Source organism: Ammospiza nelsoni, chromosome 1 (genome assembly GCF_027579445.1).
Source record: "Ammospiza nelsoni isolate bAmmNel1 chromosome 1, bAmmNel1.pri, whole genome shotgun sequence".
Classification (NCBI taxonomy): domain Eukaryota; kingdom Metazoa; phylum Chordata; class Aves; order Passeriformes; family Passerellidae; genus Ammospiza; species Ammospiza nelsoni.
The window spans coordinates 87,727,597-87,799,685 of record NC_080633.1 but is presented as its reverse complement, the minus strand read 5'-3'; the positions used below and the strand labels follow the sequence as shown (position 1 = coordinate 87,799,685).

Genomic DNA, 72,089 nt, shown 5'->3' with positions numbered 1-72,089 from the left:
AGCACTTGAACTCTGAGTATGTGGTCAGAATTTCCTCTCACTTCTGAATGACCTGCTGCACAAACATTGGCTTGTTGACGTATAATAGCTGCCTTCAAACAGGATATTATTCAGCACTCTAAAATAATCTAAAACTCATTTGAAATAGCCAGGTTAATCCCCATCACCTGCAAGCGAGGAATAAAAAATAAATTATTCACAACCCATTACTTCCCAAGTAAAGCACCACAGATTTTTTGCAACTGTTAATGTGGCTGGAATCAATTAAACTGCTGTGCATTCTTTTAGAGTTTTAAAGTGTTTTTGAGTTGGGTTTTAAACATGGACAGTGGCATACTTTCCCAAATGTGAATTCACAGCATGTGTTTTAAGGTGTTTTGGACTAATTAAGACTTGTTTATAAAATAAATCCATTAAAGGCAGAAAGGAGAAATACTTCCATTTAAAGAAGAGGGTTTGGCTACAAGGTGCTTGCTTTTAGCTTAAATCATTCCAAGTGAGCTGGTAGGAATGATGAGATGGGGATAGAATCACAAAGCTTATTGGAAAAAAGCAATTGCATCTGGTTAGTTTATATGAGATAAAAGCAACATGGGTCATAGCTGTAGAGTACCAAAATCTTTCTCTTGTGAAGAAATATTGATTGGACATATTTCATTTACGTCCTAATTATTTATCCTTAAAGAAATGGCAAACAGAAATGTGCTATGGTACAAACCAGTTACTCCCCTGTATTTTCCCAGCATTGTCATCAGGGCTGGATCACCCACAGTCAAGTTTTCCACCTGCCAACAATTCAGAGCCTCTTCCTGTAAGCTACCTGAACCCTTTAAAAGATACGTCCTCCCAACCTGTTTTTCTGTGCTTTTACAGTCTGTTGGAGGTAGAGAGAGCACAGAAGTGTGCTGGAAAAAACATCTTCCTGAATAGGGAAGGCTGAAAGGTCAATTATTTGTGCCCTCCTCCCCCCCGCCAAAAAAAAAAGATGAATAGGATGAAGAGATGGGGGTAAACAGCTTGGTTTATATTTAGGGGCAATAGAAGTTCACATTTTTATTTACTTTGAGATTTCCCCCCATTTACAGAGGTGACTGCAGAAGCTAGCTGACCTCTCTGGAGGCCTTCTGGCAATCAGGTATCCTTGACAGTTTCAAGCCTTTTTTGGGGGCACATTCCCTAGTAAGGTGGATTTCACAGTTACTGCGAGGGTCTCAGTGAAATCATCCTTTTGTCATGAGGGGAAAATACTTCCTAGGCAGCCCTCTGGGCTACTAGGCCTACTACTGGCTTTTCTCCTCCATTCCCAACCTTTCTGCTTCCATCTCTTCTCTGAAATGTGCTTTTAAAAGGTGAAAGGAGGTACTTTTGTCTGTGTATTTTGCTGACAGTGATCACAGTAACAGCTAATACCACAGCATTTAAAGCATGATGATTCCAGTTGTACATTTAACAGCCTTCAAAGACAATATTAGAATGTTTCTTTTGCCAATCAAAAGAATATAAATTCTTGTCAGCTTTGGAAGCAGGTGTGTAATGTGCTGGATCTGAAAATAAAGCGTTTCATTTTCAGCCCAGTCAGCCAACAAAGCTGTGCTGAGCTTTTCCAGCTTCATATCCCAAAAGGATATTACACTGAGCTAGCAATAGGCCTTGGAGAAGGAAGGACTAAAACCCAAGAGCAGACACTGACACTTTTTGCCTGACCCTGGCTCAGTGGAGCAGCTAGCGTTGGCTAACCAATATCTGCAAATGGGCTCCTCTGGAACCATCTTCTTGTTCCACGTATCTCATAAGATTATAACCACACCTGACCTAAACTTCAGCAACTTAGGGGGTTTTTTTGGAAACACTTTTGATCCACTTTTTTATCCTACAAAACCCTCTTGCCGTTAATACTGGAGGGATGTCAGCAGTCATCTGAGTGAGAGCTCTTGCTTATTTTCTTATTTATTCCTAATCATCTTGGCTTCCTTTGGTTTGTTTGGAGAGGGCAGAGGAAAGTAATGCTCACAGGCACCAAAGCCTGTGTTTGTGGGAGGCCAAATTATTTCCATGACTTGGAGGAGCACAAATGAGGATGATTGCTATGGGGAGAGAGGTTCTGGCCAGGTAGCCCATGTGCTACCAGAACAGGCTACAGACAGCAAGAAGACAGGAGAGAGCAGTGGTCAGTGCCATGAATGTTGGCCTTTGATGAGGGAGAGTAGTGAATGGACTGAAAAGGTAAAGCAGAATTTTTTATGATGGTGGGAGAGGGAAGATGCTGGTGAGCATAGAGATAGTGGCAAGATGAGACCTTGGGGTAAGGGAAAGGGATGCAAGGCAGAATTGTTTGATCAAGAATAGGTGGCTTTCATTGAAATTCTTTGTCTTTTAGATCTGTTAGAGACAAGCCTTCCTAGTGGATTTTATCCTCAAAATTTCAAACCTTTTCCATTAGAATTCCCTAATGAAGCTATCTCACAGAGACACCAAGGCTTCCTGAACAGTGACACTCACCTGCCAGAGCTCCTACCTTCTACACTTTCCCTCAGTGTGCAGGGAAGCTTATGCCATGGTCCTTACTTCAGAAAGACTTGATCCTTTTAAATGTGCCAGACAAACAATCCTAGATCTGACAATTATTGGTCAATTCAACATCCATAATGTTTTTCTGCAGTACATTGTGGTGTTGCCCACAATATAGAACTGAAAAGTGGGTGTTGGTCTCTCAGTGTCTTGGCTCAGTCACTTTACCCCAAATAGTCCCTCTTGCATCAGTCTGTGCTGATGGCTTCCATGCAGGTGAAGTCCCTCCAACAGATGCAGCAACTTGGGAAGCTGAGTTTCAGCTCCTGTCTCCTACTAACAGACCATGGCTAGAAGAAAGGCATGGTGTGTTGGGTCTGGGCACAGCTGGAGTTAAAAGCAGCGTAAATGATAAATTGTACAGATGGATTACAGTGAAGTTTGCCCTCATCTTATGGCACACTGCTCAAAAACAGCTTATCTAGATCTTGTGGTGCCTGTTTGCATTCTCACAGCTTCTGCTTCAGGATTCTCTAGAACCTCAGTGCTGTTTGTGCCACTTCTGTCTGGGTGTTATAAATAACACTGGGACCTCTTTGGTTTTGGAACCTTTTTGAAATTTTCTTTTAATTTTATATCCTTAACAGATTAGTGTTGCCATTAACAATGTTTCCTGAAGGTAAAAACTATGCTGTTATTAGGGCAGCTATCAGGATGACAACATCTTGACAACTTAAAAACTCTTCTGTTTGTTAAGCATTCTTCTAGCACAAACTCATTTTAAAGAGCCAGGACCATGGAGAGAATAGCAGCTGCAGAATTTTCTGTCAGCTGCAGAATCTCATGGCAAAGACATGGTAGGAGATAAGGATAACAAGGGTGAGAAGTCCTGGATGGAGTTTTAACTCTTTCCAGACACTCTATTAGTGACAATTCCAGATTGCAGCAAATAGCAGCAAATACTTTAAGTGACATGTATGATGTGTCTGTGATGAATTAAGGCAGATGAATCTGATCATAAAGCCATGTATCTGCTCCAGGAGGGTGACCAGAAACTGTAGGACTTATTTCTAAGCATGTTAGACTAGAAACAGACATTTAGTAAGGGTTTGGTGGTTTGGGCTTTTTTTACTTAATTCAAAACCTGGCATTATCAGTTAATAGCTGTTTTAAGAGACTTGATTTAGGTGTTTCTTTTTTATTTCAACCTGTTTCTTCTGTGCCTATGTAAATTAAGGGAAGGATGCAATGGAATTGACTTTCCAGAATTTTTTAGGCTGAGAAACACAGTGGCTAGAAGAAGTACATGTGTACTTGCTTGAACCTGGACACTAGATAAGCCATTTCTCAGCTGGATCTGAGTAATAATTAAACCTATTGAATGCTAGAGACTGGAGTTTATTGTGAACAACCTCCTCCTGATTACAGATCACTTTTTGTTCTGATAGGTATAGCACCAAATCTCTATTGTAAGGATGCTGAAATTCATTCAAATGACCAAGGAATTAACTTGTTTAAATTAATAAAATAGACATGCTTTTAAAAGTACACATGAGGTGCTTCTGAATGCTGCCACTAGGCCTACAGACTGGGAATCAGCGTACATCTGATAGCTCATTAAAATGTCAGGAAAGGAAGAAGAGGGATGATGAAACAGGAAAAAGCAGGTCCACAGTTGTTTTGGTTAGACCTTGGGTTGCAAACGATTCATTGTGTTGTTCTGAAAAATTTCAAGGGAAGAATTGACCTCATTTGTGAACTCTGTGACCCTCAGTGATAATCACAGGGCTGTTGTATGAGACAAAACTGTTTGGTTTCTTTTTTACAAAACAACAAAAATGGTGATGTGTTGCTCCCTGAAGGATGAAGTGTTGATAGAAGTACCTACCTACATCACTGGTTAATGGACTGGTGAGGGAATTGATATAATATTGTGTTTAAAACAAGAACTCATTCCTGTGTGGATCTAAAACAACCCATTTTACCTTCCTGCAATTTATAATTTCTGGCCATGTTCCAATAAACAGTTTGTATTATTTATTCTAAACCCCAGGTATTAAAAAAAAGAATATTAAAAGGGAGGTGGAAGGCTCATAATTATTTTTATTTCAGTGTTAGCTTTCATTAAAGTAACACAGGTAGAGTTACAGTATTAGTAACAATGAAATAGGGAAGCAATTAAAAAAGAGCTATGCCTTGTCTATCCTGAGGCTATACAAATATGTGTATGTGTGTGTATGTATATATATATATATACATGTGTGTATGCCTGCTTTCAGTGGGTTGACTTTAATTCTATTTTTATTTTAAAAATTTGCTCATCCTGATATCCCCCAAAGGCCAAGATTTCCAAAAAGTTAAAGCTACAGGTTTTCTGACTGACTGCAGCTGACTCTGCCTGCATTGAGGAGGAGCAAAAGTAATCGATAGCGAGACACCTACAAGCTCCATGTACCTGCTGCACAAAAAGCTCCATGAGCTGGGAGAAGGCCCTGCAGTGTCTTTTTTTTCGCTCTCACAATCTGGAGGGTGCTCTCAATTTCACAGAGTGGGAGCCATAACCAACACATCTGCTCCTTAGGCTGGCCTCTGTAAAACTAAGTTCTTATAAAGGAAAATTAAAGTGATCACATAGTCCTGAATATAGTGCACCCCTCTTTTGCTTCTACTCCATTGCAATTATGTAGGTGAGACTTCTCTACTGTAAACTGCAGCTACTATGCTTCCCATAGTCTGAGGACAATTTAATCATTTATTGGTGTAATGGATCTTAAACAGAGGATTCAGTCTTTTCTTGAAGCTTGTAACACTGAGCACTTTCATTTTCTGCTTTCAAATATATGATTACTGCTCAAGTGCTTTTTTTGTGAGAAATTCTTCATCCTTTTTTTTGTGATCATAGTACAAAGATCCTGGCCTATCATCAAGTTAATATATGAGAGATGTGATTTCAGCTATATAATTTGTGTGCCTGAAGGAAATAATTTTCCCTGGAGTACCGGAGATAGTTCTACGCAGCCAGACCTTAAAGCTTACCTGCACTTTCTAATTTAAAGATAAAGAAAGAAGGCAGTTGATGGCAATTCACCCCTTAAAGCTGGTACTTCAAAGTACAGGGTGAAACCTTTGGTATCAAAAGTCTCTCAGGTCTCATCCCTTTGTGTAATATTATGTTTATTATTGAAATATGTTTTACTTTATATGTATAAATATATGCAAGTTTGTATACATATACCTACAACAAAAGATGGATTTCATCCTTGAAAAGGATGAAAGTCTATGGATTTGAGATAATGAAACTATGAAGAGAACACATGACCCAGCAGTCATATTATTATTACATCAAAGTCAAAAATATCTAAAAGAAAACAAAATGTTGCTAATATCTCTTGGTTTTGACTTAAAACCTAGCTCTGGAGTTTTTCAAAGGCTGCTATTAATAAAAACTTGTAGCTTTTTATTCATCTAGTAAGTTCCAATCTCTTCATGGTTTATCTTAAGAGGTAACTTTTATAGAGCCTACACCATGCTCATCCTCTGGGAAAAGAGTTCACTGCAACCTGAACTTCCAGCCTCATCCTGTTCCCATCTGCTGAGTGTTGTGAAATGCAATGAGTACATTTACAGTGCTTTTGGAGGGTGTGCAAATGAAGGGAAGAAATAAATGAAGTAGCTGAATGAGTTCAGAGAAGCAGCCTTGCTAAAATGAGCCCCTGCCCCAGTCTTGATGCAGTCCTGCTGATGGTTGGGTCAGGAGCAGGGGGAGTCTGGGCCAGGCAGGACCCCATCACTGCATGGGGCTGTTGCTGCTCTTCTGGGACAAAAGTGCCAAAGTATGGAGGGGGATAGAATATAAGAAAATAAAGATAGTGTAGAAAGTAATCTTACCCCTAAGAAGTTGCAGCTGGGCCAATTATCAAAGATTAGGAACAGGCCTGACTTTAACAGGCACAGCTGTAACCAGTGAGAAGAAGATGCTATAAAAGAGTGGGGTGGCTGAGTGAGAAGGGCACTGGAGTCAGTTGGCTGCTTTGTGAAGAAGAGTCAGTACTCTGAGGAACTGCTCGTGAGAAATGCCAAGAAGGTATGAAACTTTAGTGATAAGTAGACAGCAGTATGGAACCCCTGCAGTAAGATGACAACACAAGTATCCATTCCCAGAATGCAGAGCACACAGTTTGGGCTTAACCTACCTAGCCTAGGATCTGCAGCAATCTAGCCATTCAAACTTTGGCTGCAGAGGCTCCACAAGGAATTAGCTAGGTTGGGTGTGATGCTTTAGCTGGCCTGCTTGCCTGTGACCCATATAAACTGCAGTCTCAGCATTCCTGAAGCATACAAAGCTGGAAATCACTGTATCTGCTTCTAATGAATGTAGGCTCTGTCCACACTTGGCAGATTTCTTCAGCTCTGCTGGTTAGACTAATAAAAGATATTATCTCTCTCTGTGAGTTTTACCTCACTTATATCCTGAGATTATCACAGCTCTGCCACTTGGAGGTCAGACAGAGTAACTTTTTGAGATTACGAAAAGCTACAGTGACACCAGAAGAAATAACCTGAGAATTATGTTCTTAAACCAACACAATGCTGAAGGCGAGGGAGTGGGCAGTTGACAGGGCTTTGCAGTCTCTCAGGGTGCTCTGGTTTCATTTAGTGACACAGTGCACTGCCAGAGGCTTTCTACCACTGAGCTCCTTTGGCATCGTGCTAGGCAGTGTTTCTTCCTGAGGTGTGTGCTGTGCCTGGTCTTGGGCAGGATCTGTTGTTACTTTTATGAAAACCTGCCTATTTTTGCTGGACTTTGAAGCAAGCTGGTCTTAGAACAATACTAGCGTGATCTCTTGAAAGAATTTCTGTGGATTGAGGGGAATTTTGAAAGCTCTTGTGTGCATTTGTTGCATGGATTTTACCTCCCTCTGCTTCCTACTTGTTAAATCATAACAAATAGAGGATTGTGTTTCATATTCTTCACTGACTCAGTCATATTTTCAAGAGCTATTTATTTTCAATATAAACAAATGCAACAACCTGCCTTGCCTTTTCATATCTACAATCCCCCCTCTTTCCATGTTTGCAAAACACTGCAGCAGCCTAACAAAATACCGTGTGTGGTGTTTCCTGCTGTGACCCAAAATTCCTAGTCGTGCTGTAGCCCAGCCATGCAGGTTTGCTGCTTTTGGCCACGAGCAGTGAATGCTTTATGGCACTTAACTGTTATATTCCATAGACACACATTATCCTATCCACATTCCCTGCCAAGGCAGTTTCCTCTTGCAAAACTTCCTTTGTCATTTTCCCACATCTTTCCCATAAGTTTTTTTTGTTTCCTCTTATCCAGCACAATTATCAGGTGTTTTGAAATGCAAAAACAGCCCATTCCTTGTAAACATTTCTTTCTTTTTCTCTTCTGGTGCACCTCTGTTGGATTTGATATTTGCAAGTTCTCCTTTCACACATTTTATTTGTCATACTTAATTTCTGACAAACCTGTAGTTCTTGTGTCTTCCAGAGCCATGAGCTATTGTGCTATTATTGTATTGCAGCCTTGTTCAATACTCCTTTCATTTCTATCTTTGCCCACTTGATCTTTAGTAAGAAACAGTGGTTTGCAAGCATTACAGTAATGATTGTGCTTAAATGCACAGTATTATCTGACTTGGAAATGGCTGGATTTCCAGGCATGGTCTTTTGCCAGGATGTATGTCTCAATATTCTGGTAAAAGTCCGTAGAGTACAATGTGTCATATAAACAGCATCCTGCTTTTCCATCCCATGCCAATATTTGTTGTCTATTATTAAAAAGAAAGGAAGAAAAACCAAAATAACAACACAACAACACAAAAAAAACAAACTCCAAAGAAAATCAAAACCAGCTGTCAGTGCTTGCTTAATGCAAGTTAGCAGTAGTCAAACCTCATAGAGAGCAACAACTTGCAATTTCTGCTATAGGTAGGAAGGATATGAAGTTTTTAGCAGGCATGCTTTCCTTTGAATTGGGTTAGGTAATTGAATGGGAATTGGTGACAAAATAATTTTCCCTATTATGGTGAGTTGCAGAGGTCTAAGACATGTTCAGTCCTCTGCCTGGGGAGGGGTGTGGGAGGACTGGCCCTAGACAGGAGAGCTGGAAGTTGCCTACGTGGAGTAGTGGCACACTTTCTTGAGGTAGTCAGACAGCAGGTTTCACTGGTTTTTCCCCAGTCCTTTAAATTGTTTTTAATATAAATATATATCTTCAAGTTACTAAAACAAAACCCATGTCTCAAACTTCTTATGTCTTACAAAGCTGCTGCAGTAGAGAGAATACCAAGCATGTGTAATAAGCAAGGGGAAAGAAGAGTGAGAGAGGCATAATCACAAGTACATTCCAAATTTGCATTTGGAATAATATTTTTGTTAATACATTACATATTCTGAAATATTTATAATAAGCATGCAGATTGAAAAGTCAAACCAACTCAGTAAAAAATCTGAAATATTTTGTGAAACATGAGGTTGAGTTTGTAAGTGGTGGAAAAGTTAATTTCATACCAATTTCATACCAAGAATCTGAATTGATTGCAGAGCACTGGTGTTACAAAGTCTGTAGATGCAAGTAAAAAAAAATTAAATGGACGTTGCACAGGTCAGAACTGTTTTACTCCTGAATTCTGAGCAGAAAACTGATCAGATTGTAACACAAAAGCCCTCCACAGCTTCAGTGAGGCAGTAAAACCAGAGATCAACGACAGGAATGCCTGAGTCCTGGCTGTCTTACATCCTGTGTCATTTGCACTGGTGCTAAATCAGAATGAAAATGTGTCAGTTTGGATTATTCTGTCCATTTCTCTGAGCTGCAGCAAGTAACACCTTGGTCTTATACACCAGCAGTTTCTACACCAGACTTTCAGATTCAGTGCACCTTGCCTGTGAATTGTGCTTAATCTTAGAAATGGGATGGATCCTGGATTCTGGATCCCTGTTTCCAGAGTGGTGAAGTGCCCAAGGAAATAAAAATTAGCACTCCCTGCTCATCAGTTTTGTCCCATTCAGTTACAGAGGCCAAGTGCAGGCAAAGTGAAGTGGGTTTTTTTGGTGGGGGTTGCAAAGCCCAACCAGACATGCAAGGAAATCCAAGCCCTGAACTAGCAAAATCCTTGCTGGTTTTACTGGCAGGAGAGGCATGCCAGCAGCATTGTGCTGTAGGGCCTCAGCAAGATCTGGGGTCACTGAGAAATTTGCAGAACTGAAAGTCAGCACATCCTCCCTCCCGCACTGGGGTGTTTATGTGTGGTGGGGATGACGGTGTCTGTACATACAGGCTGATATACTGAGTATGCTTGCCAAATATCTCAAGATTTTGTGCTTCAAGGCTTTAAGGGTTTCATTCCAAATTACCATCCATGTACCTCAGGTCACAATTTGCATTTATTGACAGACTCTTCTTGGGAGAGCTGAGTAGAAACTGGAGGAGTCTTGTGAGGACAAGAGTAGTTTCTCCTCACCAGACCTCAGGTCACGGGCGAGGCACAGGAGCAGATAGGTGCAGGCACAGCCTGATCAGCCCTGCCTGCTCCTGAGTGACCAGACAACCAGCCTCCAGCTCCCTCCACTTATTCCTTTCATCACCCTGCGCTTCCATGGAAAAATAATTTCATACAAATTTTAGAGGAACATCCAGTTAATCAAAACACAGCAGGCTGCCAGCACAGCCTGAGCAGAATGGTGCTATCACACACCACGGCACTTTCAATTCTGCTGCTTCATTCACTTGACAGAGATATTAACAAAAAGAGGAAACAGGCTATTACCGTGACAAAGGCTTTGACAGCACAGGGAAAATGGCATATTAACTCAGCATCAGGCAGGCTGAAGCTGCCTGGAAATAACCATGCTCCACTCACGCACTCAAATCCTTTCTCACCACTGTGTGGGTGGGTTTGTCTGTTGTGGAGCAGGGCATGTATTTCCATGCACTTTTACCCACCTGAGTAATCGGACATTGTAGCCAAGATCCTCACTTCCAATAGAATGGGACATAAAAAGATCATCTTTAGCCTCTTTTGTTTCAGATCTCAAACCCTCTAAGTTACATCCACTGGTATCTGGAGGAAGCAAGTCAGAAGTTACACTCTATTTAATGGATGGGAGGGCTCCTATTTTAAGGGGCAGGCATCTTCCGCTGAATGTGTAGAAGCACTGTCATCAGATTTTATTGCAAGCAGATGTTGGAGTGTGCTTGACTTGGAAAAACCCATGAGGCTCAGAATTAGCTACACTAATTGAGGTCATTTGGTAAACTGGATGTACTTTAGTTGCTTCACGAGCTAATTCAAGGTTGTGACACATAAGGATAGTTTTTTCTGGGTCTCTAAGAAAGCTCTGGCCATTGCTCCACTAATTTCTCCCTGTTTGACACCCATTAATGATCAGTGTTGGGGAGACTGCTTTCTTTGGGTTAGGATTAGGTTTAGGGTGCTTTCTCTCTGCCAGTTTCACGCCATGGGTCACTGCAGCAGTAGCAAACCTTAGGTAGCCCTGACATAGTGATCTTCTGTCAAACTAAACAACATTAAATTTAATGACATCTCCCTGTCATTAAATTGGTCAAAAGATGATCAATTACAGTTTTGAATGGTACTCTGACAATTTTTGGGCTATGACTTCAATTGCTGTTGCTGTTCTCTGGAATCTGATATTCAGAATAATTTTCCTGACCTTCTCCCTAAGAGTTTGTTTAGGTCCTGAATTCCTTAAGCCAGGAACTGCCACTCTGCCCACAGAAATAAGTGGGCTCATTGTGTTCTTGATCAGTGTGAATAGTAACACAGAGACCAGCTTTGCATAAAGGTATAGCCTCTTCTTTTACATCCAGTAAAATAAAAGGGAAAGATAGACAAGCCTTGGGATATTTATCAAGTCTGACAAAGTGACAGTAAAAAAAAACCCCAAAGATTTACAAGGTCATGATCATTGGAGGGTGTCCAGCTACCCAATTTTTTAAGTGATTTTCCTGGAAAATAGAATAAATGTAAGCAACTGGTAAGTCTCTTCTTTTTCTTTTCCCTTAGTAATTTAAGTTGATTTAATTAAATCAATCCAAGACCAAGCTGCTTCCTCTGCCCCTTATTCCTGCTTCTTCCACTGGGCAGGCACTGATGCAGGGATAGACATCTTGAGATCTGGTTAAAAGAGCTGATCTGTCTTGAAACATATCCCTGGCCCCATAGTAGCCCTATGATCAGGCTAGCAGGAGTATTTCTGTGTCCATCCAGTGGACCACATTGGGAAACTGATCCAGCTGGAGAATAAACAGGGGAACATAATGCACTTTTCTCCCAGGTGAACCAGATTCCTAACTTGCTATGTTGAGCTGCTGAGAAAGTACAGTTAGAGGCAGAGCACAGGGCACAGGCAAGAATGAGATCATTAGAGAAGAGGACAAAGTGAACCTGAAGACATGTGGGTTGAGCTGTGTCCTTGGAACTACAGGCAGGTCTGGGCTGCAGGGGAAAGTAGGGCATTGTGACAGCTCTGGGTCATCCCAGGATGGGAGGGGACCCTCCTGCAGCAGCTCTGTGAGCAGACACAGATCTCTTTGAGAGACCAATAATAAATAGTTACATGCTCAGACACCAGGTCTTCAGAGCAGTTCTGGATGCAAACAGGGAGGGGGTGATGTCAATTAAGAGCTCTAAATAACCTCTCCTTGTCTCCCTGTCACGCCCTGGGAATTGCAGCTGTGGGATTGGGGAATTGGGTGTTTTAGAGCCCCTGCAAGGGGGGAGGCCACGCTGTGGCTCCCAGCTGTGTTCACACAGTGGCTTTTCTGCTGTCCCCAGGATGTGATGGGCAGCTGCTGTTTCTTGCTTGAGCACACAGCTGTTGGTTTCAGTGTGTTTTCTTATGCTGCAAAACAGATGGGAAAGAGGGAGAAGGTGATCAGATAAAGGTTTAGAAAACACATGGAGAGTATAGGAACAATCCTTACTAGAGATGGGAGCAAATGGTTTGACTGAAAGAGGGGTTTATATCTGGCATTAAGGTCTGATGTGGTTCCACAACCTCCCCTCTGCCCCCAGGGCTCTGTGGGGCAGCACTGGGCAGCAGTGTGGGTCTCCTCACAGTCTTGATTCCCCAAGGACATTCCAAGGTTTCCATTGGCCCTAGCAAGGAACTTGGGCTTGCAGCATTTTTGAAAAAGGAACCAAATAGCTGAAAAAAAGATCTTGTCTTCTTTTGATAGCTGTGCTGGGTACTGGTGTTGTCCTTTTAATATCAGCCTACTCCACCCCAGCACAGCATCCAACCTAACAATCAGGAAGCTCCAGCTCCATGTTTTGTAAAAAACCAAACACACCAACCAAACAAAACTTTTGAAGTTTTTTTTGAATGTCACTCCTACGAAAAAGAAGTTTGCCTCAGAGATAGATAATGTTAATGATTGTAAAATGACAAGAATAAAAAGGTAGGAGTCCATAAGAGGTATTTTAATGTGAACGTTTGCCTGGAAAGTGAGTCAGGGTATTTTGCCAGACTGGTAAATTCAAGAGAAAACTAATAGCATTTTCATTTTATCTAGTGTTTACCACAAAAATAAAAAATAGCACAGGCAATATTGACTGTTCAGAAGTATAGATGCAGCCATCAATATGAGAAGAAAGATTGCTAGGACACTTCTCCTCTCTTGAAAGTAAACTTTAAGTGGCTGCAAAATTTTTAATGATGTTGACACTTAGATGGTCACAGTGAAGCTTCAGCACAAATGTCTTCTGGAGATGAATGAAGCTGCTTATGATTCAGAAATACTATTTCAGCATATGATAGGTGCTGTTTGCAGACACCACATCAATTACACCTTTTTTTATGATAAAGATTTTCCTCACTAGCAAAGCAGAAAGGTTATACAAACCATCAACCAAAAAAAGTCTTTATATTCTGAAAAAGAAATCATAGTGTCAAATGAAGGGGAAAAAAAGGCTACTGAGGAATTTTGTTTTACTCTGGACGAAAGTTTTGGTTAGCTGTAATAATTTCTCTGCTAGCAAATATATCCTTTCTGCTTTACTGCTGACATAGCCTCCCTTCTTTTACTTCTTTGACCTTCGATTTCAGACTTTGTCTGTATAGTTTTGCTTTCTTCTGCTCAAGGTTGTTCCAGAAATTTTGCGTCTGCTTTTTTCTGGTTAGTAATCTTGTGCCATCTGGAGCATGTTTCATTTTTTGTTTTATGTCGCTTATTATCTGTTTCTTTATAAAAAAGACAGTTTTCAAATTATTCATACAAAACATAAACTCTGAATGAGTCCAGAGGAGGGCCAAGATGATGATCATAGTGAGGGAACTCGTGTCCTATGCAGACAGGCTGAGAGAGCTGGGGTTGTTCAGGCTGGAGAAAAGAAGGTTCTGTCAAGACCCTATAGCATCTTCAGTACCTAGAGGGAGTATAAAGAGAGATGGAGAGGAATTTTTAGCAAGGTCATGCAGTGCTAGGACAAGGGAGAATGGCTTCAAACAGAAAGACATTTGGTTTAGATTGGATATTAGGAAGAAATTCTTTACTGTGAGCATGGTTAGACACTAGAACAGGTTTCCTAGAGAAGTTGTTGATGCACCATCCCTCAAAGTGCTCAAGGCCAAGCTGGGTGGGACTTTGAGCAACCTGCTCTGTTGGGTGGCATCCCTACCTTTGGCAGAGGGGTTGGAACTAGTTAATCTTTAAGGTCCTTTCCTACCATTCTATGATTCTGTGACTGTGATTTTAAAGTTGTTGAAAGGAATTGCTCTGACAGCACCAAGTATCCATTGTCCTGCACTGCTGACTCAGGGTTACCAGTGCAGGAGGCTCCCAGAAGAAAAGGGGACACGCTGCCTGCAGCCTCCATCCCAGCCAGAGGGTTTTGAGATGCTCACTGGAGATGTGTGCAGTAAAGCCAGTCTGACCTGATTTCTCCTCACCTCCAAGAAACACTGTGCATGTGGTGTGAATATGGCCATGTTACAGTGGGAAAATGTCTCTCATTAGGATACTTTGCCAAGATGCAAAGAGGGGTACAAAATTGCCAGAGCTGGCATCCATGAGAAATCTCGCTTTGAGATATGCCATGAAAACCTGCACTGAGCAGCCAGCCTATATGCATACCAGAGAATAAGCAATCAGGGTGCATTTTGGTTTAATTTGTCTTTTTCTGGATATTCTGTTTGGGACTTTTTTACACAATCAGATCATCTAAAACAGGGATTGTAAGCTGATGGTTAGGGAAGCCATCATTTACATGATTACTGAAATGATTTATTCAACAGTTACTTATCTCACCAATTCATCATTGTTTAAATTTTAATTCAGTGACAATGTAACCTCTGGAAAACACTGCTTGCATCTATAATTAATAGATTGTTATGCTCTGCAGTTTAAAATTTGATATACTTCCCTCAAATTCCATGAAGAAATATTTCATGTGATCTCTTTCTGAATTCACAACAGATGAAAATGGCCTGCTAGGTTTCATACAAGGAGGTTCATTTGTAGGGAGATGCAGATCCAGTTTGCTGTTTGCTGTCTAACACAATTTAGTGGGAACAGCACAGCCCTCCCCTTTTCTCCTGACAGCAATTCTCCCTCCATAATGAGGTTCTGGCAGTCTGCTTTTGTACAAAAGTAGACTCAAATGTAATTATGCTGCTATGACAACTTAGTCTTAAAGCAACTCACAGTCCTTTTTCTTCTCATCTTTGTAGTGCTGCTACGAGAAGAGAGTGATTCTGTTTTTTCTTCTTCCAGTATAAATTGAAATACACATCAGTGAAGTCCAAGTTGTACCTGGTATAAGGTCAGGGTCAGTCCCAGTACATTAAACACTTGTCTATTAAAAATAATGTAATGAAAAGAGGGAGAAAATGTAAACTTCTCAGTCCTCCAGCCCTGTCTAAATGAAAGCCGTGTTAACCACCCTGTCCACACATCTGCATAGGGAAGGAAACTTTCTCTGTTTGAATATCCACGTGGAAAGAGAGCGGCCATGGCCACATCTCTCCCTGCCTCACCTTTCCTCAGGAATAAGCCACATGAATTCTTCAGAGCCCTTGGCTGCAGCGTTTAGTCTTATCTGTGCTTCCATGTGGGGGCTGGGATGGCTTTCACCCTGAGTCACTGCCAGTGGGGGTGCCAGCAAGGGAAGAAAACAAACCCAAAGAACTTCTCTGAAGGAAGGCAGATGAAGGGAGCAGGGCTCTTCATGGGAAGAGCCAATGAGGAGAAACTGGCTGGAAGGACCACACTGGTCACCCAGCTTACTGGAGGGATTGGCTGTTGTCGTGGGAGAACATCACAGGAAGTGTTAGATACTGAGGAGTGTTTTATAGAGAGCGGGCACACACTTGCTGTTCCCTCCTGCCTGTGTCCTTGTAGGGCTCTGAACCTGACATCTGCTCTGAAAGCAGAATCTCAGCTGTAACAGGTTTCAGCCTCCCCTTAGACCTTCTCATCCAGCCTTTGAGGCAGGCAGTAGAAAATGTCTTTTGAGGGTCACCTCAAAATTTGGAGCAAGGTGCAGGCACACTAAGGCAGAATGCCTCGGGCCAGGCCTGAGGGAAGAACATGTGGTTTAGCCATCAAGATGTCTCCATTAATTACTACCAAAGCCAGAGGTTTTTTCCATGTGTTTACCTTTGATGAGTTATGTCCTGCAAAAAATTGTAGGTGTAGCCAACATAACTTAATTCACAGTGACACCCAGGGAGCTGTGGAGAGGTGCCAGAGGTGTGATGGAGAGCATTTTAGTTTCGTGTGGCTTCCTGAAGCTCCCTAGAGCACTCTGAAAAGAGTCCAGCCATTTTTTCTTTTTATTTAAGGTAAAAAAATATTCCCTTTCCAGCTGTGAAAGCAACTGCAAAGGCCAGAACAGAAGGTGTTTGCGGTAAAAAGACACACAGGCTTAGCCAGACTATTTTGATCTTTTTTTTCTCTCCCTGAATTCTCCAGGGAGGAGAGGTGCCAGCATCAGAGGACAGAAGAGACACCCAGGGATTCTAATATCTTCTTTCTTTCTGAGCCAAACTCTGGAAGAAGTAGAAACTTCTATCATTTGTTCTCTCTGTCACACAGGCTGAGACCTGTGGTCAGAAAAAGAGTGTTCCCAGCAGGTGTGGCTGAGAGAGCCACCAGAGCCAGTGAAGGGCAGGAGGGAGGTCATGTCGCTGCTTCTGAAACAGGCTCTTCTCTAGAAGCAGTGACCCAAACCATACAAGTATCAGAGTCCCTGAAGTCCCAAGACCCTCACCCCCATGTGCTTCCTCCTCTCCCCCATGCAGTCACCTTGCAGTGGAGATGGAATTCCCCAGCCTCTCCCTCCCCAAAGCACCCACCCAGAAGCTGCCATGTCAGAACTGGGGGTAGGCAGGGTGAGCCCCAGGGCCTTAGAGGAAGTCACCCCTCCAGCCACTTAGGGTGCTCAATAAAGCCTCAATACAGGCTAAGGTATAGCAAGTGTTAATTTTTAGCCCTATATAAACTGTGGCTTGCCCCCATGTCTGTGCAGGGCTGTTTCTAAGTGTGACCCTCCATAGCCCTGGAGCACAGGTGGGACCCAATTCCCTAGACAAGGGATCTCTGACAGTCGCAGCGGGTCTGGACTTCCGTCATGCTCTCCCACCCTGAGTGATTCATTCTGGGTGATCCTGGGTGCTGCAGAGCCTGTGCCTCCTTCCCTGGCTTCACCCTTGGGCAATGTCTGTCAGCATCACCTGCACCCATGGGTGGCCTGGTAACTCAGACACAGAAAAGCTGCTTTCAAAATGGCATCATCTCTCAGCCCTCTCTCCTCTCTCCCCTGCCTCAGAAGCAGAGAACAGACACCACTGCAGGTGTTTTCCCTGTCTCATTTTAACATCTTTGTGAAGTGACACTGTCAGAGAGATATCTTTCCTATGAAGGAACATCTTCTTTTCCACTTGCTCCTTGACATTTCAGTGGGTGAACTAAGAAGATTCTGGCCTGTATTTTAATCAAGTAAGACAGATTTCATGTACAGGCTGGTCGCCCTAGAGCTAGCTACAGCATATGAGAGGTGTCTTATCTGAAACACAGACCTAAATCCAGCACCCACAGTACAAACACTGTTTCTGTCTCAAGCCCATGTTTGCTTCTGCAGGTTTTCTGACCTGTCATGAAGTTCCCTGCTAAGCACCTCCTGTGAGGCCCAGACCTCACACTTGGTGGGTGGGTGGCTCTTTCTCTGTCTTGCTGCCTAGACTTCCTGTGTTTTGCAGAGTAAGAATTTGTGTGAGACACTCATGAAAGCTAAGACTGATCCTTGACAAAGTCATGTTGATCATGGCTGAGTGAGGTGAATGTGGGAGGAGAACTTCTGTGATTCCATTGACCTGCTGGTCAGATGGTTGACTGCTGCAGCCTGTCTGTTGTTGGGATTCCTGGGGAACCTTTCCTAGGGGAAATCTTAATACATCTCCATATGCATGGCAGCTGTTCTTCTCTAGGTAATCAGTGTTCCCAGGCTGAATTTACATGTCCATTTTACTCCCAGCCTCCCTTTCCTCTGGCACATATTGCTCCCTACATCTCCCTGTTGCCAAAGGGACACCACCACCCCACTTCACCTCTCATCCACTTTGTTCTCAGCTCTGAGGGTACTTTCCACACAATCCCTGTGCAGTTCCACTCTCTGCAGCAGCTCTGCTGTGCTGCAGGCAGAGCTGCACCTCAGCCCCACACATTGGCTGTTTCATCCTGTTCGCATGAATGATTCCTCAGAAGTAAAACTCCTGGTTTTGTCTGAGATTAGAATACCCGAGCATGTTCATTACTAAAGTGCACCACATTCACAAGAGACAGGGGCATATGAAAGCTTTATCTGCTCACAGTCTTGATTCTTCCTCAGTCTCGTACCATCAATCATATCCCTGCAGAGTACAAAACAATGCCCAATGCTGTCTCGTGTATTTACTTTCTGAAGATGTTAATGACTGTGGGAGCAAAATGAAGTGGTCCTTCCCTGAGGCGATAATACCATTTTGTTCTGAGAGTCAGGTCATAACAGATGGGATGTACGTGCACTTACTTTCTTGTGTGCACTTCTCATTTCTCTTTCCCTGTGTTTTTTCAGAAGAAAAGTTAGGAGTGACTCATAACAATTGATGGTAGACAGCAAGACAAATATTCTCTGTTTTGAGGGGTTTTTAAGAGAAGAAATGGGAATCACACTCTTCCCTCCTTCTCTGTAAAATGAAGTCTCACTAAATGGTGACTTTCTTCCAGATGATTCTTATACCTAATCTTAACAATAGCAATTTGTGATCAATGAAGTACAAGTCAACTGGTCCAGCATCATAAAAAGAGCTCAGAGCTCATTGGAATTCTAGTTGAGTTTCCTTTGTTGACTTATATAGTAGTTGGACAAACAATGTTTCCTGGTTCTCATTCCATAATAGATTCTATGGCTCTGTATTTCACAGCTAACATAAAAGCAGGTGCTGCAGTGATGGGAGCCATATAAGAACCTGGATAGATGATAAAAATATTGTTGCTGAGCGCTTCAGGGTGTACTTTGTGTGAGGAGACACTTAATCTAAAGAATAAGGGATTGTTAAATTTTACTATATAGCATATGCAATACTAGAATTTATTAGTCTATTGTTCAATACAGGAACTGATGTGCTGTTTTAAGTATTTTTTTAATCCGTGACATAAAAGAAGTTCCCAAACTTCCTGACTCAGTTTTCCTGTTTGCAATATGTGAACTTAATATCAACACTAAGTGAAAGTGCAGTAAATTAAACAGTAGAACAGGTATATAGCCCACAGGTGGAACATGATTCATGTGTGTCCATGAAAAGATTTGGGCTTTCCCCAGACTGATAAAGGACTGATTTCTAGTAAGGGAAGGGCAGAGAGCAGGCACTGCTTACTCCCCATGTTTGAGAGTGTGCAGGAGAGCTGGCCAGGGTTATCTGTACTCTGACACTCTTCCAGCTGCCTGTAACCAATGGTGAATAACACACTGTTGTGTGGATGTCCATAGCTGAGACAATCAGTAACTCAATCTCAGAGGGCTGAGCACTCATTGCTTTCCATGTACAATAATAATTAGTAGAAATTACTGACAACATTTTTTTAATATATGCATGCCATCCAACACATTTTTGGATTCTTGCATTTACATTCAGTTTCTGTTTTAAATTGACAGGTTTAGCCCATAGCTGCTTTCAGCACACTAGGAGAGGAGAGTGCCATTTCTTTACCTCCCTGCTGTTTGAGGGAAAAGTAGTTGTTCTTTACACAAAATCTCTATCAGTGGCAGCTTTTAAAGACTTCCTTGTGTGATGTCTGAATTTTTAAAATTTTGAAGTGCCAGGTTTTTCTGCATAAAAGCTGCTTATCCCTCAACAGCAAGAACTTCAAACAGTTTGCTGACAGCACGTAGACAGCCCCTATTTAAATAACTTGAGTTGGTTGTAGCTTCTCTTGGCAAGTGGGGGAGATTAAGGGCAAAATCCTACAATGCTGAAGATCATTATGCAGAAGTCCCTCTCTGCTCTCTATCTTTCCACATCTCCAGGCCTGATCAGCATTTCCCTGCCTTGCAGTGAGTGTGCATCTCTGTTGTGCAGATCCAACAGCAGCCTGTCCCTCTGTGCTCTCTGCATGCTGGAATTTACTCAGCCAGGAGGCAGTGATGGGTGCTTACACATGGCTGGTAGTTGTCTCACACTGCTTTGTGCGGGCTTGCAGAGCTGAAGTGGCTACTTCACCCATTTTGGTGTCTGGCACTACTTCATCCCTCCTCCATGGCCTCAGGGTAGTAGAAGAGCACAGTCCATTTATGCTTTGTTAAATTTGCACAGGAGGCAAAGAGATGCATTTTAATGATTTTCATCTGGTATGTGCAGCACAGAGGGAAAGTGTATTGATCTTTCTGTTTATTTTTTCCATCTCAAAATGAATAAAGCTTTTTTCCCAGCAGCTGTATGCTCATAATCTCAGGCTCACAATTATTTGTAATTTCAGTTGACTCTTCCCTCCAACTTTCACCACCCTGTTCATACCTTAAGGATCTACCTTTACTGTAAATGATACTCAGGGTAAGATACACATTGATATCCACTCCCTGGGTTTTGGGATCTGAAAGGACAAAGCCCCTGTGGAATAGGGCCATGTAGCAGATGGGAAGCTGACCCCTGTGGCTGCGGTGTGAACAAGATGCCTGAGTACCTTAGGGAATACAGACCCTGATGTCTGTGGTTATAGTCTGCTGTAAAAACAGCACCAGGGTCTGTGGCATCTCTGTCTGTCTATCCACACCCAGTTTGTACCAGAATAAGCAGAGACAACACAGGTCAGTAGTTATGGGAGAGGAATTTCTTACTGAGGGCTTTTTGGATGCTGTTCTAACACAATTCCCAGCAGCAGGTGCTGGTAAGACACAGGTGATCCTCCTGTGCCTTACCATTCTGTCAGCATCAAGTCTGGATGCACACCCAGCCAGTGGGTGTCAAGCAGGCGTTGTGGCCTCACAGCAAGCTGTTTGTCTCTTTTTTTAGCTAGTGCAAACTCTGGATGTCCAAGGAAATGGAAAATCCTCTCCAACAACAGGCTTAGTCTCAAATGCTCTTCGTATGGATCCTCATCTTAGAAACCATATTTTCACCTGACTCACGGGGAAGTCTGCTGCATTTTCACACTGTAGATGGAATCAAGATAGGCAGCTTCACAAACCTCATGGAAGTTTTACTTAGCAGGCAGACCAAGGCTATCACTGAACACAGAAAGCAGTTTTGGAAAGGAGTAACAACCCTGTGAGGCACGGCACTGGAACAGGTTGCCCAGAGGAGCTGTAGATGTCCCGTCTTTGGAAGTGTTCAAGGCCAGGCTGATGAAGCCCTGAACAACCTGATCTAATGGAAGGTGTTACTTCCTGGGGTTAGGGACTTGGAACTAGATGATGTTTAAGGTCCTTTCCAACCCAAACCATTCTATGATATCTTCTGGTTTTTTTGCTTGTGCTGATATTTCACACTGAAAATAGCTGATGATCCCTGCCTGACTCTTTGCCCCCCTGCAAAGCTCCAGCAGCCTTCCTGCAAGCTGTTGCTTTAAACCTAGAGAAAAATGAGCAGCTGCAGCCTTTTGGGCTTGTTTGGTAACAGCTGTTGCTTGCCAGTGTGCTCTCTCTCTCATCTTGCAAGTATTCCTGTCCTTTTTTTACCTTTGAGCTCCTTTCTTCTTTCCTTTTAATGCCCTCTGTGATTTAAGATAATTGGTCACGAGAAAAATTTGGTAGAGGACACAGAAACTTTCTTTTCATTACCCTTATGTGGCAGGGTGCTGGGAAACCTTCATGAAGCCCTTCAGCCCTGTCAGAAGGTAGAGATTTGTAAAGCACCAAGTACCACTGTGCTTCTCTGCTTTATCTTTCTCCACCCTGTGCGTGCATCACTGGTACGAAGGTGATGAGCAAAACCTTCTTCCCTCTGAACAACCTGGTCCAGTGGAAGGGGTCTCTGTCCATGGCAAGGGAATGGAACTAGATAATCCTTAGGGTCCTTTCCTTCTATGATTTCTCCCCTCTTTCCTGGCAGCCCCATGTGTAGACAACCCCCGGCACAGTCATGCCAGTCCCAGCTCAGGGGAAATCTCTGCACTGGCAGAAGGTTGTTCAGTAGTTCCTTTCCTTGCCAAGCCCCTAAGTGTGCCAGTCACTGGTGGAAGCTAAGATTGGAAATGCTTTTCCTCTCTTTCTGCCAACACAACATATGAGATGGTTGTACTCTTTGTGATATGTTAGTAGTTAACAAACATGTGCATGCTGTAAGAAAAATCCTGCATGGAAATGAGATGGTGTGTAATGTATGCCTCCATTTACAACACCTTTTAAATTATTTTCCTTTTCTTTATTATTTTTAAGAAGTCTGTGGAACTGGAGCATAACAGAGAAAGACAGGACAAGCTGAGAAGAACCAACTGAAAGGAAAATCTTCAAGTTTGTGGCTATCAGAGCAAAAGGCAAAAAGGTAGGATTGCATCCATGTGATTGTTCGTCTTTCACTCACTCACATTGACTGTAATGGGACTGCTGGCTCTGTGCCCCTGCCTGGGGACCCTCACTTTATAAAGGAGGAAGGGGACATTAATACTCCAGAAGTTCAGGGAGATGGAAGCCAGACCAAGGCAGACTTTAGCAGGCTTGTGCTGCAGATGGTTTGGTTCCAGGAAAGCAAGGGAGGGATTGTAGACTGCATACAAGTTGGCCTGTCCTGCCCTGTGTCACTGTCTCTTTGAGAGCAGCCCAACCTCACCACCACCTCACACACAAATACATGGAAAAGAGCAAACCCTGCATTTTTTTGCTGAAGCAGCTACCTGCTAAGTGTTCAAAAGAGTGGCTTTATTTCCATAATGTTAGATGGCAGCATCATAGCCTCTAACAGCGCATGAATCAAAAGTAGTCAGCTTTTCCTCTTCTGCCATGAGCCTTGTGATTCTTGCCGTGTGCTTTATTTTCTTGTGGTTAGCCCAAGCCTGCATGCAAATTTTTCCGGTTTAGAAATGTCCATCATTTCCTGTGGTCTTTAACAAGGCAGGAATGGCAGCCAAGGCAGGCAGCCTCTCCACACAGCTCGTTGCTCATACGCACTGAAGTTGCTCTCGGTAAACAAGGTCACTGCCTCTCCCTCTCTTGAAGCAAATTGCAACAAGACTCTGCTTTGTGCCCTTGTCCCGGCAGGAGCGGGGAACTGGGAAGCTGGAGGGGAAAACCTGCTTGAAAATGTCAAAAAACAAACCAACCCCAAACAACCAAAAAGAATCCACAACTTTTTTCACCAGTCATTGAAAAAAAAGTCTTATATACTTATGTGGAAATTTTCCTATTACTCTTATTATTTCAGCTTGTAGCTGGCCATGGGAACATTTCCAAAGAAACCAGTACTCTGGGAAACCTTTTGTTATCCAGAAAGGCTGTTATTCAAAAGCAATTAACATAAAAACATTAAAATTGTCTAACTTCAGAGACAGAAAAATGGAGGAAGGAAATGTGAGAGCGTGTGTGTGCGTGCAGGAGGGGATACCGCAGTCTGGAGTAATGTAAGAGGCAGAAGGAGGAGACAAGAGCACTTGGGCCAGCATGGGATCAGTGCAATTGCCAAGGAGGCTTGGGATGGTGAGACCCCACACATATGGGGTGATGCAGGAGCTGTGAGGTCAGCTGGGGGCTGCTGTGACCTTGGAGGGCAGCACAAGGCAGGGAGAGGTGTAGGACCTGGGCCAGCAGGGGTTCCAGGAGTGACAGCAGAGATGCTCAAATGTCTCTCCATTCTTCAGGCCTGGTATGAAATGTGTATTGTGTGTTTTGGCAGCTCTGAGTTGTCAGCCTGTTGTCACAAGCCTGGCTTTGATACCAGGCTTGTGCTCAGCAGCTCAGGACAGTGCTCCCAAATCCCCTCGCTCCCCACTGCCAGTGCTTGGTGAAGGCACTGACAGCAGCAGTGTTGAGGGTTTTATTTTACATTTGTACTGTGCAAGTTTTCTCCACCATTTCTCCAGCAGGTTTTGAACCAGCTGGCTGATTTCAGCCTCACTTGAGAGGGCAGAGGGTCACTAGATATTAAAGTACTGTCTGCTTGTGTGGAAATGGAGTTCGATCAGAGGGAAGTTCCAGATGCCCCAAGGCAGATCTCCCTGCCTTTTTCAAAAGAGCACAACTATTTTAAAGTGTGAACTGTGCCATATGCAACCTGAAGGTGTTTTCTCTTACAAGGGGGTGCCATAACTGTAAATGTACAGGTCATCTTTTTAGGTCTTTTGATGTTTCTATCAATTTTTCCTCCTCCTGTGTTATCTCATCCCTGACCCTGCTCATGTCCACATGTGTTGGTCTCAGCCAGACTGAAATGTGAGATCTCAGTCCTCCTCAAGGGGGACCCAGGGGACTTGGGAGACAGCCAGAGGTAACATGGCAGGGAGCAGACCCATGGAAAGGAGAAGTGGCAGTATCATTGGGAAGGTTTAGTTCACTGTGACTGGGAAACATGAACTGGAGTTGCAGGAGTAAATGAAATATCCCAGACTAGCTAGGATTCCCGAGATCAGTGACACTCAGAGGAGCCTATCTGTGTCCCAGAAGCACATTTGAAACAGAAATCTACAAAGACCTTTGATAAATAAAAGTCTGAAATGCAAAAGCTTGTTCTAAACTAGACAATGGTCTCACACTCTAAAAAACCCAGGGAAGTGGAGCAAAAAGCATTGCATAAAAAGGCAAAAGGCATATGAACAACAGGGCCTGCAGAGCAAAAGCTTGTTTCAAAAAAGGCTCAGGGTAGCATGTAGTGCCAGTGGAAATGGTGGAAGCAACTGGGATTGTCCTTCTGCCACAGAGGGAGGCTTTGCAGGTTTTCAGGGCAGTGTTTTAGTGCTGGTGTTTTCCTCTAAGCCTTCCCTTCCATTCAAAGGGCAGAAAAAACTTTTAATAGATCATCAGTAACTGGTACAACAGTGTCCCCCTACTTCCACCCTTCTGTTTCAAGATCAAATTTTAATTGAAACAAGATGTTGTAGACAGGATGAGTGTCTATAAACAGGCTCTAAACTGTCACCTTAGGAGGAATGTATGTGACCCAGTTCAAACACCAATATGAAGAAAGAAAAATTGTTAAACAAATAGTTCCATTAGACACAGGAAGGTCTTCTTGTAGACTGTTTTAATGTTTGGAAGATATTTATTTACACTGGTTCCAGCAAATGATAACACATTTTCTGCTTTGGTGCCTGGGAAATGCATTTTGATAATAGATTCCATTCATACCACACGTTGTATTGTCACTGAATTTATGGCACAGATAATATGCATGCTTACTAGTTTCTCCTTCTTTCATGATTTTCAAAGAGTTTAATTTATGTGTTCTGTTATCTGATATACAGAAGAGATTTTGTTTGGGCTTTTAACCAAATCTTTGTTTGAAACATGTAATTTTTGATGATATAATATTCTAGCTTGACCACATGATTTATCTGAGAAAGCATTAAAAATATTGTAGAGGTTGTGAAACTCATGTATGGCGTTTAAACTTCCAGTTTCATTTATATAACACAGTATTTAAGTAGACTGAGCTCCCCAGAAGATTACCTGTATAAGTAGCAAAGGCAGACAGGATTCAGGTTTTGTTATTCAATCTCTTTTCAACATATGATATGCTTTCCCAACAGCTGGTTATGTAAAGCAAGGTTTATTGAGGTTATTTTTCAGTACTTGACTCTCAGCACTGCATATTTCTCATTTGTTATTTGCCTCACTTTTTGAGGGCTTGTATGTATAATCCTTACAGCTGATGTTCTGCAGCAGCCTGTGTATCTTGAGGAAAATATTTATTTGAAGCCTAAATATGCTTCAAGATAAAAAATACAAAGCTAGGGGTGGCTTATATTTTAAGTATGCTTATGCAAGTTTAAATAAATGAAACATGGACTTTTAAACTTTATCCATATTCACTGAGCTTGATGCAGTGTTACTATAGATAGTCAGCACTCAGAGCCAGCTACCATTTAAAGACCAGTAACAACAATACCATTTTTCTAGAGGCTTTATCAAAATGAACTGCTCCTTATCTGTTCTGTGAAGCTACAGAAAGCTATCCAATACAGCAATGCTGGCTGCTGCACACACACTGCAGAAATTTGCAAATCTTTTTATACCACGCAATGGTCTGGTTGGAAAAAATTTCCTCACTGAAAGAGTGGCTAAGTATTGGAACAGGCTCCCCAGGGAAATGGTGGAGTCCCTGGAGGTATTCAGGGAACAAGGAGATGTGGCACTTTGTGATATAGTTTATGTGGTGCTCAGTCAAACGTTGGACTTTATGATCTTGGAGATCTTTTCCAGCCTTAATGATTCTATGAAATTTCTTGAAAGCAAAGTAGTTATTGCTTGAGCTTAATAAACAACATATTCACCAGTCATAGATGCAGACTACAGGCTTTAACAATCAAAATATAGGTGTCTTTTTGTTTTGCTTTGGGTTTATTTGTTTTTTTCATTTGTTTTTGGGTTTTTTTGTTTTGTTTTCTTTTGCCTTTGTTAATTGACTGGTAGATTTAGAAATAACACCCGACTGGAAGCTGTGAGTTTTAGTATCCTAGGCAGTCTCTAGAAGGAGAAGTCACAGAGCTTGCATTACAAGATGAAATATAAAGTTGCCTCCAGCCACAGACAGCAAACAGTTTGTTTTGATAAGGTTTTTGGGACAGGCTGACAGCTTAGTTCATTGACTTTGCTATTGCTTGAATTTGGGTGTTAATCTTGTTATCTAATGGGTACATCTTAGGATGTGTTTTAGAACTTGTTACCCTGAGTACCAGGGTGCACAAAAGCAGGATAAAGAGATGGGTGATAGAGGAGAAAGAGAGGTTCTCTGCCTACAAGCTTTAAACACACATTCTTTAGCAGAAAAACACAGAAGACAGAAATCTCTGACAGGACACAGCAGTCTGGACACAACAGTCTGCCCCTGTTTGACTTTTTTCACCAGTTTGGAGACTTCTGTCTGGACACCGCATCAAAGGGGCTCAATTGCTTCCAGCTCATAATTGTTCTTTGTGGTGGCAAAAAGTCAATGAGAGAACTTTGAGCTAGGTGAGGTCTGAAGTTCCCAGCAACCAAGAAGGCTCCTGGACCCTCTTGTGCCCCTTACACACCTGAAGTGCTGTACTTAGCCAGCCACACCATGATACAAAGCAGACAACCCCATTCAGAGAACCAGTAAATGTGTAAAGCAGTTTGAAGTATGTGCCATATGAAAGTAAGCATCTCTGTGAACCTTCAAGTTGGCATTTATATTTCAAAGCAGTAAATTCACCTGTTTGCACATTTTGCAATAAAAAATTCAAGGTATACATGTACAAGGAAGGACTTGGAGCAGATGTCTTTAATAAAACATCATCTTGGAAGATGTATCTGCAAGCACAGAAAGAAGGTGGGTATTTTCAAGTCTGAACTGCACATGTTCAGCTTTATATGAGGTACTTTCTTTTGCAAGAGGAGGGAAGACTGCTGAATTTTCTAAAGTTTACTCTCTCCCTCCTTTCAGAGCCTTTTTATATTTTCCAGATAGTCCTGGCCTCCATAAGAATCTGGGTAGGGAATAGAAACCATATTGTTTAACAGCAGTGACCAGTCACACAGCATATTTGAATCCTGAACAAAAATTCTTGGAGATGTTGGTACCATTCAGCAAACCGTAGGCAAAAAAATTATTTTATTGAACCTCTTCACCACATGGTCATCAGAAAAGACTGTAAGAAATGTTATCCATTTGTGGTCAGAAGTATCAAGCACAACAAATTACCCTTACTGAAGACTTCAGTAACTGTACTTGGCAGTGGATTTGCTTTAACTCCAGGAGGGCATTACAAATGAAATCTTTAGAAAATATGTGAACCAATTGTGCAATACTGGACTTTTTGTTCCTCAGGCCATAATCCTCTCCCAGTCTCAGATTCACTGTGCCTATCAAGAGATGCATTCTACTAAGAAAACAGAAAATGTGAGCAGTTCCTAGCTACAGAAGGCAGCATAGCGGCTAAGATATTTGGGATGAAGCCACCATGAGACAACTGCAGTTCCAGCAGGATTTGGCTCAAGGATCATGTGGGAAGCCTTTCCACCGCCAGACCAGTGACAAAGAGACAGGGGGTGAGGGGACACAAGCTCCAAGTTGTGAATCACCCTCGTGTTGGCCAAGAGACTGCAGACGAAAATAGGAGGGAAGCGACCACTGAGGCTGAGCTCTGCAGCCTTGCTTCACTTGGTCCCCACTTGGAAGAGCTGTGCTTTGTTTCCCTGTCTGAAATTTGCCTTTTCATACAGCATTTGCCACCACTAATTGGAGCATCTCCTTCCTGCATCCTAATCAAACAGTGCTGGCAAAGAAGAATCATTATTACGAGTGGTGTCAGACACGTGGTGGCCAATTCAAGCCATGAATTGCTTGCCTCAGGCCTGGCAGGTAGGGGTCTCCATTTAATTTTATTCAGAATAAAATTACTAAAAGCAATGAAGCATGTGTAGACCATCCAGAAAAGGAAAGAGCCCCTGTTACTGAGAGAGAGCTCAGTTTCTGTTTTCCCTCAAGTACGTTTAAAACATTGATACTTTCTCCCACAGGAGGAAAATACCAGCAAGTAAAAGATGGCAGCAAACACATTAAAAATGGTGCTACACCAAAAATCAAGAGGTAAAAACAGCTGGGAAACAGTTCACAGTCAAAACTGCACACATCCAGAGGTGCCCCACATCTTAGCAAGCATAACTTTCAGTCAGGGAGCCCCTACTTCAGGGCACAGGTGTACTCTGTCAGCCACAAAGTGGCTTCCAAGTCTGGGTTGTAATGTACCCCAAATGTAGTACAGAAATGAAATTTTTAGGCTGATTTATCAAGAAACGCCAGGGAGCTGCACTGACAGAGTGAACTTCACGAGAATGCAATTCCAACAAGGGGTGTGCTTTTCACCCCGTTTCCTGATCCCTAGAGGAACAACTGCGGAAAGCAGGAGCCTTTGCAGCAAGCCCGACCCTGTGTCGCAAGAGATGGAGCCACCTGCGTGTATGTGTATGTGTGTGTGTGTGTCACTGTGCCCGTGTCCAAGGCAAACAGCTCGCTTCCTGGAGTGCCCTGCCGGCGGGGAATGTCGCGGTGTGTCAGTGCCTGGAGCGGGAAGCGGGGCGCTCGCTGTGCCCGGCCGGGCTGCGGGCAATGCTCTGGGGCTCGGCGCTGCCGAGGGCTCCCAACTGCGCTCCAGGGCAGTCGGGAGGCACGGAAGCGGGGGGAAGGGACGGGTTTTCCCCGGAAACTTATCTGTGCGGCAGATAGCAAGCCCAGCATCCGTGTGTTCTGGGAGGTTCCGATAGACGCGTTCACCACTGAATCAGCCCCGCAGCCGCTTGGCTCGGGGTGGGTTTGGCGGGCAGTCCTGCGTGAGCCTGCTGGAAAAGTTCAAAGGGTATTTTCTCGGTTCTTCCCCCTTCCACTGCCCCTGCCAAGGCAGCAAACCTCTGCTTCCTTTCTCAGAAACGAACTAAAGCTTTGCTCCACTAAAACTTAGCCACCATGAAGAAAAGAGAAAGAAAAGAAAAGAAAAGAAAAGAAAGAAAGAAAGAAAGAAAGAAAGAAAGAAAGAAAGAAAGAAAGAAAGAAAGAAGAGAGAGAGAGAGAGAGAGAGAGAGAGAGAAAGAAAGAAAGAAAGAAAGAAAGAAAGAAAGAAAGAAAGAAAGAAAGAAAGAAAGAAAGAAAGAAAGAAAGAAAGAGAAAGAAAGAGAAAGAAGTCAAATATAATGGTTAATATATTTTTAAAATGGCTTTTCTCTAGAGAAATATGTTGCACATTGGATGACAGGGATGTTTCTTTCCTGTTTCTGCTTCTCTCCCTCTTAGCCATGCACATACATTTTTTCTGTGGTAGGGTTCCAATCACTGAAGTTTTGGGCAACTTCCATCACGCATTGCTGTAGTGGGACTGGGCTAGGACAGCAGGCAGCAGGCCGGCTTGCTGCGATAGAAGCATTCCCCCTGTATGGAGAAGGACGAGAGGGGGACAACATGCCTCTCTGCTTTTCTTGTCAGCATATGGTGGTTTAGATAATGATAAGGCATGCTGAAGAGGAGTGTATGTCTTTTAATCTAAGCTCATCAGTATGGTGTGTGTGAAACACTGGCTTTAGTGAGCTGCTGTGCTGGCTCCGGATGGAGGGGAGAAGATTTTGCAGTGCTTCTGTCTAGTCTCAGTTCACCCAGCCTGGCTCCCTGCAGGAAAACTTATTTTAAGGTGGATTTATGAACCAAGATGCCACCCCCTTCTTGCAAAGCTCAGTAGCTGCTTGATTGCTTTTTAGCATGAGAGTTCAGAAAAACATTCTTAAACTATGATGTCTCCAGAGGTTTGTGGTAAGAAAACGATGTTAACTTGCCCAGTCTAGAAGCAGAAAGATTAAAAAAGAGTAAAGTACACTGTGTTCTTTGTTCCAATTACCTGAAATGAGTGTCTTTGTGGAGATAAGTGCCATAAATGGCTTTAACATTTCCAGGTTTTTCTCTCATTTTGGAGCAATGCTGTATTGCTGCCACAGCACTGCTGCACCACACAGCACAATCCACCTATTTGCACTTTTTAATGAGCAGTGACTCTACTGTAGCTATTGCATTAGCTGTGCATCCTCTGTTTGATTTCCAAAGGAGAGTGTGTCGTAATAAGCTTCTAGAAAAGTTCAAGACAGCTGCCTGTGTCATGGAAAAAATAAGACTTGATTAACAGAGGATGTAGGAGGCCAAAGTAAATACTAGAAATGTGTAAAGCAGTTATGGTGGTGTAGATTAGTACATATGAAGGGATGTGTAAATCTGAGTGCTTGACATGATTGATTCTTATGTCGAAGGGGAAGTCATTGTGTTATTATGTTTTTAGTTGGAAGTCCTGCTGACAGTGTTGGAGCTGTTTCAATGTCCCACTCAATTAAAAATCTCAAATATTGTGAAGAGTTGGGCCTGCTTTCCCATTTTTCCTGAATTTCAAATGTAGAAGGACAAGTAACAAGAGAGGAAATGCTAAACTTTGAAGACTGTGCCCGACAGCAAAAACCATCAGGTACTGGTGTGTACATGCAGCACCTCTTTGTTGAACCACATAACTCATGTTTAAAAAGTATCCCACCATGAGAGGTAGATGTGATGGTAGCTGGGTGACAGGAGCATCTAGAAGGCAGGAGGAGAGCTTTGTGAGCCTATGAGTCTTGCAAAGCCTTTCGGATGTTCTTCCCTCTCTCACACATTGCAGGCAAGTGGGCGAAAAGCTGAAAGTTACTTAAATCACTGTGACACATGCAGTTAGCTTGGTTATGAAGAGAGCATAAATTATGATATTCTACTCTGTCATTTAAAGATAAATGTTTTACACACAAATCCCATTATTATGTGTACATTTTTAAAAGAAAGATTGTGTTTTGTTTTGTGTCTTTTAGTTTGCTTGGTTGGGGTTATTTGGTGGGGGATTTTGTTGGTGGTGTTTTTTCAATAGCAGTTTTAAGACTTCTAGTCTTGCTAAGAGGTAGGTCCAAGTTGTGGTTAAATCCTGCAGATGATAGTCTTGCTGATCTCAGGATTTTCCAAATATTAAAATACATGTCTGGATTTCTCAAAACCCCACAAAACTTCAAGAACATTAGACCCGTTTCACCTTTCAGCAGATTAATGAGATGGCCAGAAACTGCTTGAGTGTCCTGGTCCTAGCAACATTTCTTGTAATAGGCAGTCTCTTGTATAGCTCTTAGTGACTTATTAGCAACTTCAGGTATTATATTTTAGCAAACAAAATCAAAGTTTATCCCCTAGCTTTTGCTTAACTACAATAAATTATTTATAAGGTGCAGCCCTGTGTCATGCAGATGTTTTTTCCAGTCATGTTGTTTTATATCACACGTACCATTAAAAATGTCATTTTGTTGGGGGGGGGGGGGGGGGGTTCTGTATGGAGATGTGAATGAACTTGGAGCAAAGAAAAATGAATCTTCCAGTAAACCCTGTCACTCTTGTGACTATGATCACTGTGCCACCCCCAGAACTGCCTCCTACAGGAGCCTGAGGCCAAGGCTGGAGGTTGGTGCGTGCATGGCTCCGGATGTGGGCTGGTCTAGATGAGAAATAGTTTCAGCAGATCAAATAAGCCTGAAGTGCTCATGCACTATTAAGTTCCTGGCAAAGTCTTTACAATGTATATATTTACACTCAGGATTTGTACATACATTTACACTCGGGTTTGTAGATATAGTTACAATGTGACAAATATCCCTATCTAGACAAGTTGGCAGGAAAATAATAGAATAAGTACAGGAACACTAAAAGAACAGAATAAGTGTCCATGTGCCATCTTGAGTGAAGCCTGGAGGGTTTTAGTGAGCCTGGAGTGTGTGCATGTGTCTTTTTCTTCATTTACTTTAAGAAGGTTTAAGTTTCTCAAGTGGTAACTGCAAGCCTTGCAGGAGAATTACACTTGCTGAAGTATGCTTGTCCTGCATTAGGACAGCTGGCTGGCCCCACGACAAACCATTTTTTATTTTCAGGTGGAGCTTCTGGCTTTGTCCCACCCTGGCATTTTGTTTATCCTCTGTAGAAGTCTGTCTTTTTTGGCAACATGGGCCATTAGCTTTCCCCTTGTGGTTTCAGCTTTTCTTCTTTGCTTTTCACTTGGGAGTTTTCTTATTCCAGTGGTTCTTTTTTCAGCAAGCAGTTTCTGCAGATCTGCAGTTGAATTCAAGGCACTCTGTATAAACTCTTTCCTTTTTTGAAATCAGTCATTCTTAAGATGAACATCACAGAGTTGTGGTTTGTGAAGGGTTTTGGTTGATTGCTTATTGGGTTTGTTGGAGCAGGGAGGGGAAGTGAGAGATGGAGAGAATCACATCTCCCAGGGAAGGTGCTGTTACTAATTATGCCTTGGAGATTATTACTTCATGTCCTCAGATATAATTAGTACTTGATCAAACTCCTATGTGCTATTTAGGACAAAAGAAAGCCTCTCTTTCTGTATGACCCAAAAAGCCAGCTGCTACTTCAAACATTCATTTGTAGGGGTTCAGGGAACTGCATATATAATTCTTATGAGTCCTAACAACTCCTGAACCCCTTCCAACATCTGCCATGCCTGCAGCCCTCCTCTTGCCAAAACTTTGCCACCTATAGTGGTACAGAGATGCAAAGGAATTCTTTTAGGACACCTCTTACTGCTGGATTCTGGTTGTCTTTTGAGAACTCCTTAGAAATGTATGTTGTAGGACAGGATTTTTAACCTTGTCCATGTCTTATCTTGGCAAAAGCTGGAGGTAGAGGGTAGTGCAGCACAGATCATGAAGGTAGTGGGGACGTGGCCTCAGAGGCAAAGAAGTTCTGGGAGAATGATAAGAGGATCCTTGTCTGACCTCATTTATTTTCTTTGTTTCTCTAATGCTCATGTTTCACCACTTCAGATTCAGTGCTGGGAGCAACACTATTTGCTTTCTGGTAACCAGAAGTGTGTGTTGTGTGGGCTGATGATAAAGGTGTTGAGTCAAAATCCAGTGAATTCGTAAGACTTATTCCCAAATCTTCATAGAGCTGCAGATCCCCAATAGAATCTGGGCAGGAGTTCAGACAGCCCAAATCTGCATTCCTCTATGCTCACAGCGCTGCTGACTGGATCAATTGGTGTTACCAGGCTAGCTGAAGCTCCTGCCTTTGAGCATGCCCAGAGGCATGTCAGCCTCAGCAGAACTGAGCAGCTCAGCACCAGGTCTGTCCCACAGCAGCAGAGGCAGCTCTTCCAGAATGCATCTGCAAAAAAGACTGTTGTAGGCTACTGCCTTTGTTAGAAGTACAGCAGGGATGCTGCTGCAGCTCCTGTTCTCCTTACCCCACCACCCGGGGTGAGGATGCTTCCCTGCACCCAGCCTGGTCCTCTCATCTTTCAGCTTCTTTCTTTCAGCTAACAGATTCAAAGAAGCTCTCCCATTCTCTGGGGCATTTCTGAACTTCCAGGGTTGTGTATAACTGTTTTGCAGTGGGTGCAATCCTGGTTTGTAGAGTTGGAAGGATTAATCAAGAATCTGTGAAGTGCAGGGAGCAAGGCATGTGTGTGAAAGGTGGAAGAGCAGGACTCCACTGCTTCTGCCAGAAATCATCCCTGTTGCTTATGCCTACTTTTCATGAAGGATATAAACAGACCTTGGGGTGACAGTTACTGCCTAAAGGCTCTGGAGAAGTCTGTGTGTCCCAGTGGCATTGTGTACAGGAAATGTAGGGGAAGAATGGCATTTGTACTCCCTGTCCCAGTGTGATGCTTCAGAAGGACATTTCAAGGTTCACAGAGAATTTGGCTTCCAATTCATTATTAGGTAAATTATACCCATGTGGAGAAGGCTGTTTCATGTGTTTCAGGGCTGTGTTTCATATTGTGGGGTTCAATGTGCTGTTTCCCAAGGGTTCAGGAGGCATGGGCCAAACCCATGGACACAGAACACCTTGTACCTCACTAAAATGGTGATGGTAATTCTCAGTTTGCATAGCTCATGGGAAGGGCTCACATAACACGGGAAAGGAGTTGCTGGTATTTATTTCTTAGCTCTCTGATTTTGTACAGCCTGGTAGAAGAGATGAAGCATAACAAATTAATTCTTGGTTGTTAGAGGCCAGAAATGTTTGGTTGATTGTGCTTTACCACCAGTTTCAGTAACACAGGCCACTTTATTTGGAGGGGAATAAGGTTTGTGCCTATTAGCTGCTGCCACTTGTGCACATGAGACTGATGTCAGCCATTGACTTCACATCACCAGCTATGACATATATACACCTTCTTGAAAGGCACAGTTTGAAGTGTGCCTTTAAGCCCTATTTATATTCTTTATTTCAAATATTAAGGCCACCATAATGCTGTATGTATTACTTCAGAGGATTACTGATCACACCACAGAGTGTTTTATAAATTATCTCTCTTCAACACAGCTTTATATTGTCAGGGCAATTGCTTCTACAGTCCTACTTCCAGTTCTTCCACCTTAGTCTATGTCCAAATCTTGCTGAAATTTCTGAGATTCTTCTTTAATAAGGGTATTATCAGATCCCACACTGCCTCTGCTGCAAGAACAAGATTTGGGCCCACAGACAATTTATTTAAAGATCCTTAATTCTGTCCCCTTTGCATTGTCTTTATCCATAAGTCATGGAACTAATGACCAGACACACAGTATGTAGGCAATGTATGTGTATTTATGGTGTCCTTTTAAAGGCATTTCTTCCTCCTGGGAGAAGGGAATTGAGATATAAGTGGGATTTCAGCAAAAATTCAAAACCTCCCTATTACCCTTGCTTGCTCAGTGCCCAACTCACACCAGGCATCAGCCAAGCAGACCAGGTCTGCCTCTCTGCTCACAAGGGTTTATTGCTGAACATTTATCAGCTCTGTACAGCAGCACTGAATGCACACAAACCCCATTTATTTCAATATGATGAGGCAGGAAACACTTTCTTCCCATGCACAGGTAGGCAGCTGTCTTCTCCTTTACCAAACTGTGTTTTGGATTCAAGACTTGCTGAGAAAAGTGACACTGTTCACGTGGGCTCTGACTTGTAAATGATTTCTGCGCTTGAGAGATGGGCAGTGTTTGCATCCCAGACTGGGGACATTGGAGAAGGCTTCAGGCAGGCCATGAGGCAGATGCAGTTTCCTGGGCTGCAATTCTGGCTGCAATGCTGCAGTCAAGTATCCACAGCAGTCAACATGCAATAGCTATGGGGAGCTCTTGCCCACAGGAGAACACACTGGTAAACAGAAACCACAGCCAGCCCCAGCTTACTGTCTAGGCCACTAGTTCTATGCTTTTTGTGTAGAGATTATTGATTTTAGACTACAGTGTCAAGAGACAGCAGTGGTCTGTACAAGTGACCTCATAAGTCATAAACCATGTTCAATTACACAGGCAGCCCTAAACTACTACAGTAGTTCAAACATTGTTTGTTAGTTGTTGTTATTACCTCTCCCAAGAGCTTAGTGCTATTGCTGTCTGTAGGCTGTGATTTACAGTAGTGTAATCACCTGAAAATACTGGGTTTGTTAAGCTTCTCAGGTAATACAAAAACCAGCCAAGCAATACTTACAGACACCAAATGGACTTAAAATGTTTTTCTTGCCTGAAGATGTATTATTTTATTATGTTCCACCCATCCACTCGCCAACAGACAAATTGGTCTTTCATTGGGGAACACTTACTATAAAAAGAGAGTAATGAAGGAATTTCTTGACTTGTAAAATTAGTGGTATGACCACCATAGTGTGACTGAATGTTCAGTAACAATACAGATACCACTTGACTCTTGTTTAAATGAGCACTAAGTCAGGGTTTTCCTCCTGAAACATGACATCAAGTCTGTGAAACTCTCCTTTCTTGAAGTGGTTCAGGAAGAAAAACTATGTGCTATTTGAGAATGTAAGCCACACACATTGTAAGAGATTATAAGAGACCTTAAAATCCATTGGTTAGTTTTCTAGTAATAAATTACTGTTGCATGAATTTATTAAAGATTACTTAGCCCTTCAGGAAAATGATTGTAATTGCTTTTCAAGCTTTTTTTCTGAACAGGGTGGACTTGGAAAAACCTTTTTAAGCTTACACTGGTTAATTTTCAGTTTGATATTTTGTATTAGTAAAAGGCCCTCCCCTTTGTTTACTTTCATTTTCCTTTGCTAGAGGAGATTAAGGCACATCTCCTTGAGTGTGACTGCTCCTCCTGTCCTCCATAGAAGCCCATATATAGCAATTCCATAGGGATCTAGAACACTATGATGGGAGAAAGCCAAGAAATACAGGACAGTGAAATGGAGGGGGTCCAAAATGAGCTGGCCCAAGGCCTCTCTCAATTGAATTTTGCAGCTTTCTAGGATGTGAGGCCAAGGTCATTCTTACTTCAGATGCAGCAGAGGGAAGTGTTGGGACAGGAAGTTTCCATGGGCACACACCTGCTGTTTGAAACAGCAGTGAATAATCAAGGGAAGAGCCACGGAGCTCCAGCACCCTGTTTTCCCTTCCTCTGAAGAGCACAGAGCAGCAGCTGTGGCCTGTGATTGCTTCATTCCTGTCACAGCTCCCAGCAGATCCCTTCCCTTGGGAGCAGCTGGCTCTGCAGTCCCTGGCCCCACTGGCCCAGCCCCTGCCCCAGCTCAGCACCGGGCCCACACCAGGTGGTTCTGCTGCCCTGGGGCAACAGCTGCCTGCTTTGTCTTGGCCCTGGGGGCAAGCACATCCACCCAAAGCTACTGCAGTCCTGAACAAAAGCAGAAAACCCCACTGGCAGGCTGGAGACAACTCCCATCTCCGGTGCTGACTGGGCAAGTGGTGTGTGCTGGGCAGGAAGCTGCACAGGAAAACAGGAGCTTGGCTCTGGGATAAAGTAAATGAGGCATGGAAAACGTATCTTCCACATGCCAAAAAGACTGAGGCTAAAGCTCTGCCAGTTGGACTGCACCTTGAGAGGTGCTGGACAAGCTCACCTCTCATTAATGGCAGTGGGATTTCTGTGGGCACCTCGCAACTGGTGTGCTGCAGGCCCTCACAGGGGGATGACAGGGAACATCACAATGCAGATGTGTGTGAGGCTGAACCATCCACGGTCTGTGTGAAGTAATGCACTCAGGTGATACTTCCCACTCAGTAATGGTTGTACTCCAACAGATTGCTCCTCACCCTGACTGCTGGCTTTTGCTTCAGTGATATGGCAGTGCTATTAGCCAAAACACATTCTCCCAAGTCTCAAATGGTATTCATTGCTGTTTCTCTTTTAAAAGCTTCCCTTTTGTCATCTTCTCAATTTTAATTCAACTCATGTATGATTATCTAGATAATATCCTGTAAGTACTTTTACACATAAATGTATTTCTCTCATTTTTACTTCTTCTAAAACTGTCAATAAAACACTTTAAAACTGCTCTGTGGCACAGATAAGCTTTTCACTCGTACATATTTTCTCTTAAATAAAGCAAGGGAGGTACTGCTCAGTTCTCTCATAGAAGGCACTGATGAGGGCAGCATTCAAAAGGAACCCAGCAGGACTGAATGCCATTACACATGTTGGCCACGAGATCTGTTGTGTCCTCAGCTTCCTGCTAAATGAAACCTGGTTTGATTGTTCCACATAGTAAGCTGTTGTTGATTGATGTAATGCTGAATGGTGCTGGTGGCTAACTCATCACTCTTGGCTTGACCATTGCAAAACCTAACGAGTAAAAGGGAGGTACTACTGACTAGGAACAAAAAGCCAACAAGGGAAGAAATATGGGAGGGAAGAAAAGGGAATCTCATAGCCATCATATGGACACAGAGCACTGAGAGAAGAGTCACTAAGTTTTTTGCCAAATGTAAGACGTATTTGATTTTCTGATGCTGATTCATTCAGCAAGACACAGATTTTGAAAACAGAATGTATAAACACTGCATGGGAGAAATTAGCTGAGAAGCAACATCTTAATATAGAGTACAGGAGTGCAAGGAACACTTCTGACAGTGGAGGAGCCTGGGCTCCTACACAGTCATTCCCAAAGAATGTTAAAAATATTTGTGGGAAAGAACAAGCTTGTGAAATCGATTTTCTGAGCTGCTGTCTGCTTATTTAAAACAAAAATGATCTTACAGCAGTTCTATGTGTTTCCTTTTCATATCAGTGTTAAGCTTATCATATGAACACATGTTCGGTATGTAATGTAAGTTTAAAATATGCATTATAAAACTCAATGCAAAGAGAATGTGGCTTGGATGCTTGTTGGCATGCAGAGAGATATCCTGTCTTATTCTTTTTTGTACTGTGATACACTTGTAGCATTATAGATATCTAGGCTTTGAAGGATCTATTGTAAACATGTCAAAGACTTCTAGAATTTGGTTTTGGCAATATTAGATCCCAAAAACTGAAGAATGAGTCCCACAGACTTTCATTAAACAATGAAAGTTATTGTTTTTCCTGTTTTGGAGTTGAAATTAAACTAGCATTAGTACACTCTGCATATTTATTCTTTCAACCAGAAAAAAAAATCTTAACTATTATCATGTCTATAGAAAAATGCGTTCAAGACACAGCTTAGACACTGAAAGGTCACCACTGTGTGCTGCTTGTGCAGGCAAAGAGAAGAGTGTGCCTTGCACAAGGTCCTGATGTCCATGGTGGAGTGTGCTGTGTCCTGACCAGCACCTCACCTCCCCTGGGACCTGGGGAGTCCAGCACTGACCATAGCACCAGTGTTCCACTGGGCAGTTTTGCACGTGGGGAAAGAGCATTCCCACAACCAGTGGGAACTTGTGTAGCAGCCAGTTCTAGTGCCCCCACTCCAGGACTGTTGATGGAGTGTGGGAGTGAAGGCTGTGTAACTGGGGGCTGGGAACAGCTGAGACTGAAGGCTGGGACAAAGACTCAGAAGTGGGAGGACAGTACTTGTCATAAGAAAGAGGACAGAAAGAAAGAATGGGCAGAAAACCCTCTGCCCCTTTGCCCCTAGACTTAGTTTCAGGAGGTCATGGTCATTCTTATGCTGGTGTGTTGGCATGTACCTGTCAGCCATCCCCCCAGCAAGACTCCAAACTTTCTTTTAGTCTCCTTCTTCTAAAGTATGACAATGTTCTTTTGCTCTCAAGTGTTCTTTTGGTGTCTCATGGTGCTAAGTTCAGTGTTCTAATGTAGAACACTGTTGAAGGCCCTCTGAGTGTCAGAATGCCAATGGAGAGTGGAACTCCTGCTTCTTACCTTTTTTTTTAAACACTGGGAAATTAGTACTTTCTTCATACTAATTAATATAAATACTGTAATCACTAGGAAAGGTAGAAGAATATTTAGGCTGTGAAATGAAGCATTCAAAAACTGCAAAGTCTCATGATTAAGAGTTACGCAGTGATTTGACTGAATCCTGTTACACATGTTCACAGATGAACGTGAAACAAGCAATGTATTTTACAAGCAAGTTTGAGTTCAACTTTATTTATGTTGGCAGTTAATTAAATACAAACATTTGTGTCTTCATTTCCACAGTGCCACAGAACCCTGAAAAGTCATCACAACAGCAGCACTTGCTGGGTATTTTAGCTTCATTTTACAGATGGGACAACTTTATAGCCAAGTGGCAAGCACATCTGGTAAGGTAGGTTTAGACATTTGGATATCTTGTTACCTTTTCCTTAAATTAAATGACAGTTTCTTCTGTGCCAAGGTAGTACATAAAATATACAGGGTGGAGATGAAATCCTGTCTTTAAAGAAATTAATATAAATTATAGTACATGAGACATTTTAGTACAGATACATATCCTTACGGTCTAAGCTATTCTGTTCACCAAACTAAATTGCTAACAAATTGGCAAACTAACAATATCAGCATTTGTGCAAATTAAATCCATATGTTCTTCAAATGCCTGTATCATCAACTACTTTCAGATGTAAAAATCCATGGGTAGTTTTAAAAATCTCAATCCCACGGTCAGTTTCCACCAAATGAGCAGTGTTCACAAGCAATATACAAGAATATTTAGTCTGTTCAGGAAACAATACTCGTTGCTTTCCTTAGAGCCAGGTATCCTGTAACCACATCTGAAGGGAGCATCCGAATATAGGCAAATTCTTCGATAGTACTAAATCTCAGCTTGCTCTGTGGGTCTGTGTAATTTGCCTGAAAAAGAAACAATGGTAGAGATATGATTCAAATAAAATTTCTAATCATAAAAGCAAAATAAGTATCTTAATTACAAGACCACAAAGCAGTGAGTTTCTCTTCCTAACAACAGCTCTGCTGTTCTACCATGTGGCCACAAGTCTGTGTTTTTTTCTTTCTTCTCATGTGAGGACTTATGAGAAGTTAACAGACCCCCTATAAAATCAGATTAGAAATGCATTAAACATAACAGAGGGCTGAAGTAAGCTTCCTATAAAACACAGTGCAAAAAAAATTCCTCAACTCTCTAAACTCACCCTAGCAACTCTGTGCCTTGTGCAGTCTCTCTCAAGGCAGCTCTCCAAAGAGTCAGGCTGTTGCCAATAAATTACCCACAAAGAGGCTGAATTATGGGTGCTCTGATAGCTTTGGACTGCCTTTCTCTTGCTGCATACAACTTAGCTTTTAATTTACTTTAAAGTGGTCGTTAAAGCTAGGGAGTCTCAGCTTATGGTTCTGTGACTGAACTGATAAGAGATTTGAACCCAGCATTGTGGTTTGCTCCAGATGCCTGCTTTCAGGAGAGCAGCCTGGCCAGCTCACCCTGGGCTACGCTCCTATCCTCTGCTATATTTGGAGCCTGGGTGCCTGGGAGCGGTGCCAGTTTCCTTCTATCCTCTCCCCTTCCTTGTTGCTACAGAAACCTGGAGCTTGGCTGAGCTCAGGGGTAGGCCAGGAGGCTGCACTGGGGGAAGGCAGGCATCAGGGCATTGCCTCTCCACACTCAGCCTCCAGGACAATCCCTGCCCCTTCAGCATTGGATTACCAAGTGCTTGCCAAGGCTCCAAAATGTCTTCTGTGCCTTTCTTTAGCACGAGAGGGTGGCAGGCTGCAAGGCAAAGGCAGTTGAGATCCCTCAAGGCATTGATACTAAAAACAGGAAAGGCCAGGAAGAGCTGGAATAGTCCCCTATGCCATACAGTTATAGTGCAGAGCTCTCTACATTTTTTTGTTGGAAAGCACCTGTTGACCATGGTAACAATCCAGCCAATCATTTGGTCTGATATGACTTGGAAAATTTAGTGTTATTTGTAGCTTTGTTTTCTTTACAAAGAAATGCTGCCAGGTTAATTAAATGTAGTCAGCTAACAGTTCAAGCCATCAATTAAGTTTCAAACAAATGGCAAAGTTAGAACATTAGGAGGTACAAATTTATACAGCAGTTAACAATTTACTTTTATTTCACTCTTTACACCTGGCCTCATGTAAGAAAAAGCTAAGCAATTAGACTGCTTTTCAAATGTGCACAGTTCTGTAATGGAGTAACCAAGCAATATCTGCAATTTGTATTGTGCACTGATCTAGGTTAAAAATATTATGGCAGCTCTTGACTTTTCTGTATTATGTATTGGGCTGTACTGTTTGCAGACACTCATGTATCATAACCAGCCATTCATGCCATGGCTTCAGCTTGAAAACAAACTTTATCAATACTCCAGCAATAATTAGAGATTAGAATATTAAATTAAGATTAATTTGAAAAGAAAAAACTCTGTCATGTTTAAAAACTAAATCAAAGGCCATGGAGAAATGCTCTTAAAATACAATAAACTAGGTATCTCAATCTGTTTCTATAGTAACAGGTCTGATCCATTTTCAGAAAAGGAAGAGAAATGGTAACATTTGAAGATTTGGGTTTCTTGTTTGGTTTTTTTTATAATCTGCTTTACAATAAATTACTCAGTTTTGAATGTTAAAATATCTAAATATTCGTTTTGCCAGTTGAAAATAATAGGTTTATTTTGCAGTGTCAATACAGTATATAATAGCTTTAGAATTCTAGGCTGCCTTACAAATATAAATTGGCTGCTCTGCTGAGACCATTGGTAAATTTAATTCCATTTGTGCTACACACAGAAAGAGAAGGGGATCAGTAGAATTTAATTGTGGCATCTGAGAGCAAGTATGCTGATTGAGAATGTTTTAATATACTTCTCTTTTTGTACCTAGTAGACAATTTAATTCTTCCCTAAATGGGTAATGCTAAGGAATACTTTTCCCCCCCACAAGGGGAATCCAGCATTCCCACAGAAAATATATTCTTACACAAATGCTTTTATATTTTACACAGAAAATACAGGGGCATTTTTATAATACTACATTCCTACAATATTCTATTGTCCCACATATGCTCCTACTAGGACATGATCTTGAAAGCATATTTAGTGCTTCTTATGAAACACTTCTAGCCTAGCAATTTAAAGGGCACACTGTCTCAGCTATTTTAATAACAAAGAGGTTTTTTAAATGAGGTAATTTTATCATAGTCTGGAGAAACCTTGCAGGCCAGGTAAAATAGTAAACTTGACTCACAATGCAATTAGAGGACAGAAAATTAAGGGGGAAAAAGTGGAAAGAGAAGAAAAGAAAACAAAAGCAGCCCTGAATGGATTTGTATAGAGAGTATCTATACTAAGCTAGGATAGTTACAGTACTTACAACACTGATGGAAAAGAGGTGCTGGTAAAGAGAAGCTGAGGAACTGAGAGAATTTCCTAAGGTTTAACTGACCTTTAACTGGTAGGGATGTGGTCTCCACTCCCATCTATACCCTGCACCATCAGCTCACTATAGGTGCAACGACTGATTAGTTTTGAAATACATCAAAGGTTAGTGCTGGAAAGCATTATCTGGTTCCTTGGAGATGGGGCAGGAGTCTGTCTGGCTGGAGGGAATTACCTTCCCTGGGTTTGTGAGCATTCTCTTCCATTTGCTGTCTGCCAGTTCATCTGTGAGGGAGATGTTGCTTTTCCACTCGCTCTTGAACACCAAGGGCTACCAGCCTTTATCTGAGCAACCCACTCCTTTTCCAAACCACATGCAGAGGCACAGGCTGGACACATGCCACCTCATAGGTGCCTCATCTAAATGTGTTACTTAAAAATAAAGTCTAAGAAAAAATATGCTACCAAATCAAGATCAAATGCTTGGATGTGCAGGATTACAGTTGGAGCTAAAGCTATTGTTTGATGCCTTACACTAAATATTCACTATAAGGCAGCCCTTAGTGAAGTGCTCACTCACTTTCTGTCCTAATGAGGACTTTTTGCCTAATTCAGTGCACAGAATGCAAGGTGGTATGCTAACCTGCATAACAAATATGTACCTCTAAGGACATCTCCAGGAAGTGATATTAAGCCTGTGAAGGTGTGCTAGTGCCCTATGGGTGAGAAGCAGTTTGAACTGAGGGAAGTGACACAGAAATTCTGTGCAAGGCTCTTTGATATTACAAGGTTTTCATTAGTGTATCTATTTAATGTAACCACTACTTAAGCATTTTTTTTCCAAAATACAACATTCCCATTCATTTCAATTGTAAGAAATGCACAGACTTCTGCAAAATAAATCACTGGAATTTAAAGGTGAAAAGTGAAAAGATATGCTGTTACTAATACCTGTTTTGTTGTAAGTAAAATTATTCATGTAACACAGGAACAGTTTCAATAGGAGATAGAAAATTTTTGTTGGGCAGAATTCAATGACTTTACTCCTGTTTTGTGTCAACAGCAACTTTGGGGAATTCAGGCACCAAATTGTAACTACCAAGACTTTCTGGAGCATGTGCAAACTGTATCTAAGTCAATTGTGGTTTGTTTGTTTTTTTGCTTTCTCCTCTTTCTTTAACAGAAACATGTAAAAGAGCCTATCTGTGACACACAGGCTATACACCTGCCAAACTCCAACTTCCAGCTCTGAAGCATAGGGGTATCTGAAATTCTAAACACTTTATTCCAAGTGTGTTTCAGGCTGATTTGTTTGAGGCAAAGTTTGAGAGCAATGATAACAAGGCTGGGGTTTTTTTTAACCTGGTGGAAAAGAGGACAAACTACAAAATTTTGCCTAATCACATTATTGAAAATTGTTGAGCCATCTTTTTAAAATTTCCTCTACAAGATACAATGAAATAAATCCACACCAGGCAAACAGCATGGATAGTTTCAGTCAGTGTGGGTACACCTTGGCAAAGTCAACAGTAATGGAGACTCTGGACTACCAGCTTTCCCTGCAGCTATCTTAAGAATTAGAAATCATGGGCACCTGTAGATTCTGCAGGTGAGAAAGAGGTGTCACAGGAGTTACTTGGCAGGACAAGGTATTTAGTCTGTCCTGACATCTATTACCAACCTAAGGATTTTGTGATGTAGTGACAAGTATTTGGGGTTTGGTCATAAATCACTGGATAATTATTAAGCCCAATTCTGAATAGGAATTTCAGCATATACATCTTTTACAAAACAAGGCACCAGCACTATTTCATTGTGGAAGGTGAGATGTCATTTTTGAGAGGAAAAAAATACTTACCGGAAGTCCTGAGATGTCTGAGTATTTCTTAGCAGGTTTAAAAGAAGGAGGAGCATCAATATTAAAATCTAGAGAGAAACAAAGGCATAAACTCAGTGTCTCACACACACACACACACGCACACACACATATATATATATTCTATAACATAAACCTACTGCTTGAGCTCTCTATTAACTAGCAAAGAAATATGAAGCAGAATCACCTCTAAAACATTTACCCTGTTAGCACGTAAACCACAGCCTGATCCTGCTCATCTATTAATAGAGTTCAGCAAGCAGAACTGCCCTCCCCAGAAGGAAAATGCCAGACCTTTGAAATGTGTCCATTTCTTCCAAGTCTTAATGAATTCCCTTGCAGTCAGTCACGTGCAAAGAATAACTATTATCAAATGCATACTGTATGTTAAGACCGTGAAACATTGCTCAAGATTGCAGCTCTGAAATACTATAATCCAGAAAAGCAAAGTAATCTTTTAAATCAGTTAAATCTTTAAGCATGTACCACTTTAAGCCCAGTCAATGACCTAGAAAATTGTCTGAATGTTTAAACTGAGGGTTGGAAATTGCTGTTCTTTGGTGCCCTTTAGATAGCAATTATCATTCATAAACATTTTTAAGATACAGTTGGTATGCTTAAGTAGTTAAATCCTCAATTTTGGATGTTTACAAAATATCTTGTACCTGAATTATTTCTTTCCTCTTTCCTGATCCCCCTTGCAATTCATTCAGATGCTATGTTCAATTCAAACACTCCATCCATATCAAATTTTTAAACCATCATCTCATAATTCAAAAGACCCTAATGCCACAGACAACTGGTTTTAAATAGGAAACTGAATTTCTTTTCCCTCCTTCTTATAAAAAATACTGCAAATTTCTGGTTGCAAACAGAGCACAGTAGAAATAGCAACATCAGCAGATTGTCAGTTACAATGGCCAGGAACGCACAGTAGTCTGCATTTTTCTGTAACAGTTGTGTCTAAAACACTTCAAAAACAGCAAGCTATTTTTGGATAAAGCACCAAGTCTGACAAAAAGTGAATGCAGTTTTGAAATGCCTCTACTTGCCCAAATAAAATCTGAGGATTGCATTCTGCTGGTAGCTACATTCAATAGTATCCTGCTTTACAAGCAGACTTGAAGAGTATCTAGATTAAGACCACTGTATCTCTGTGGATGTAACCAGCTAGGACTGCTAATCAGCACTGCTAATAATGTAGTTTCAGCTGTGATGCACTAAAGAGAGGATGTAGGATTTAAATCTCCCAAGAATCTAGGATAAGGAGCTAGATAGGAAGCTTGGGCTGAGGTCTAAGCTACTGCAGGTATGTGGCTTAGCAGAAACTATTTGAAAAGTACTCAAATATAGCTAATCAAGTAGCAGCCACCCACCAAAAGACCTCTGGACTTTTGGAAGGAAGGGTGCCTAATGAGTGAAAAGGTGACAAAAATCTCTTGGGAATAAGAGTTTCTGACTTGGTTTGGATAAATATTTTTTCCTTATTAAACTCTCCCCTCAGATGTATTTGAACTTTGCTGCGATACTCCAAATTATTTGCTTCCCCCTACTTTCCACTTAGGGCTGATGAGTGCAATTGGAGAAATCTTAAATGTACCACTGGACCCTGTCCAAGCAGGATACTGCATGCACTGATGAAATAATTTAGGTTAGTTTTAAAGAAAGTTATTTGTGTGGATTCTATTATTTATAAATACATGCAAAGCGTCTAAGCAGCTTACAGCTAGGATCATTTAGTTGCCATGGCAATGCCCTTTCAGAAGCAAGAATTTGTTTTAGGTTCTTCCATGTTCTGTTCTTCTTGCCAGCTGCTGCTCCACCAATGCCGGAGTGCTAGAATTAAAAATATGGTGTTTAGAGAAAAAAATAAATAAAGAATACTCTTTCAGAGCATGACACTTCTATTTCATAGTCTTTTTGATATGTCTCATCTTGTCGTGAACCATTTTGTTATTCTCACTTATTTCATCAGCATACTACTATACTGTACACTCTAATCTTGGTTGCAAGCAAAAGCAAAGCTTTTTGGACTGTGTCAAAGCTTCTATGTTTCCCATTAACTGAAGGAAATTAAAATCTGTTTTTTACATGGAAATAGAAAATCAATGTGGTTTGGCTTAGCCTGAGATTACAGGATTCTGTATGTACTTCCTATCGTATTAGAAGTTATTACTATGAAGTTGTTTCTAAAATTGTGATTATACAGCTACATTTTCTCTCTCCTTTTTATGGCATATTACAGGTGCAGCTCTTTTACAAATTATCCATGACTGCAGAAAACACAACTGATCTTTCAAAATGTAATGAATACTGAGAAACTTTCTGGAAATTTTATTTTTCTTTCAAAGGCTAGAAGACAGAATAATAGCAAAAGAATAATAAACAAAATGTTGGCTGCCAAGACAATTTTGCATTTTGAAAGGAACACTAATGGAAGGCTTGCCACAGGTACTATAATGGCAGCTGCAGTTATCAAATGCGATTGCTACAGAGTAATTTATTTATGTCCCTCCAGAGACAGAAGCTGCACAACATACTGTACTACTTCTAAATGATCAAAGGACACAGATTTACAGCTTAACTTCAGAAAATGTTCTTACAATTGAGAAGTTGCTATTTCTGTTAAAAATTACTACTTGCCCCATGAGTCTCATTGAAACTCAGCGAAGTTCCGTAAACACACTTTTGCTTTGAATGTTTATAAATTAACCACTTAAATTGATGAGGATGACAGGAGGAAGGACTCAATGAGAAAGCTTTTTGTTTTGTAGGCATAAGATATATTCAGAAAAGATGCTCACAAGCTGATGATATACTGGGTTTTAGTGATGGATATCTGATTTAAAAGACAGAAGCAAATATTTGCTCTTAGGGTAACACCTTAGTCATCTAAAGATCACTGCATAATAGAGACTGATACAGCATGAGATGAAACTACATGTACTTCCACACCACTGATTCAAATTCAATGCATGAATTTTCCCCCAAATCACTGCAAAATTATTTTTTTGTTTATTTTTTTGTTTGTATTATTTTGGTACTCTCAAAACCAACTATTTTTATATGAACTTATGCCTCCTAAAAATGGGGCTGAGCATCACCTCACACACCTACAATGAAAAGGCAACAACTGCCAAGCACATATGAACCAAACGAAGTTCAGAGAAAGCTGGAGGTAGGACAGGTGGAGCTACTGCTTTACAGCAGCTATTGCTCTACACAAGTGTCAGAAAGTCTTTTTCCCCTCACCCTTTGCCAATGGATGTAAATTCCAATCGGAAAGTTTAGGAAAAGGTAATTTCTTCCTCCTTCTCTTCTCTTAAGTCTGTCCTCTGCAGCGAGCTAATGGTTCAAACTTGGGCATACATATGAGAGAGAGACACTATTTGATTTATTTTCTTCCTTTAAGGGCAAATTAGGATGGAAAGATGCAAAAATCCATCCAAATTGTTACTGCCAGGTCATACCAATGAAATGCTGATTAACATGCAATGCATTTCTTCTCAAATTAGTTACTGTATTGGAGGGGACAATTTCATGGTTTTTATTATAACTGCCTATTATTTCTGCAGGGGCTGCCAAAGACCCTGTACATTCATTATCATTTCAAGCATGCAGACATTAGTATTGCCTCTTTGGAAATGGTGACATCCCTCTAAGAACTGAAGGATCAGCTCAGGGCTTCACAGATATTTAAATCCTATGTGGAAGCTACATGGGATGCCTCTGGGCACAAAAGGAGCTTTTGCAGTAAGCCCCGTTTCTCAAAGATGCTGGTGCTTGCTGGAGGATTAGTGAGCAAAGTATAGGGTCGTTTGAATGCCCCTCTCATGACTGAAGTTGTCTGCAAAGCAGATGTAGAGCAACTCACATGTCAGAGATTAATTTCATAGCCCCTGCCAAACCTGTGCTTAGTGAGCTGTGCGTTGCCCGATTACTCGTTATGTGCTGGGGGATATTGTATCTTGTTCATGCAGAGTGAAATCTGGGATAAAATCCTACTTTCTAAGTACTGGCTTAGGACCAGCAGTCTGAGAGGTTTGCTTGTCTAGAAAGCATTTGTACAGTGTGCCAATGAGTTGGCCTTGGCACAGCAAGATAAAAAGATATCAAAACCAAACCCAGCATTACTAATTTAATCTTCTTCACCTTCTCTCCCAGTTTAACCCTCAGAGTGTTTGGAGCCTGCATTTCATCAGCTGTCAGTGTTTACATGACTGAATGCTGGCAGGCCAGACTTCTAGGGGGCACAGAGCATTTTGCTTCTAAATCTAGCCATGACTAGAAGAAGACACCACAAATGTGTTAAGAGTTTCAGGGACCAGAAGAAGAGCAAAATGCCATTTGCTAATGACTCTCTGGCTAATTTCTAGCTCAACTGCTTTGCAGCCTGCCTTGAGTTGGAACTGGAACATAGGATTCATACATTCATAGTATTAATTATTCCTCTCCAGCTGTGGTAGTTTGTGAGATACCATATCATAAAACTTCCACACTTACCTATACATAACAGGTTTCCTCACCCCGTTCCAGAATTTATTAGAACAGTTCTGCCTCTGGACCAATGCCATTCTCATGCTATAATACAGTGTGCACTTTAGACTGTGGTGTTACATGGATTGAGGTGAATTTCTTAAAAACTGTCAACCTTTTATTTGGCTACCAAGCTTATTTTCTTAATATTTACACTAGGAACATGGTTAAATAGAATCCTAGTAAGTCTTTTATGAGAAAAGTTTGAAATTTCAAATTGTTCAAATAATATACTTACGACAAAGTTTGGGTCTTTGAATGGTAACGGCTTGGCAGTAGTTTCCACTGATCCTGTGCTGGAGTCTGTGTTCAGAAGCTTATTTTCACTCACAGCCTCTCCACCTGCACTCTGCAGAAAAAAATACAGTCTTAGTGCTTGTTACTCTGAGCAAGTTTATCTGGAGATGTAGGCATCTGCTGTACTACCTGTTGCCTTTTTGCTCTCCTATCTCTTTTGCATCTAAAGATCTTGTATGCCAAGAGTGGGGAAGCATGAAACAGAGTATTTCTCAATCAATTTACAACTGACACACAAAAGGGAGGACAGGAATAGAGTGGCCAAAGCCCACTGAGTAAAAACTGCATGGGGTTTACTGCAGTATTAATAAAAGCCACCTCATCTCACTTGATAAATTGCAAGACAGTATGTGCAACCCAAAACAGCAGAACTGTACACTCTTTTAGAATGTTCTGTATAAAGTATTAACAGGAATATATAAAATTTATGAAAAGGTTTTTCATCAACTTTCTAAAGAAAAATGGATTAATCATTTTATTCTTCATCCTTGGTGCCAGCTGTGCTTGAATGAGGACTGAGAAAAAGTATTTTATTATATATTATTTTTATATGCAAGCTTCACAAAATCTACATGGGTGCTAGTTAGTATTTTCTAGGTTTTCTTTATGGTTTGTTTATTTATTTAGCAGGAAGAGCAGTCAGAAAAGATGAGTGTGACTGGAAAGCTAAAAAAGTTGTGTGGCAGTCTAAGCAATTTCTGATAATTCTGCACGGCTGAGTTTATGGGTTTTTAAAAATCTGTTAGTGACCTATAAGGCTCCACATTACCAGAACTAGCCCATGCTACACACATAAATATTTATTTGAAATCCTTATCTACCCCAAAGTCAGTGCAAATTTTGCCACTGAGTTTGGTAGTTTAGTCAATAGGAATCCATACCTTGATTTTTTTTTAACTTGGAGTAAAAGATTGGCTAAAAGCTAAGTCAGTATTTACTGCAAGGATGGTTAAAATGTTTTTTCATGTTATGTTTAGAGAGATAACAGTGGGAAAAGTGTTTTCCTGTAAAAACCTTTTGTGTTGATACAATACTCATTTAAATATGGAAAAAAAAAAGACTGCTATTATTTGTGGCTTATTGGGAGTACCTCTACAAACTGGGCTATAGAGCAAAGGCCATGATTCAGCATATCTTTCTCCATGTGACTACAGGGGAAGTGTTTTTACTCTTAATACATGTGAAAGTAATTATAGGATTAGGGACTAGGCAAGTTGAACTCTTCTTAGGGGAAATACTCCAGTCATTCTACAGTGCCTGTTTTCAACATAGCAAAGAGAGGTCTTGAATATTGGAAGTATAAAGTAAAAAAAGCAATGTTTCTAGTGCCTTACTAAAATAAAAATATGAATAGAAATAATCTGTTTTCAAAACAAGACAGTCCTTTGTAAGTTCATGTTACAGGAGATAAGGCAATAATAACATCAGCAGAAGCAACACTGAAGCCTGTAGCTTAAACTTGATTCTTCCATTGAGGACAGAAAACATTAAAAGGCAGTGACTGTCAGAGAAACAGAACAAATGCAGATGGATGTTTAGAAACATGTACATTATGTGGCAGTGAGCAGAGAAAATATCTTCATCAATCCTGAGTAAATGGCTTTATACACTGAGTTCCTAGGTTTCAAAGTATATTCTTGTACATGCATGCTTCCAGCACTTCAGATTTCAGCAGCAAACATTAGTCAGCCTTGAGAAAGACAAAACTTGAAATACAAGATTATTTTTCATGAATTCATTATCTCTGATACTGCTCATTATCAGTGTAAATTCTCTTAAGTAGAAGAATCAGCACTCAGATTTATTCTTCAAAGCATTCTTGCCTTTTCTTTGGTACCATCTGGTTGGTTTTAAACCCAGTTCTACAGATAATTACTTTATCGCTTTTGCCCCTTCAGTGATCTTGTCATAAGTATTCTGATTTCTCTGAAACAGGCTTTGAGTAGTATTTGAACAATAACTCAAAATAGTAACTAGTACTTTGAGACTCAGCACATAAAAATAGTTAAATAGTAAAGGGGAAGAAACTTCCTTATACATATAGTCTGTAATTTCTGCAGCTGGATATACTTACATACTACCCTCACTGTCTTCAGTGGTTTCTTCTGTGTGGATTCAGTGCTAATCTTGCTGGTGCAGTGGGAAGGAAGGTAAGGAATTGCTCCTGGCAGGACAATTCCTGAATGTAAATATTATATGTAATTTCTTTTCTATACCAGCTCCTAAGGGATTTCAGGTGTTAAGAGCTGCTAAGAGTCAGGCTAGTTCTCATTCAGGACAGATGTTGATTTTGTTGGTGCCAGTATCCCTTGCATGGTGGCAGAGGCAGCACGATCTAGAGCAGCAACTGCTGCTCTTTGGGTTTGCTGCCCATCAAGGCATCAGGTTCATGGGATCACCCAAGTCATCCTCCAGTGCCAGTGAGACACAATGCCAGCAGTTGCCTCTGGATCTGTCATGGACAGTTTCCTGTCCAAGGCAAAGGGTGCAGGGCTGTAAAGCAGTTTTCATATCACTGAGGCATGCAGCTGATACCATGATTTCAGAGCCCTGTGACAGACTGGAAAGCAAATAAGACTGAGGATTATGATTCCAGTTAAATGCTGGGAACTGAGATAAAAACATAGTGCAGAGGCATGCCAGTTCCCTCACTCAGCACTGCTTGTATGAAAACTCTGATTTTTAGCAACGGGACCATGGCAGAGAGATGCTCAGCTAATGTGCTTCTCTTTCTGGAAAAACATTAAAGAGTTGAGCAGAAGCACTGCTTCCCGAATAATGTGCTATTGCACAGAGGCATGAACTCTGGCAGTACAGAGCTTTGAAAAGCTCTTCCCATGCAGCCTGCAGAAGTCTCAGCTGATATCCTTTGCAGCTTTATAGCCACAAACTGCAAGTGCCAATAAAATCTACAAATCTCGCTGGCCTATGTTTTAAACATTAGGAATTAAAGCACAGGAAACTTAATGTAATTTTTCAGGTTTGTTTTGTGAAAGTTTTTTAATGGCAGGGGATATGGATCTACCTTTGTTCTGCAAAACACATATTTCCTGAAAGTGAAAAATACAGTGATTACACAAACTGTTATTTACAGCCTGAAAAGAGATTCCTCAGTGAACAATTACTGCACAGTAAAGGTAATATTTAACTTTTAATATCAGTTGAACAAATCTCTCCCAAATGTGCTTGTTCTCTTGGTCGTTTAGACTGGAAGACAGTTCATCCTTCACTGTCATGTGCTGGGACAAACAAACAGGAAGAATTCAAATGCCCTTTGTAGTCCTGCGGAGTGACGGTGGTGGCGTGAGCACAGTGAGGAAGTGTCTGTCACCAGGGAACACGCTCTGCTCAATGTGTGCTGTAACCCCCAGTCACGTGTGGGGCAGCTTCCCCTTCCTGCCCAGTCCACAGCACATTTTCCCTACAGAGCCACTCTCAGCTAACTCCCTCACCCCCAGACTCCTGGGATAATCTCAAATGCTTTGCTGTGGGGCTGAAAAGGTGAAGCCATGGGCTGAAATGCTCAAAAGCTTGTAAACAATCTTTATGGGAAATTCAATATACACTTCAAGGAGACAGCAGCTTTTACCGTGCACTTTATAACTAAATTGTGTCTTTTAAATGGTAGTTTATGTAACTAGGGCTACAGGGAATTTGTGCTACATTAGTCACTAAGCAGTATGTTTTTCTCCATAGTCTGTTGAAGATCATAGCAACAAAGATTCTGGGGTGGCTTTACATTTACAGGCTACACCTGCATGGAAAAATGAAAATGTGACATCGGTACAGCTGAACATGCTTATGCTAGTTTTACCTCAAATAAGGATAAAACCACTGCAGTAAAGACTGCAGCTAAGTCATCAGTAACTATCAGTAACTCATCCTCTCCCAGCACCTCCTTCTGTGGCTATTAATCCCCACTGAAGTCCATGTTGCCACTTCTCATGTTATCCTCCTCTGTTCTTCTCATCCTCCTCCTCCCAGTATCCCCAGGCATTGAACAACCTTGACTGGAATGGCATGTATTAAAAGTCATAAGCACCAGGTCAAATACTTCTTACAGGAGCACTTGTGCAATTTTATTCCCTCTGTAAAGTTGTGTTTATGTGCTGCAGCTGAATTTTAACTACAACCACAGTATGACAAGTTGGCAACCTCTATCCCTCTTGGGATAGATGAGAGAAATCGTGAGAGGATGAGCTTCTAGTTTGCAGTTCTTTTCACAGGACCATCCCTGCTGGGTGGGACAATGCCCTCCCTGTTATGTCCCAAGACTGGGTGACAGTCACCCAAGGGAAGAAGATGGCAGAGGACTTGGTAGCAAAAATTTGAGAGAGACTGAAAAGCTGCAGCAAACATTTGGGAGTCCCAATAAGTTTGTTTTACGAGCAGCCAAGTCTGGGGAAGAGACCTGAGCTAAGCTTTGCTACCTTTCCACTGGTTTCTTTAGAGTGAAGCCAAACCCCAGGAATGAGCCTAGCTTGGACCCTGCTGTATACACTGTCTGTACTGGGAGGAAACACACTGGGAGGCTGCCTATTCACACACTACTTTCAGTATTAGGCTTTGGTAGATCTATTAATGTTTTGTATATATTTTGGTCCAAATTCCCTACCGCAGATGTTTTCACATGATTTCCAAAGACTGAGCCATCTGTCTGGTTTTATTTAGAGAGGAAAAGCAAAGCTTGTAGACCATGGAAGCTGATTTCTTTGTTTTGGCTATTTCTAGGTGGAATCAGCATTGTGGGGTTTGGGATGGGTGTCTGCAATGATACTAAATACCAGCTGAAATTACCTTATTATGAAAGTCCTTGTTTCACACATAATTTCTTTTTTTGTTTTTAATTCCCCCAGCAAGGATTAAAATTGCAAAACATCAGTATATATCAGAATAGCTGATGTATACTGAAGTAAAATTTCTTACCTATTTACTTCCAGATTATATTCTGTAACATTTTTTTTATTACTTTAGACTAATAGGATTTTACTATGTATTAAAAACCCCATGAAAATATGAAACATAAAGTCAAGATGTAAATACATGCATTTCTGGCATCCTGTTGCTGCATACCACACATGTCATGGCTTAGAAAAAAAACCCGGATTTGTACATCACTGAAGGTATACTATGACTACCAGTGGCCAGTTTCACTAGGTGTTAACAGTTTTACATGCTAAAAAACATTTAAAACCAGAAGGTAACTGAACAATGTGTTGGTAAATCAAAACAAATGCATAACTAAATTCTATGAGAACTGGAAAGGAAGTTACTAATTTAAGGATGCAAAAACAATACTGAAAACATTGATTCTTTCTGTTTTCTGCAAATCATTAATTTGTTAGCTTTGACAATATACTGAGTACAGGAATTGTAGATGAAGGTGATTGCACAGGTTGGATTTTGGTTTGGGTTTTTTTTCTGCATTCAGTATTTCTGAAATGCTGGCTTTGTCTCATAGTGATGATGAGAGTGTTGCATGTCACCATTGAAAATGAAGTAATTAGAGGGATCTGGCCCCAAGCACCCAGTTTACTGAGGAGCCCACTTGTCTTCAACATTTCTATGTGAAATTCAATAGTTTCAATTACCTTCACCTTCTTTTGGCAGCTGATTTTCATAATCACAATACTACTACAATGTTTCTTTAACTCAGCTTCAATAGTGGTGCATGTCTAATTATTCCTCTAGTAGGTTACTTCCAAAGCAGTGATATCCAGCTTATGGCAACTTACTTGGCTTTTAGTTGTGTGTAAGTTCTGTGATATCCTGACAAGAGCTGTGGCATGCAGCCAGGGAAGAAAATGGTAATTTATAAAATCAATGGATAATACCTGTATTTTCACTAGCAGACAATTACAGTGAGTGAGAATGCCATGTGGAAACAGAGCACGAATGTCACTAGATGACAGCAGCAATGATATGAGCAGACTTTTTAAAATTGGGAGTAGAACCTGAATGTCAGCTATTTAACAGAGTGCCAGCTAATACTGCTCATACTGGAACATATATTAAGCTGTTTGATTAATATATTAGCTCTCACTATAACAAGGCTGGCCCAGGCTCTTGCACATTCTGAATATTTAAATCATTTAACTTTGCATGATGACATGACAGGGGCCATTAAAACTTGTACACGTACCCTCTGGCAGACAAGAATGCAGCTCTTTACATTGCTGGGAATAATTCACTGAGAAAGGTGTCAGAATTAGACGTGTTTAAACTCAAGTTAAAATGATGGTTAAAAAATTTCTCATTGCCAACATTATAACCATGCTACATTTCTGAAAGCAAACTTACTGAAGACTCAGTAACAATGCAGGACTGTCTAGAACAAGATTAACTCTATCCACGTCTGTGACAGGAGGGTTTGCTGCAAAGACCTTTTCAGTAAGACCTATAAACATGTCTTCCTCATCTGGTTGCATTTTACTAGTTCTTGGATTCAGCAGGAAAAACTTTTTCCCTCTTCCTTTCCACTCACTGAAATGAAGCCCAGTGCAACTTCCCCATCCTTTTCTCTCTCAGCATTCAGGTACATGGTAGTATTTTAGGAACATTCTCCCTTCACAGAAGGTCCTACCTTATTTTGGGCATAGGACAAAAACCAGTTCAGCTTGAAAATGTTCAAATGCCAAGAAGAAAAAAAAAAAAAAACCCTAATCTTGCACATTCACAGCAAATTCTGTTCCACAGGTCATTGAAAAATTGAATTTACTTAAAAAACCTTGAAATCCTGAGTATGCAGCTAATAAGCATAGTGCAGATCCTTGTCCTCGATTTCAAGCAGCTACTATGGTTGGCAAGTCATTTGTGTATCCAGTTTAAATTGGGAGTAAATCCATCTAATTCAGTGGGTTTCATCATTGTCAACTCATCTTAAAAGACAAAGGTCCTGGCATAGGTTTTTGCTTCCACTGACATCACAAGTAAATATCCCAAAGGCCTGACAACAAAAATATTTTTGCTTAAATTACCACATTGTCCTCAGATGCTACTGCTGTTTTCACTTATAAAGAAAGCTGAAAGAGGTTTGTTAATAACAAACATAACAGCACAAAGTTTGAAATGAGATTGTTGGACTATTATAATAATAATTTACAATTCCAAGTACACGTATCACTAAATGCACTTCTTCTAACCATTTCCCAGAGGATTTTTGAGTCACATACTACTTACCTGTACAAGACTTATAAAACCTGCCTTTCCTAAAGCAGTGGTTCTTCTCCTCTGACTTGCTGAGTATTTCCACTGAGCATCAGGAGTTAATCAACTGTGCAAATTAACTCAAATGTATGACTAAAATTTAGATATAATCTCTGCTGATGTAAGAGTATGGGGGAAGGTGTTTAAAGCAGGACATGGAAAACACTTCAACTGCAATTTAAATAAATAAAGATAATACACAGAGCCACATAAGCTGCCCAGATAGCAATCTCGACATTATGCTTTTGAACTTCTGCTGTTCAGAGGCGAGTTAAACATCTCACATTCCAACTGCCTCAGAAAGGCTGAATAAAATTTTACTCATGCACTAAAAGATTGGACTGTCACAAAGTGATGGATGGCTTTTCTATGCTCTCTGTAGGGCATTTCAATACCATAGACTCCAAGTGCTCTTGATTAAAAGGCGACATTCTCATTTAGGGTCCTGTCAGTGCCTGAGCATAAAACCATTATCATTCACCTGCACTGGTGGTTCCAGTGACAAAATACTTACCAAAATGTATAAAATACTAATTACTTTAGTCACTTTGATAGAGGTATAAACCACCCTAATGCAAAGCTCTATTATTATGTGCGAGGGTTAGAATTCAAAATTAAAAATGCAACCAAAGGGAGAATAAGATTTTAATTACATCACCCACCTCTCAAGCATTTCTTAAAATCCTGGGGGAAAAAGACATAGCAATTTCATCACACAAGATCTCCTTTCATAATGGTACTGTTCACTTAAAAAAACCCAAACAAACAACAAACCTAGAAAAACTCAAGTTCAATTTCTGCTCTTCAAAATTATTAAGCAGTCAAACACAGAATAAGATGACAAGCCTCAGTAAAAAGCTTGGATTTAGTCTCAAGAGATTTCAAATGCCAAATATGTTTTCCTATTTAAGGAAATTTAAGTACTGTGATAGGCAAATTTTTATAACTTACAGATATTTAAAGGAAAAAAATTACGATTTCCTGTGGGGAAAAGTCTCAAATAAAATGTAATTGGGACACAACTGTGAATAGCTTCACGCTATCCCAGAAAAACTTGGTTTAATTTGCATTTGCCACAAAGCTCCCTTTGGCTTAAATAATAGCAAGAGATCTCTCACTTTTAGATTTGGTGGATTGGGACTACTCCTTGTTTATAAAGTTTGACAGTTTTCTTTATTAAGAAAATTATAGCTTGGACAAATTCGTAATCATAAGCTGAATGGCATTGCCAAAGTGGCCCTAGAGCTAAAACTTTCAGTATATGTAGAATCCAAAAGCACGTGTTGGGTCATACTTTTATCAAGGGTAAAAGTGAGCTCAGCTAACAGAATATTTTGATCCCTCTAAATAGAAAAAGTCTCCTAAATTGATGGACTTTAAGACTGAAAATGGATGGAAGCATACTAGCAAAAAAGACTACACTAAATCACAATTGAATTTTTATAAAAAAACTGCCAGTATGTTCCTTTCTCTATCAGAAAAAATCAATCAAGGACTCTGTCTAAACTGCATCTTAAAGTTGAAAATACATCATTTGATACAGAACAGCTAAGGTCAAAGTGGTTCAGGAGAAAAGAGTGGAGGATTACAATATTCCAATATGCTCATGTGCCATTAACATTGTAATGCTGCTCAGGGAGCATCCCAGAATCCCTGTGCGAGTAACAGCCTTCAGCCAAGGCAGGAGAAGGATCCAAGTCCATTCATCTACACGTGACTGAATCAAGGACAAGGAAAGCAAAAAGTTATCAGCTCCTATGATTGATGGGAGACTAATTTCATTCTGAAAAAAAACAAACAAAAACACCCCCTTCAGTTTCCACATTGTAGTTCATTCTGTAGAACATCATCCATTCTGATGGGAAATAACACTTGAGTAACAAAAAAACAAAACAACATTTCTTCAAGGAAAGGCAATTAAATAGTTTCAACTGAAAAAAGGGGGTATCTTTCAGAGCTCCTACTCTATCTATTTTCCTAAGGAAAAAACACACCTGGATTAGAACAGTTAAATTTTACCTTTAAAATGTTATGGACTATTGGATAAACCAATACAGGAAACAAATATTCACGTTTGCATTTTCCCTATTTTTTGCACATTTTAGCACTTGATTCTGTTTTTCTTGTCACTTTAGGGATATTAAAATTGTAGTTTTATTTCATTTCTGCTAACCACACTACTTCTGCCATGGTGCATTGCAGTCTAAAGTTACTTAGAAGAAGGTTTTTCCATTTGTGCACAGGTATTTAAGATTGCCATACTGAAACACCATGTCAGAAACACAAAGCTTAGGTACACTGATCTGTGAAACATTGCAATGCTACAGGAACAGAGAACAAATACATTCTTTCTAAAGATCTTCAAAAAGTTATCAAAGGTACAATGCATGAGAGAGCAGTAATTTTATCAGATGCTCCAAAGGTCTTTTAAAGAAGACAAGAAAATAAACTATACCTCAGACTTTAAACTTCTTCAAGCTAAATCTGTCATCTTTATTGTTTGTCTCATATTATGGGACAAAAAAAATCTGCTTGCACATGCCCTGGATACTGCATTCACTCTCTCTAGTAAACTCACTACCCACCATTCCAACTTTGAATAGTGCACCAGTTTCCTGTACTCAGCAGAACTGCATTATCCAATGGATACCTACATTTAACTGGATAATGAAAAAAAAACCAACCTGACAACTGAACTAAAATAAACATATGGCAAATTCTAATTTAGATGAAAATAAGGTAATATAAGTATCTCTTGTAGACTATTTTGAGGCAGCTCAGGAGAAAAAGGGAAGACAGAGTTGTATAGTAGAGCTAATTTGAAGGCAAATTTCTGACATATTTCTGCAGAAACATTTGTACAAGTAGGTGGTTGTTTACTCAGCTATGCAAGTTCTGTGGCACTTCACCCTGATACCATATATTGAAGTTGAGGAACTGCAGCAAATCTGAAAAGTGCCAGACAGTTCATGTTTTCAAATAAACTCCTATCCCAACTGCCTTTTTTGCTTGAAATAAAACAGAACTATTAAAAGACTTGACTTGCCACTACATTAGAATCAGTGAAGTTTTGGTATCACATCCACAATTGTAGGTGAGAGGGGAAACATAGTATTTAACATTTTGTGGCACGTTTAACAGGATCCTGTTTTAAGACATTTCCCACAATGAATTATTCAGCAAATAAAAAAATACCTTTTGGACAGATAAAAAAAGGACAAGCATAAAAAGGGCAAGTCTGTATCTGTAAAAAAAGGCAATTCTGGCTGCAACAAGTAGGTTTAACAAAAAGTCAGATGAAAACGGAATTTCTGACTGGAGGAAATTCAAGGTCATTAATGTGAGACTTAAACTAGCACTTCTAGTTCTAGACTATGTAAATAAAGATAATCAACTTAAAGAATAAGACCTTTCCAGATTACTACTTTGGTTTGAGAAGCCTGAGTACACTGTGCATACATCAAGGAAAAATGGCCTTCTATTCCAGTTTGCTGACTTTACCAGCTGATTTTGCTGTCAGAACATTGTCCTGTCCTTTCAAGGGAAGAGCAGTTCTACTAAAACATAACCATTGTTAGAGTATAGAGAGACTTTATACTGTCTAAATGGAGTAGCTGGTTTTTGTGGTAGTTTTCACGTTTGAATGTGCCCATGACAGGAGTGCAGGACTGTTTGTTCTGGGAGAGGACACACCCATCTTAGTCACACAGTCAGACAGCTGGAAGGTGGCACAGCAACACTGAATCACTGAGGCTGGAAGGGGTCTCAGGAGGTCACCAGCTCACCTCCTGCTCAAAGCAGGGTCAAAACTGACCTTGGACTAGATTCTTGGGGCTGTGCCCCAGCAGGCCCCAAACACTTCCAAGAGCAGGGATTGCACAACTCTCCATGCAGCTCTCCATCTCCCCGGCTAGAAATCAGTATCTTCTAAAATAGAAAACTGGTTTTAGTAACAAAAAACTCTTTTGGTCTTAAGCAGTCACATAATGCACATTAATTACTGGCCTAATTTCTGCATGTTCCAATTCAGCAGTATTTTGCTGTAGTCCTGATGGTTTCAGGGCATAAATGTAACGAAGTTTTTAAGCAGAGCAGTCATCTCTTATTAAAGGTACCAGTTTATCTGGAAAATTAGGACAAGTTTCTGGATGGACTGCATACCAATACACCACAGATTCAACAGAAAGACTTTTTATGGCACATAACTTTCACCAGCTTCCTAGAGGGTTTTAACTCCCTCCACCTTTATCCTAAATAATGAGTACTTTCACAATACTTTCTCTCTTGCCTGATGAACATCGCCTATACTCCTGAGATGCCAACAACCTTTGCTGCAAATATGGTCTCACTGATTCATATCTAACCAAACTCTAAGCAGTACTTCTGTATTTAGCTTGGGAAGTTGCTGTTTCACTTTCAAATATGAGAAAACACTTAAATGCCTGAAATTTGATTTGAGCTTTCCAGCTGTACTGCTTAAGTGACACTAGCCACACTTGTAAACCTTGTCTAATTTATGCAGAAACTACCAGGTGTCTCAGCCTTTCCTGCCTTTCTTCTTGTTCTTTCATTAACTCAGAAAAGTAAAAGTCTGAGGAAGCAATAAATAAGGCCATCATTAAAATCACGCTGCATCCTTATGAACATTAGGCTAAGTAAAGCTACAAGCACGTCAACACTCCAAGGGCAAGAACTCAAAAACCTAAAAGTTGCTTAAAACTGTGTAGGTTTTACCTGTAGGCCTGTGGATGACTGCAAAATCAGCTATCTTTTTTAATTACATCAGGTTTTATGTAGCACACATATTAGGTAGGTTGTACACAGACGCATGGAATTTTGTATGTTTATTGAAAATTGATTAATTACACAACAAATCATACTTCTCTGTTTAATAAATGATAAAAAGGCAAATATGATACTAAGAGTCTCTTTTCATGTGGTATCTGAGCAATGGCCTAAAATGCTTTATAAAAGGAATTTCATCTTTTAATTTTCAAAAACACTCCTTATCCACAGCAGGCTCTTTTAATCAGCAAGGTCAGGTTTTCTTCCTGAGTCAGCCAGTACTTACATCCTGGGACAGGACAATTACATGACATGTAGCCACAGATATTAACCCCTTCCAAAATTATGGCTCTGTCACAGTGTAAGTATGTATTACTCACAAAACAGTTTCCTTCTATCCATTTCAAATTTGTTTCTTGAATTAACAGTATTGTATTTTACTACAGCATAAACATATCTTACATATCTTACTAAATGGCAGGACTATTTCCCTTTTTGAAAGGGAAATTAGTTTAGAAAGGAAATTAGTTCTGATATTTGCAGAACTGTGTTTTTTGTATTAAAATTATCTTAAGACAAAATATGAAACAGAAATAAAGACCTAAAATGCATAAGCAGGCTATAAATACATAAGCAGACCATTCTGATAACCATGTTCATTACCAAACTATGGATTTGTTCTCTTTGGAACAGAGAGAAAACCTCCATCCTTGGCTGTAGAGGAGAACATCACTCCACACTCCCACACCAGACCTGCTTTTAGCCCAGTGGTTAGGGTGTGCTTGGGAAAAAAGGGTTTGAATCCCTGCAGGCAGTGGCAGGTAACATCAAGTGGAGGACAGATTAGGGAGTTGTAAGGACAGATGATATAAAAAGCAAGTATCAATGCATAAGTGTGCTTCTACTTTTGAAAGAAAGGATATAATACCTGCTTTCAAAAAGGCAGATGTTCATGGTTCTGAATCCCAAGTAGAATGAGTTTCCTAAATCTTCAGGGAGAAGTATAATTAGGACCAGTACATATTTCTTGATAACTTATTTTGGTGGCATCTCACAGTTAGCAGAATCAGCTGAGGGACTTAGGGGCTGACAGACAAGCAATATGACAGCTGAAGCTGTTACTTTCCAGGCCTTCCTGCAGGCAGGGACACGGGATCAAGCATTTCATTTAGTCTGTTACAGTCAACTCATGAAATCCGGAATTAAGAGTATGAAAGCTCATGAAGTAGGTTGCTTGTAGTGGACAAGTGTTTTCCTTGTCACTTGGTCATGCCTCTTCCTTGTGCTACACCCCACAGCTGTTAGAGTTCCCTCTAGAGTGAATCAGTCCAGCTCACCAGGGCAGCAGCAATGCAGCTTCCAGGGGAGGGGGAGTGATTGGCAAATCCTGACAGCAGACCTCTGTCGGTGGGAACAGGTCTGGGGAGAGCCAAAGCTGGCATGATGTGCACACAGCTGGAGCGTGCACCTGAGACTTGTGGAGGTGGATAAGAGGGAAGATAGGAGGAGACTGGGATTCCAGTAATGAGAAACTAATCCATTTGCCTAATTGAGCCTCTTAAAGTTGCAGGTGTGCTTTGCAGTGAGGCAACACACGCTGTTTATGGATATGAATTCTTGTGTCAGGGCCAGGCATACTTCCCAACACAGTGTGTCACAGCTTTTATGGCTTTCTGCAGGTTTAAATAAACAGCCAATCTCTCCATTCTGTCTTCTTGGAATGTCTGAAAAATGTGTTCACAACCCTCCCTGGCTAATAAATTAATTAGCCTTTCTAATCCAAAATGAATGTGTTGAATAAACAGATATAATATATAATTGATATAATTACAAATGCCTTGCTACAGCAAGAATTGAAGTTACTACCAAACACAATTATTGCACTTTAGAAAAATGTGAAAAATAGTCTAACACCACATCAAATCTGCAATATCTAGACAGTTAAGTTACTCCAAATTTTCTTTTGGTAATCTGAATATTTTACAGTACTAACTGGATTCTGAGATCACTTTTTAGGGGTACTACATCTCCAGAGAAAATTTCATGCTAAAGTACATGTATGAGGTGTTTTAGATTGCTCTTTCTCCTTCAAAAAAATAACCTATGCTATTTTATCTCCTTATGATAGAAGTGGAGAACCATCTTTATTAAGTCTCCTAAATTTCCTGCATGTTTATTGTGAATCCTGAAACTAAGTGTGATCATGGTAAGACTCCATTTTATGTTAGCTAAAGGAGAGATTAAAATTGTCTGCTAGGACAAGTGAAGAAGGGTAGAAAACCCATGACACCAGCATACTGATGCTCATAGTAAAAGGCAACACACATATGCTTTTGCCTTTTTAAAACATAACAAATCTCTGTTTACTGTAAAACTAAAATCTATTCACATTTGGTTGGAGGAGATAGGTAATTCTTTGAGATTGGCATTGTCTGGTTTAGAAATTCACATACTTTTATGATTATAAATCATCTGAAGCCTTCAAAATGTGATAAATGTCAAGCAAAGTTAATTCTTAGCTCTGTTTTGACAGTTTCCATTTTAACCTAGATTGCTCTAGAAAAGCAATTCCCTTTTTAAAATACAGCTAAGCTTAAAACACACATAAATTTTGCCAGATTTCTGTAGAAAATCTGCTTTTTGTCTTTTAATTACCATTTTTCCTCATCAGGGACTGGAGGGATTCTCGTTCTTTAACAGATTTAACTTCAAATGTGCAAGTGACAAAAAATGGTGCTTCGGGATAATCCCATTTCTCCTTAGTGGACTGCCTGAAAATAAGATGTATTTTGGAATAGTATTGCAGCTATTCACTATCAGCTTTGTTGCAGCAAGTATCTTTGTGGTGCAGACTCTGAAAGGATTAGATATAAGCAGTGACCCTCTGAGAGCTGCAAGTCTGGGGGGTTCTCTGTGGTCTGGTGACATGCACTGTGAGGCCAGAGCACGTTGGTATGTGTGGGATGGCTCAGCCAATTGAAATGCTACCCGCTAAAACTCTTGTTAAGACACGGCAATTTGTTTTGGACTGGCTGCCAGTTCTGTAAGAGCCAAAACTCTTGGGTAGGGTTTGGTACAATTGTGCAAGTGGCTGACCTCAAAGAGCTCACCTTAGCAGTTTTTATCAGTAAGTAGCAATCACCTGCAATCTATCATGGTATCTGTATTTTATCCAATGGAAGTGTAATTTAAATCAATTTCATTAGCTTTGAATTAACATCCCGTGGGAACACACTGTATCTTTTAAAGATGCCATTCCAGGCAAGCAGTAGCGTCAGACTGGAACTGCTTCACTGGTTAAATTCATGTATTTTTGGTTACTGTTACAATCTTACAGGATGAGAAGTTTTAAAACAAACAGTGTAGTCTAGAGCATAATGACATGACAGCTTTTTAATAAACTGGCAAATAATATGTACTTATATCTCCCTACTAGTACGCTGTGTCAGGTTCCTTCTGTCTTTTAGGGCAGGTGGATTGGTGAGAAATGCTACTTATTAAACTCCCAACTATAAAGAAGAATCATGCTTTTCTGTAGCAGAAAGTTAATATGGTCTAGCAGCAAGTCTGTAAGTCTAATAAGCCTAATACTAAAATTATTAGAATAAGTTTGCTATCATACTGATTGCAGTAAGCAAGGTCTGAAGTGGTAAGTAGGTAATTTTTAATTTTCATTCAGAAAGTTGTCATACTGTGCACACTGAAGGAGGTCCCCTAGGAGATTGTCCCAGAACATGGTGACAGCAGCAGCTCAGCTCAGTAGCTCTAGTGGTACTTGCCAATTCTGTAGTTCAACTCATTCACTCTAACCTTGATTTTCAGGAACCAACAGCCAAATCAAATGGGCTCTTTAAAAAAAAAGTTATTTTAAAATTTATTTGATGGTTTCCTACTAAGAGTGCTAGGCTTGGTAAAACAGCATGACAGGAAAATTGATTAAATTTACTGAAATTTAGGGTCAAATTCTGTGCTGTTTATGTACTAGGATAAGCTCCCTGCCTTTAGTGGGCAGCTTTTGAGTACATAACAGTAACCATGTTAATATGTATATATTTAAGTCCACTTATTGAACTTACAGCTGTCTATCAGAACTGTGAAATCTGATGATCTTCAGTTTACGAGATAAAAACATCATAATCCAGATACATCTAAAATAAAAATAGAGTTCTAATTGTGTCAGAGTCACTCCATTTATTTTTGTGTGGTGCATTAGATGAGCTTATTTAACAGGACAGTAACAAAACCATTTTGATTTTATTTTCTAACATTGTTGTTGCTTTTGCTTTTAAGCATAGAATGAGAAATACAGAAAGCATTAAGCAGACATATCAGTAGTACTTCTATAATAATAATTATAGATAAAATCAATATAAATACCTCACCAGTTTAAGTCTGAAGTTATTTCACAAATAATGTAAGCAAATTTAATTTACATTATTTAGCATAATTTCTCTCTTTAATTTTCCCTATGATAAAATCAGAAACTTTTTTTCCAAATCATTCTCCTATCTTACTGCAAATTCTATCTTTAAAGATTGTCAGCTGTCACAGAAAAGCATTTTTCTTTATTACTTACATCTTGATCTAGAATATACTCTTTTAAAAGCTTCCTGTTGCAGTATAATTTATAAAATAATGGTGTGAACATTAAGGTAGAGCAACTGGTGGCATTTTAAGATCGGTATCAAAGATTCTATCCCAGGTTAAGTGATAGTAATTGATGAGACAGGAGACCTAGAAACAAGTCTGAACAAGAGCCAGGGATGGAGGTGAATCAGCAGCTACTGGGAACCACTGGGCAGGGATATCTAAGGGAATGGTGCTGTATAAATCACTACACAGCACTGGTTTTGACAGATTCATGTTACCATTTAATATACATAATAATCCTCAACAGGGCTGCAGCACAGACTGAGGTATTTTGCAGTGGCACAACAACATGGGAGGAATAATTGTGTAATGCTGATGAAAGTGAAGTAATCAATTTGCAATCATGCTTTCCTGTAAACTCACTTTTAATATTACATTTGGTAAATACAGGCATTATGTCCAAAAAGCATGTGTCTCCTTCTGCAGACATGACTGACAAGCCCTATGAGCAATGTGCTTCCAAAACAAATATGACTCAATACCTTTGGGTCGGTAACTCACACAAATCACACAGCATGTTCTCAGTTGGAAGGGACCAACAAGGATCATCAATTCCAACTCTCAAGTGAATGGCCCATATGGGAATTGAACCCAGAACCTTGGTGTTACTAGCACAACACTCTAAAAAAAAAAGATGAAGAATGCTTTTTGGTAATGATGTTCCTAAGGTGTATCTTAGAGAAACTAGCAATTCACATGTTGGAGAAACAAAATCAAAATGTGGTTTATAGAAATCTGCATGCTGTGTGATAATTGTGCCTTCTTGTAGGATACACACAGTCACTCAAACTAGTTGATTACCCTGCTCTTCTTATGTAAATTTGTTATATAAAAAAATGAACACATTCTTAAAATTTGCAGATTTACCAGACCAGAGTGTCTTTCAGGGTGAGCATTGTGACAGCTGCTTGTGATAGAGAGCACATGAGAAAAAATCTAAGTATACAATTTGCAGAACTAACAAAAATCCCTTTTTGTTTAATTTCACAAAGACGGAATCAGAGACACGGGGATGTTCACAGTTGGCACAATGGGAAGTGTATTGTCACATAGGCGAGCACAAGGTTCTTAGCAGAAGTTGTTACTTAAAAAAACAGGGGGTCCCCAGATCTAAGTTGACCCCTGCAGGTAGTTTTAAACCTTCCAGTAGGGATTATCTTACCTGCAGTCTGCTAGCTAACCAAGGAAATAATGTCAGTTTACTTAAAAAACAAACCATTTAATGCTGAGTTATGGCATGACATATTTTGGTGAGCTATGGCATAATCAACATTTTTAACTCAAAACATGCAGAGCCCCCACTTCATTTCTGTTTGAAGTGGCTAACTCCAGAGCTAGCCAACAACATTGAATGAGATTGCTAGAATGAGCTGTTTCTCATCCCATTCCTGAGGTTACACATTTTCTGTGGCATTTTTTTATTTTCCTTGTGGGATTGATTTGCACTGCTGAAGTCAATGAATGCATACGATGACTTGGATGTTGTGTTGAGAAATTACTTCTTTTTCCACTGAAATGACTTGTGAGGAGAATTACAAAAACTGTTTGTCACACAGTATTGAAACCCAGCTTGAGTAAGAAATCAGGGATTGTCTCATAACACTGGAAGCTGTCCACAAGATTAAGTTTGGTGTGAACTTTGGAAAACAGTTTTAGAGGCTGAAGGGTGTGGGGAAGTCTTAAGCATGAATTCCTTTATTCACATTTAAGTTATATGTCAATACATAATGCTTTATATCTGCATACACACACACATGCACAGAACAGACTGCTCCACACTGGAAAATTCAGATCATAATCTCTATCACACCTTGAAAAAGCTGTCAAACATGATCATGTCAGGCAGTTTAATTTTTCACAGTTGTGGTGCAGTTTGTTAGTGACATTAAGCACTGTGGTGTGTACTCCCTGTCCTAGGATAAGCCCACCAGAAAACAAACCATCTAACTGCCAGGGGGTGAAAACAAGAGCATCATTCCAAGGAGGAAGAGTTTGTGTCTGTGCTCTCGTGTGTGCACAATGGCTTCTATTTGCCTGGAAAGAAGATTGCTGAAAAATGCATGAGCATTTTTCCTGATGTGAAAACAAGCAACCTAACTGGCAGTAGAGCAGACTTTGTAGCTATGCTACTGTTATAGCTCATGAAATATTACTGACAAGAATCATTTCTTGGAGGAAGAAAGGAGTCTGCCATTTTTTCCAACCCTCTTTTGACCACTGTAGCTACCAAAATCTTTCTGGAAGTAATCCAAGACATAACAGCATCTCAAGTCTGTAGAGATGTCATATACATGCTGACTCTGAACATCTTCTAGGACTTCATTTTGGAGCATGAGATGCCACCTCATCATCAAGAGGCAGATGAAGAACAGAACTTTTTTGAATGATTGCTTATTTCTATAATGGTGTGATCTACACCTCATCATCAAGAGGCAGATGACATCAGCTGGGGATAGGTGCTGGTGTGACACAATGCAGAAAGTGAGGCTGCACCACCCGCTGGGATTGAGTTCTGGAGTTTACGACAAATTGACATTAATATCCCTTCTCCCTCCCTGACTGACTCTGTTTCCCAAAACTCTCAGGCTCTGAGGTTATATCTTCATTTCACATGTAGGTAAATCTTCTGTCCATTCAGTCCAACTGAGAGAAGGCCATGTGCGCTGCACACAGCAGACCCAGCGGCTCCTGGATTGTGCTCTGTCCAGCAGTAGTCCCTCCTCCGCCACAGCCCGGCTGCCTCACACTCAAATCAGCATCACGCAGGGTGGGAGATTTGTAAATCTGGGGTACGCATGGAGCTCGGGCAAGGCACAACCCCGCGAACAGAGCTGGCACAGCCCCGCGTACGGAGCTGGCACAGCCCCGCGAACAGAGCCGGCACAGCCCCGCGTACAGAGCCGGCACAACCCCGCGAACAGAGCCGGCACAACCCCGCGAACAGAGCGGCTGCTGCTGGAGGGAGCGCAGGGAGGGAACAGCGAGCTGCGGGGCGGCTGCTCGGGACGTGTCACCCACCACACGGGTGCCACCACACGCGGTATCTCGCTGCTCACACACGCAGCTCCTTCCACGGCATCCCGCTTAAGCTTTGCCTCATCGGGCCGCACACCGGCCCGGGGAAGAGGGGACCGCCGCCACCGGCCCAGCTGCGCCCATGGCGGGGAGGGGACACAACCTCCACGCTACGGCGGCGCGAAGGAAGGCCCGGCACTCGGCGTCCCGACCTCGCAAGGGCCCCGCCGGCCCGGGCGGGACGGGACGAGAGAGGAGGAGGCAGGGGTGCCGGGGAAGGCGGGCGTGTCCCGGGATACCCGCGGCACTGGAAGCGGGGACAGCCCGGGGGGGAAGGGGCTGCGGGACTCGCTCCCAGCACGGCGGGAAAGGGCGGGGAAAGGCAGCTCGCTACCGCGCATGCGCGCCGGCCGCCCCCCTCTCACCATTACCTGTGAGCCGCCAGGCGCTGTCGCCTTCTTCTTCTTAGCGGGGCCGCCGCCGGTACCCGGGCTCGCCGGGCGCTTCTTGCTGCGGGACGCGGCTCCGGCGGGAGAGGAGGCGGCGGCGGGGACCAGGCTCGCCATGCCGCCCCGCTCCGCGCCCGAGCCGGGAGCGCTCCCGTTCCCCGGCAGCTGTGGCGGTGCTGCTGGTGCGCATGCGCAGTGATGGCGCGGCTCCGCCGCTCCGGGCCGGGCCTGGTCGGGGAGGCCGATGGCGAGCGGGGCTTGGCCGGCGTTTGTGAGGCCTGGAGCTCGGAAGGAAGCAGCTCTGTCGCCTCCTCGTTGCCCTGCAGTGTCGCGGGCCCCTTCTCAGAGACCTGGCTGCGAGGGCAGCCTCGGGCCGGGGTAGCCCGTGTGCATGGGAGGTAGCAAAGGTGCCGAGGTGAGGGCTTCCTCCCCGTAAAGGGTGAGCGGGACTGCAAAAGGCGCTGAGTCTGAGTCAGTTATAGCACAGAGGCTTTTGCAGATGGACTTAATGATATTAAAGATCTGTTCTGACCTTGACAATACTATGGTTCTAACTGTGTAACCTTTGAAAATACCAGTTATTACAGTTAACATTAGAAATGTCTACAGCTGGTTGATACTGATTGCCTGTGGGTAATTCATACTGCATAAGATTTGGTTGCTTCTACAATGTTTTGGTGTGACCAGTAGCCTGGTCTATAGGTTTTTCCTCTTCTTGGAATCTGGAATAGTTTTGCACTGGAGAAGCATAGCAGAATAGGTTTGAGGGGATTTGGACTGTGCTCTAAAGAGTTTTCATGGTCCTCATACTGTCCATGCTGTTTTACGCCATACCCCAGGGAACTGGTTGGTAGCGAGGTGATGTTGCACAGTTCTTAAACTGCTTGGTGACTGAGACAACTTGTGAGTTTTGTGCTTGCGTGCATTCAACATGCTGGTCAGCTTACTGCCATGCCTGTTTGAGCTGCTTCTCTGCAGTGCCAGTCTGCCAGGTTTCCAGCTGCACGCGGTCCTGTCCCAGCACATGCCTTGCAGAGAGGCAGAGGTCCAGGAAGTTGATATTCAGGCATAAAAATTAGGTCACGTTTATAGACGGTGCTGTAATGAGGGCTGAGCTTGGGCACAGTAGGGGTGCCAGGCAGTGCTGTGTAAAACAAAAACTTTGAAGGTGGCCTGAAAAAGAGTTGAAAACAAAAGCTTGGACGTCCAGGCTGTGTTCCAGGCACCTGTGTATGTAGCAGAAAAGCAGGACAAGATTTGCTTTCCAGGGGCATAAGCAGGGCCTTGTACAAACATCCAAGTCCCATATTCTCCTTTCTAACTGTAGTTGCTGTCTCTCTGTCTGAGCACACAGGCTGCCAGCAGCACCACAAAGCCAACTGGTAAACTGGATTGCATTTGCCCTTAGTGAGTGTTTCAGGCTTGTGTGTGCTCTGCAGTTCATCTTTCTTCTCGCTTCAGTGAACAGCACACTCAAAAGGGTGACCTGAGTGTGGAACAAGCAGGGGCACTGGGAATCACAGAGGAGTTGTGTCCCTTGGTAAAGCCAGATCTGCTTTGCTGTGTGCTCAAAATGTTGGTCTTGTCTCAGTCAGCCTTTTCTTGTTCCCAGGGCTGGGTCCCATCCCTTTCCCACGCACATGCTGTGTGCTCAGCTCCCAGGCATGCCCAATTAAACAGGAAGCATACTTTATCACAGGGATGTTTTCACTGAGAGGAGAATCTTTCATGCAAGTGAATAATGCAGAGACTTAACGTGCTGCATCAGTGAAAGTTTTTAAATAGTGCTTATCCAGGCATTTTCTTACCTGTACCCGTTTTTATCAATTGCTTTACTAAAAAAAAATCACAAGGCCCATGTGTATTGCAGCAATATTAAGTGCAACAGCATTTTGCACAGTACCAAGTGCTTTGCAGGATCACAGAATGGGTCAGGCTGAAGGGACCACAGTGGTCATCTGGTCCAACCTCTGCTCAAGCAGGGTCATCCCAGAAACATGACATAGGGTTGTGTCCGGAGACTTCTTCAGTATCTCTGGTGAGGCAGACCCTACACCCACTCTGAGCACCCTG

General features: G+C 41.3%; 1 protein-coding gene across 1 annotated transcript; it reads right to left on the bottom strand.

The window, feature by feature from the left end:
* Positions 1-40,001: 40,001 nt before the first annotated feature.
* INO80C (INO80 complex subunit C) lies at positions 40,002-70,192 on the bottom strand. The gene is made up of 5 exons (XM_059466457.1): positions 69,999-70,192; positions 49,853-49,963; positions 46,803-46,914; positions 45,061-45,128; positions 40,002-40,716 (listed from the first exon to the last, which is right to left on the bottom strand). Exons 1-5 carry the CDS (start codon positions 70,131-70,133, stop codon positions 40,585-40,587), a joined length of 558 nt encoding a protein of 185 aa, XP_059322440.1. The 5' UTR covers positions 70,134-70,192; the 3' UTR covers positions 40,002-40,584.
* Between the last annotated feature and the right edge of the window lie 1,897 nt (positions 70,193-72,089).

Bases quoted from the DNA above. Each gene is read 5' to 3' on its own strand.
- INO80C (XM_059466457.1), bottom strand. From the start codon at position 70,133: ATGGCGAGCCTGGTCCCCGCCGCCGCCTCCTCTCCCGCCGGAGCCGCG. The intron at 45,129-46,802 runs GTAAGCTGCTTA...GTTTCTCTCTAG, and splicing joins GCAACTAAATGATCCTAGCT to ATTTTAATATTGATGCTCCT. The intron at 40,717-45,060 runs GTAAGTATTTTT...TTTCTTTTTCAG, and splicing joins CAGACATCTCAGGACTTCCG to GCAAATTACACAGACCCACA.